The 70,258-nt window shown below is 56.9% G+C and overlaps 1 protein-coding gene across 1 annotated transcript; it reads left to right on the top strand.

The window, feature by feature from the left end:
* The first annotated feature begins 54,579 nt into the window (after positions 1-54,579).
* Positions 54,580-65,114, top strand: DACT2 (dishevelled binding antagonist of beta catenin 2). Its single transcript, XM_055433703.2, has 4 exons — positions 54,580-54,816; positions 60,668-60,800; positions 61,916-62,179; positions 63,007-65,114. Exons 1-4 carry the CDS (start codon positions 54,580-54,582, stop codon positions 64,518-64,520), a joined length of 2,148 nt encoding a protein of 715 aa, XP_055289678.2. The 3' UTR covers positions 64,521-65,114.
* The last annotated feature ends 5,144 nt before the right edge of the window (positions 65,115-70,258 follow it).

The following is a 70,258-nucleotide window of genomic DNA, read 5'->3' as shown; positions in this document are numbered from 1 at the left end:
TCCCTGGGATTCTCCAGGCAAGAACACTGGAGCGGGTTGCCATTTCCTTCTCCAGCCATGCCCACCTACTCCCTGTTAAAGGCAGAGACGCGAGGCAACAGACAGAAATGTAACATGTGGGACGGAGCACTTCTTGGTCTGAACCTCACGGGGGTGAGACTGGAGACCTGCAGCACCCTGTAAACATCTCCCCGGATTGCCTGGGGGGGCAGGTCAGCACCTGGGATTCCTGGCTCCCCACCCCCACCCCGGGAGACACAGCAGCGAGAGTCAGGCTGGAGCTGAGCGAGGCTGCGGGGAGGGGAGAGGTCCCTGTTCGCTCTCCTGGCTGAGGGTCAGAACCACACAGCAGCTCCCAGCGTATTTTTAGCTTTTCTCATAAATATTTGACTTAAATCTTTATTAAAATGCATATGATTCGTTCCGTAATTATGGATCAGCCTTTCTCAGTGAATCGTTCCATGTTTAATAGTTTCTGGACGGAAAAAGGAACTTTCAGGTATAATCCGGAAGAGCCTGAAATAGAGACCTAAACTACAGTGAAATCGCAATGCTCAGCCCGGGTGGGGCCAGCAGAGCCCTGCCTCCCTCTGGGGCCTCTTCCTTCTTCACACAAAGATCAGAACTCCCAGCCCTCACTGTGGCCAAGGGGAAAGAAGCAGGTTTCTGAAGAGATCCAGAAAGGCAGTCACAGGTCCACAATAACCAGGAAGAAAACCCAGGTGGACCCTGTTCCCCCGGGTTCAGAGTCTGATCGTCTCCAGGGACCTCTGTTCAGGGAGCACAGGCCCAGCTCCAGCCTGGACACAGCCCGGCCTGCCGGCGGGAGGGTCGCCCATAGTGGCGGGGGGGCCTGAGGCCCCAGGTTCCCCGCACGAGGGAGGCCACTCCACCACCTCAACTGTCCAGCACCCGCTTCCTCCCTGATCGCCCCAACCTGAGCGAGGTTTCCCGCGGACACTGCCCTCCCTGGGGCCCAGCGGAGGCCCGGCTGCATCACAACTGTGACCCAGGGAGGACACCAGAGGGGACGGGACAGAGGGTGGACACGGACCCGAGCCGACCACATGGGCCCTGCTGCCGCCGGTGGCCGGGGCAGCCAGCAGGGCCCCGAGCATCTCATCTGCATCGAAGTGTGTTTCATCTGCAAAACAGAATCGTGATGAGCTGAGAAGACTGAGCCAGCCTTTCATGAATGAAAGAACGCTCCCGCTTCACACAGAGTCACACCCAGGGCCTCAGGCTCCAAAGGTCCAGGGTTGGCAACCAGTTCGCAGTGATAGAGAATCCTCCTGCTGAGAGAGGAGACGCTGGAGACGCGGGTTCGATCACTGGGTCAGGAAGATGCTCCAGAGAAGGGAAAAGCAACCTGCTCCGGTATTCCTGCCTGGAGAATCCCATGGACAGAGGAGCCTAGCGGGCTGCAGGCCACGGGGCCGCAGAGGGTCAGACATGACTGAGCGCTCACACACGACCTGGGGATGCAGGGCCTGCCTTCGCCGTTTCGATGCTTCAGTAAAGAGGGTGAGGAGGGAGGCCGGGCCCTGGGTGGAGCGCAGGATTCCTGCTGCCCTTGAGGATGAAGACGGTCCTGCAGCTTCTCCCAGGCACACTGGACGCCAGGCTGTCCATCTGCTGTGAGGCTGAGGAGGCGGAGATGCTCCTGTGAGGCTCCATAAACCGCCTCCCCGGGCCTGAGGAAGCTTGTGGGTGACTGTCTGGCTCGGACAGGAAGGCAGGGCTCCGAGCCGCCCAAGTGTAAACACAGCCCCGCTCGGGAGACACCTGGGCAGGTTCCGCTAAGCAGTCAGCCACGGATGTGTTTTCAGGGAGTGAGGAACAAGTTTTCTATTGTAGAAAACCCAAAATGTCGCCCTTAATTCCTGCCTGATTCACTTGAGCAAATTTAGGTCCCCACTTGGCCTTGCCTCCTCCCCACAGGAAGCACCGAGGAGCCCTTGCCTGCCCCGCTGTCCTGGGGTCTGCTTCCCCACGTCTCGGGCCCCCCAGGCCCCCATCCAGAGCCCCGTGGAGGTTCCGAGGTTGATGCCCAGCCTGACTCCGCTTCATCGGCGGTTCTCGGACCTACGGTCGCTGCTTCACCTTTTCAGTTTCCCTCTGAAATCAGCCAGAGCCCAGGGGTTTGCACACAGTAGGTCTCTCACTGACATCTCAGGGTTTGGGAACCCAGTGTACGACCGAGAAAAGAGACAGTGCCTTAGACAGCCCTGTGTTCCTCATGAGTTCTTAAGAATTCTGCAGGTAATACTGAACACAGATTAAGAAAACTTCATCACGTGCAAAAGGGCACCAGACAGGAAGAAAGCATCCTTCCCTCCTTCTTGCCGTGGCCCATTGCCTGATGCCATTTCTCCGTGAATGTCTAATCAGCTCACCAGACCCAACCCACAACCTCCTTCATCCCACCGGCTGCTCCTCCCATGGATTAACCCACCTCATCCATGGACAGTTCCAGCATGGGAACAGTTCAGTCATCAAGGACAGGGCCATCATGGGGACAGCTCCATCACGGGGACAGCTCCATCATGGGGGACAGCTCCATCATGGGGATAGCTCCATTACTGGGGGCAGCTCCATTACTGGGGCAGCTCCATCACTGGGGCAGCTCCATCATGGGGACAGCTCCATCATGGGGACAGCTCCATTACTGGGGGCAGCTCCATTACTGGGGCAGCTCCATCATGGGGACAGCTCCATCATGGGGACAGCTCCATTACTGGGGGCAGCTCCATTACTGGGGCAGCTCCATCATGGGGACAGCTCCATCATGGGGACAGCTCCATCATGGGGACAGCTCCATTACTGGGGGCAGCTCCATCATGGGGAGAGCTCCATTACTGGGGACAGCTCCATCATTGGGACAGCTCCATCATTGGGACAGCTCCATCATGGGGGCAGCTCCATCATGGGGACAGCTCCATCATGGGGGCAGCTCCATCATTGGGACAGCTCCATTACTGGGGACAGCTCCATCATGGGGACAGCTCCATTACTGGGGACAGCTCTATCATCAGGGACAGCTCCATCATGGGGACAGCTCTACCATCTGTGGACAGCTCCATCGTTGAGGATAACTCCATTATTGGGGGATGGCTCCATCATCAGGGAGAAGTGCCATTACCAGGACCAGTTCCCTTATTGAGAACAGCTCCACTGTTCAGGGACAGCTCCATCAGTTGTGGCCAGCTCCATGCTGCCCATTGTTTAAGTCAAGAGCCTCAGCGTTATCACACACTCCATCAGTTAGGATGCTCTCTTGACTCTGCCTTCACGCTCGGTCCAGGCTCCAGCCAGTGCCCCCACCTTCACTGCCACTGCTGCCTGAGCCACAGGACCATCGAGACTGTGTCTGAGCTGCTGCTTCCCTCTGTGCTCTGTACCCAGTTTGCCTACACAGCAGGCAGAACAAGCTTATTTAAAAACACAAGGCATGCAATGTCAGTCCCTGCAGAAACAGCTGAGTGACTCTAGTACCATCAGAGGAAAGCCTGCGTCCTCAGTGTGCCTCAGGAGCCCGAGAGAGCTGCACCCCGGCCACCAGTCGCACCACGGCTCCTATCACTCACTGGTCTCTCTCAGCCCTCTTCCTCCCTGGATTATCTAATTATACAGATAGAAATCCAGGAAACTCGTGGCTAATGGTGGAAAAAACCCAGATCTGAATTCATGGACCAGGGCCCAATGAGCAGAGAGTTTGCACTCCACGGCGCAGCTCAGGGGCTTGCAGAAGACTCTGAGCATTTGGTGAGTGAGTTGGCTACAGCATGGACCAGGAGGTGGTCCAAAGGAAGCGAACTGGAAAAGCACACTGGCCTTGGCTTCATGTAGAGAAAGGGATTCCAAGCGGGGGCAGAGGCTTTTGCTCTCTCTCTGGGGGCTCAGAGCGGGGCACTCTGAGGGAGTCTGTGAGTCAGTCCCTGGGCCAGAGTGTAAATGGAGTATTAGCTGCTTGAGTAGGCGAACCAGCACGCACGTGTTTCCTGTAACATCTTTAATGCATCGCAGAGGATGATGGCTTCCCTCTGCTCCTCGCAGACACTCTGACCCCAATCAATCACCTGGAAAACGCATTTCACTGACCACAAGAGACGTGGGAGAGAAAATGAAGATAAATTAATGTGTCCATTTCTGTTCTTGGCAAAAACCCGGCGAGCTGGTGCCCGACGGTGATGAATCTGCACTGGCCTAAGTAGGACACATCTGCTCGCGACTCGCAAGGCCGCCACGTCCATCGATGGGCAGGGTGAGCACACGTTTGCGCCTCCATGGATCCAGCCGCCAGGTTGCTGCTGTCAGACTAGCTCAGAAGGGCCAGGCTTCGCCAGGAGGTGAGCGGGAGGACGGAGTACAGCATCGTGGTCTGGGCTCCTCTGGCCGTGCCTGCTCTCCCTCCATCCAAATTCCTTCTGCTCGGAGACCCAGCCCTCCTGGAGTCAGTTATCAGCTTCGCCAACGTCTTCTGTTTGTTCGGCTAAATCTGTGGCACATCCCAGGGCTTTTATTTAACAGGAAACATGCAGAGGCTGATCTCAACAGGACTGGAAAAGATCACTCGGAACATTTCCCACGCCGAGGTCTGAGCTCTATTTGAAGGACCTTTACTGTGTCATTTATAAAACAAGGTCTATTTACCTTCGCTGAGTCCTCGCAGGCCTCTTGTTTTTCAATAGGTTCATTTCAGCCTGATGACACATGTGTTCCCTCTGATCTGTTTATCTTTATGTACAAGTCCGAGCCCATGATTACATTTTTATTTCCATGACTCTGCTGTCTGGGAATAATCACGTTGTCAAGAATTTCTTAAGCAGAAATCCCCCGAGGAAGAGATTGAAAGTCCAGTTATTGGACCTCAGATGAAAAGTGTTGCTCCCAGCTCCATCAGGCCTGAAGCTTCGGGTCTCTTATGGTAGAAACCCAGGCATGCAGCCTGAGTTTCTGTGCCAAGAGCCACCTTCCAGACCCGGGGCTTCGCCGGGAGAACCCCCCGCATGCCCTGGTCCAGGACAGAATCAAGTCAGTTACATCCATCATCTCATGAAACACTTCTGAGTTAGTTACCACCTATCTTTTCAGAGGAGGCAACTGAAGGCTAGAGGGTGTTTTGGGCTGAACGTGTTTCCCCCCAGATAAGAAGCCAGCCTTGACCCCAGCACGCTTCTCCCAGTACGGCCTTACCTGGGCACAGGGCGTGTCGCAGGGGGTCACGTCAAAATAAGGTGGTTAGGGCACTAATCTGACATGACTGTCCTTACACAGAGGAGCCTGCCCCATGGAGGCTGGAGGGATGTGAGCACTAGGGGCTGGTCCACCGCTTCTTCCCTGGTCCCGTCCACACCTGCATCTCAGACTCGCAGCCCCTGAATCTTGGGAGGACACATTTCTGTTTGTTCTGTCGGTCCTCTGAGTCACTTTGATGGGCAGCTGATCAAAGGCACAGGGAGGACGACTTGGTGAGATCTCACAGGGCTCAGACGCGGCCGAGCACACACCGCTGCCCAGCTCAGGACAGAGGGCCTCTGAGAGGCGGTGCCCCCGCCTCAGGGGATGGGCCCTCCAGCCACACCCAGGCCCTTCTGGTGGCTGCTCTGGACAGGGCTGAGGTGGGCATCACCAGACCCTGACTGATGCCCTGAGGCCGGGCCTGGGCTCCAGGGGAGACGTGTCCCACCCAACAGCCCCGTCCTGGGAAGCTTGGGGTCACCCTGGGTCCCCCTCCGGGGGCTGCTTCCTGTTTACAGGCTGCACTCAAGCCACAGCGTTTGGGGAGCAAAGGGCCCTGGAACTGCTGGGGCCCCACTGAGAGCTGGGGAACAGGAAGGGTGTGACGAGGTGCGGAGACGCCCTCGGGGCATCTGTCCTCTCAGACGCCGGTCCCCTCTAGCCAAAAACATGGCCGGCGCGGGTGGATGGGCAGTGACCACCCTCAGGGTAGCCAGGGAGCTGCAGCCTGTGCCCCGCTGCCCTTCATGCTGCCCCCTGAGCCCCCCTGCCCAGCTCACCACCCCCCTGTGCCCCCCTGCCCTCCCCACAGCCCCCCTGTGCCCACCCTGCCCTCCCCGCCGCCCCCCTGTGCCCACCCTGCCCTCCGTGCCACACCCGAAGCATGTCACCATTCTGGCTCACGCTCATCTCTGACTTTCCTGTGGTCACCTGCACCCTGACCACTCCCTGTATTTTCACCTGAACTGACCTTTTCTTCATAACCTTTATAAGATCCACCACAGCGTCTTCTCTGCTGAGTCTTCCCACTAGATAGCAAGCCCTGTGGGGACAGGGCCTCTCTCTCCTCACCTGGAGCCCGAGCCACGCCTCCTGCACCAGGTAACAAACCACTGGCAGCACCCAGGTGGCGACTCACAGTCTCCATGGTCAGGAGGCTGGCCGGGCAGGTCAGTCATCCGGGTCTGTCTAAGATGAGGTCAGAGTGTCGCTGGGCTCAGCTCACCTCGGAGGACCAGGGTTCCAGTCCACGCCCCTCAGGTGCTGGCAGAATTGGGGTCTTTCCTGGTTGCTCCTGATATCCTGAGTCTGCCCACTGCCCCATAGGGGGTTCACACAGGGACCCGTGCTTCCTTCCAGGCCAGTTGGGTGGGTCTTCCCAGCTGACCTCCAGACCCTCCCTTCCCCTCTGGACTGAGTCTCTCGATTCAGGACAGAACCCCAGGGGTCGTGTCGATCACAGGTCACATCTGCGGTTCTGCCTTCACCCAGGTGGAGGGGCTTATCCAGGAGGGGGCCACCAGGTCATCCTACAGTTCGCGCACCATTGTCTGGCACGTGAGTGAATATTTTTGAAATGAATGAAAGAATCAGCGATTGTTCTCAAGGGCTCAAACATTCTTTCTTCCTCAGGAAGAGTTAATCCCTAAAGGGCAGTGGTCATGGGCTCCAGAATCACTGCAGATGGTGACTGCAGCCATGAAATTAAAAGACGCCTGCTCCTTAGAAGGAAAGCTATGATAAACCTAGACAGCATATTAAAAAGCAGAAACATTACTTTGCCAACAAAGGTCCATATAGCCAAACCAATGGTTTTTCCAGTAGTCATGTATGGATGTCAGAGCTGGACCATAAAGAAAGATGAGCACTGAAGAATTGATGCTTTTGAACTGTGGTGCTGGAGAAGACTCTTGAGAGTCCCTTGGACTGTAAGGAGATCCAACCAGTCCATCCTAAAGGAGATCAGTCCTGAGTGCTCATTGGAAGGACTGATGCTGAAGCTGAAACTCCAATACTTTGGCCACCTGATGCAAATAACTGACTCATTAGAATAGACCCTGATGCTGGGAAAGATTGAAGGCAGGAGGAGAAGGGGATGACAGAGGATAAGATGGCTGGATGGCATCACCGATTCAGGGGATGTGAGTTTGAGCAAGCTCCGGGAGACAGTGAAGGATGGGGAAGCTTGGCATGCCGCAGTCCACAGGGTCACAAAGAGTCAGACACAACTTCGGAACTGAACATCAGGGCAGCAGTGCTTAAATGTTATGGGGTCCATCACCAAGCAGATCTGTTGAAAATGTCCTTTCTGGACACCCATCCCTGAGACTCTGAGAGCAGGTGAAGGCAGGCAGGGAGCTGCGACCCCTCAGTGTCGTGAAGACTCAGGTGTCCCAAGCGGAGCACGGTGAGTGAGGAGCCTGGGCTGGGGCCACGGAGACCCGGTGCCCCGAGGAGCACAAGGAGCCTGTTGTCAGAGGGCTGTCCTCCCTTCCCACCCGAGACTGTTGATGTGTTTTTTAAATGACTGAGCAATAATGCTACGAACTAGCTGTCCTCAAGGAAACAAATGCTCAATCTGTGCCAAGACTGGAAGTCCAGTTTCCACAGGAAGGGAGACTGTGGTCTCACCCCTTGGGATGGACTTCAGTTGGAAGAGGGTCCGTCTTCCCTGTGACGGCTGCTGGTATCCGCCGGGCCGTGCATTTCAGAGAGAGACGTGGTGGGGCTTTGCTGAGCCCGGAGTCACGTGGAGAACAGCGTGGACCTGTCGAAAACACACACCTCACCCTGACGATGAAGGACATGGACACAGATGCAGGATTTACGGGGGGGCGGGGTGCTCAGAACCCCGGCATGTTTCTGACCGAGTCGCCCTGAGACATTGAACGTGGTAGATCCGATGGAAACGTCATGTCTGATTCCAATTTATTTGCTTTTACCTCCTCAAAATATTAAAGCTATTTAATGTCAAAGAGGCCCCTTAATGGCCTTTTAATCCTTTTCTCTTCAAAGCAAAACCTTGTGATTTGCCTAGAATGAGCAAACACAAAACATCAAAAAAAATATATCCAAGTCTGGCCCCAAACCAAGTCTGCATGGTTACAGGGGATTACAGACGTGGCCCGTGCGTCCCCAGGTCCAGTTTCCAGCAGAGCCCGTGGGACACAGGACGAGGACAGGCCAAAGCATGCCTTGCTGAGGGCCACCTGAGTGTGCCTGTGGGGAGGTCCCTGCATGGAGGTGATGGCACAGAGGGCACGCACACAGCCGCCTGCCTCGGGGTGCCCCCGTCCCAGGGCCCCCCCAGATCCTGAGACCCCCCCAGAGTCTTGTAGGGCCTGGCCGCCCCTCCTCTCACTGTAAGATCGAGACCCACAGGGGTGGGACGAGCTCTGAAAGGAAGGGCGGGGTCACCCACCTCAGCAGGACTGACCCCAGTGCGCTCCTTTGTGTGGTTGAGTGGTGTTCCACTGTTTGTATGTGCCACGACTCCTTGATCCACTCAGGGGCTCTGTATCAACCCAGAGGAGTGGGATGGGGAGGGAGATGGGGGGAGGTTCGAAAGGGAGGGGATATGTGTATACCTGTAGCTGATTCATGTTGAGGTTTGACAGAAAACAGAAAAAGTCTGTAAAGCAATTATCCTTCAATAAAAATAAGTACATAAAATTTAATGATAATAAAAAAAGGAAGGGCAGGTGCGTTTGGGAAGGCAGGTTGGTGGGGGGGGCCTTGTGCTTACCCCCCGGGGTCCCTGAGTCCAGGTGTTTCACCCCTGGGAAAGGGGACCACTCCTCCTTCAGGATGGGGACGCTGGGCTGGTGGCTAAGCAGGAGGGGGTCAAACATGGAGAACTCGGGTTCTGTCCGTGCACGCTTCCTGGAGCTCAAGCCTGGGGGTCCGTCAGCTGACCTCCGAGCCCCCAAGGCCCTGGAGCAGTGCCACCGGCTGGGGTGCCAGGGACCCTGCCCCGCAGCCTGGCTGGGGTGAAGACCCTCCTGCCTTCTGCTCGGACACCAGCCCCCCCTCGTCCCATCATCAGCATGACCGGGTGTCCCGGGCTGTGGATCCCACACAGAGCTGGGGATCCGATGAGGAGGAGACGGGAGCGGACTGGCGGGGCCAAGACCCTGAAGCCTGCACATCCTGCATCACGTCCTCCCTCGGACAGAGGAGGGATGGTCAGTGCGCCCAGCCAAGGCGAGGGTGTCGGGCCAGGACCGCGTCCAGAAGCCCAGGCTGCAGTCCACTCATGCTGCGGCCGCCGGGCCGGGTGGACACCCTGCCCGCCACATGCCCTGGGGGGCAGCTGGGCACACCCTCGGTGGACACACAGAGCAGGAAGGAAGGCGTTCAGGGCCGCCGTCAGGGCGCTGTTCCAGGGCCGCGTGGGGGCGTGGCCCCGTGGGCAGGTGTGCACACACAGCATACGCGTGTGTTCACCAGGAGAGAGGCTGCCCTGGGGCTCTCTTTACACTGCTCTCTCATCCACACTTGAGCAGTGCTGTGGAGTCATCACTGTTAGATCACCCTGTCCTCAACGAGCAGAGCTAAGCGGAGACTCAGAGTTTCGGATTCAGCCCGTTTGGCTACAAAACCCAAGTGCGTCCTCGTGGCAGGTGTGTGCGTGTCCTAGGAAATGGGCTGAAATGTTAGGAAATCTCAGCATCAGGACCACAGGAGTTCCTTCCTGCCCTTCCACGCCCTCGTTGCCCTGAGCAAACTTGGTAGGCTCGTCAACAGAAACAAGGCCAATTCCCAAGTGCAGGGCAGGGCAGAGTCTCACCCCAGCCCAAGGGGGAGAGCCTGGTGCCAGGGAGCCCCCTTGCCCCTGGGTCAGGCTAGACCATGGTCTATGGAGGACCGTGCTGATGGGACCAGTGAAATCCGAGGCGGCCGGCTGCCCAGGGAAACCCCCACCCCACCGTGATCCATAGTCCCAGCGCCTGTGTGGGGGATGGATTGTCAGGTGGGTTCTTACTCCTCCGGGGCCTTAGCGCCTCTCAGGTCGGGAGAAGCCCAGACACCCTCGAGGCTCGTCTTGAAACCCTCACACTCTGGAAGGCATCCTGCAGGCCATGCGGCTGGGACAGCCATGCAGGGGCAGGAGCCTGGCAGTGAACATGGCCGCACATGGTTCAGACCCAACCCCGAGGCCATCAGCGCCCTTCTGCTCACACCTTGAAGTGGGGTGCAGTCCTCGGCCTCAGCAAGCATGCCTGGGGGTCTCTACCATGTGCCCCCTCACCATCCCCCGCTGTGTGCAGACGGACAAGAGCTCCCCGCCCACCCGGCTTTCATGCCTGCATGTCTTCCTGGTGAACAGTTAACCTGGGAGGTGGTCCCAGGAAACACTCCCCGGGGTTCAGGAAGAGCTGAACCGGAAAGGCAGGGGCAGTGGAGGGTCCTGAACTCCAGCCTCTGGGACCCTGGGCAGAAGATGTCCCAGGAGCCGCCCCAGCAGGGCCAGCTGGCTGGGCTCACAGACGGGGTCGATCCCAGCCCCGCCGGCCCAGACGAGTGGCCCCAGCCCAATGGACGGCCCAACCCTGCTGTTGGAGACGGGGGCCGGGGGTCCCGCCCACCCGTCAGGAGGCACGCAGCAGGGAGGGAAACCCTCAAAAAGAGTACTACCGTGTGATCGTTGGTGGCGACCACTTTCTGATTCACCCGGGACGAGCTGTGATGCGTTAGAGCGCTTTAAAGAATAGAACATCATCCGATCTTATCTCAAGGGCAGAAACCAAAACTGGTTCCGATTTGCGTTGCTGACGAAGCCCACCTGTGATGGACGCGTCAGACGTCAGTGTGGCTGGGCGTGTCCCGGGCGTGTAACTCTCTGTCACTGGCTGCTGGGACAGTATCTGGAGTTTGTCTGGCTTTCAAGGGGTGGGTCTCTCAACTCAAAACACGCTCCTCGGGCGCCGTGCCCGAGGCCACATCAGTCCTCTGACAGCCCGCCCAGGGCTCAGCCCGCTGCCCCGGGGCCCCAGGCCCAGGAGGGGACACCCCGAGGCCAACCCTGCAGGGACGAGCGGGCCCCGGTCCGTGGGCCGCTGACATGCGACAGGCAGTGTTTGCATTAGCACGGCAAGTGGACAGCCATCTCCGAAAACCGAGAGTGGCTTCTGCACCTCTTTCAGCCTCGGTCTTTGCTTTAAAAGCATTCAGCCCAGACGTGTGAACAAATGAGCAGAGGAGGCACGTCGGGCCTGTTCCCCCTGAAGGCCGGGCTCCCGCAGGCAAGGCCACCCTATTCCACCTGAAGGCTGGGCTCCCTCAGACAAGGCAGGCCTGTTCCACCTGAAGGCCGGGCTCCCCACAGGCAAGGCTGCCCTGTTCCACCTGAAGCCCAGGCTCCCCACAGGCAAGGCTGCCGTGTTCCACCTGAAGGCCAGGCTCCCCGCAGGCAAGGCAGGCCTGTTCCACTTGCAGCCCGGGCTCCCGCAGGCAAAGTGGGCCTGTTCCCCCTGGAGCCCGGGCTCCCCGCAGGCAAGGCTACCCTGTTCCCCCTGAAGGCTGGGCTCCCCACAGGCAAGGCGGGCCTGTCCCACCTGAGGGCCAGGCTCCCCACAGGTCCTCCTGGGCATCTTCCCGGTGGGGTGCCCCCCAAGACCGCAATGACCACAGGCTCTGAGGACCCTTGGGGTGGTGGAGAGGCCAGCTGCCCTCCAGGCAAAGCCTGTGCTTGGACAGTGTTAGGAAATGCACCTCCGTGCCCATCAGCTCCCCTCACTGCCACAGAGAACAGACCCAGGCACGCTGACATCCGCTTGACTTCGTGCAAACCTGGCGGAGCCCTGCACCTGCCACGTCGGTGAGAACAGGGCCATCTCCCCTGGGCGCACGAAGGAGGAAGCCCTGCCTCTGGGCGCCCCTTGCCTCCTCGGGGCTGGGCTAAATTATGTGTTTGCATCCACGCAACTCCTTTTAGATTCTGGAAACCAAAGAAATGCAGAAGCAGAGGAGAGACCTGCAGACAGCCCCCCTATTTAAGTCACAGCCATCCTTTCTCCCGCCTGGCCCCTCCTAACAGAGACAGTGGGGACGGGAGCAGAGGGCCCCTCGGGGCTGAAATCCTCCCAGGTGTGCGGCCAGCGGACAGCTGTCCAGAAACACAGCCAACCCGAGACAGAGCATCCCAGCAAGCCTGCCCAACGGCCTCCGGGGGCATCTGATCGAGGTTAGGAATCTGCCTGCCACCTGACCAAGTGTTGGCAGAGAAGCCCGTAGGCTCCAGCCAAGCCTGGGTTCTTTCAAAAGCTGAAACCAGGAATCGTGCTGGTGTCTGAGAAGGCTGCTGCGGGTGGCCAGGCCGCCTCCAGGGACACGTGTACCCTGGCCTGCACGCTCACACATGCGTGCACACCTGGGGCTCTCCGGCAGTTGCCTGCGAAGATTACAGCTCCTGACCGTGACGAGGCAACAGCTCCCAGTTTCAGGGCCTGGAGCTATGTGTCCCTGTCGGTTCCCAGCCAGGCCGGAAGACTGGCCCTGGAACTGTGTGGCAGATGGGCCGCACACCTGGCCAGCACACCTGGCTGGGCACGCCCTCCTCCCTGCCTCGGCCAAAGGCCTTCGTGTGCGCGGGTTGGCAGCCTGCTCTCCGCCCCGCTGTGTCTCGGGTCTGAGTCTGAACTGGCCGAGCCATTTCCTGCTGGCTGGGGATGGGGTTAGATGACTGTCCCTCCTCGGGGGTTCCTATCACCCCAAACACGGATCAGGGGACGCGCCCGTTTCCCTGCGCCCCCTACCCCGTGGAGCCTCCCTCCCCCAGCCCTGGCAGGAGGGCTCAGGGCAGGGCCACCCCCGGTTTTTCTCCATTGAGAGTTCACGCAGAGGAGCTGCCATGGCCACAGACGACATCGCTGCATCCCCCGACCTTCCCTGAGGGGCGCCCATGGCGGGCCGCCCTCCCGAGGCCCTTCTAGAGTGACTCCACCTGCGTCCATCAGACCTGCGACTGTGCCTGGACTCAGGGTGCTGGACTGGCCCTTTGAGAGGAGCCTCTGTCACCCACTGGGCTCTGCCGCCTCCTCAGCACCCCCGGGGGCACCTGTGACCACCCTCATGGCACAGAAGGGTTCTTCTCAGCCTCCCCAAGCAGGGAACGGAGGGAGAAAACCACCGCTTTCGTCATGTCTATTTCAGATTTAGACTCACAGATGTCCCAGTTGCTTCAGCTAGGCCCTGGCCTCGTCACTCACAAACACGCCTTGCCATGAGCACCCACCTGTGGGGGCGGGGAGAGGCCCCCCCGGTGTGGCGACCACCGATATGAGCCCGCAACCCCTGCTCACCTCGGGCGTCTGTGCCAAAGCAGACCATCAGGGACCCTGTGCCCCTGCCAGCCAAGTGTTCCAGGCTGGTTTTCGCATAACTCCGGCTTGTCTAGCATATATTTATTTAAAAGGAAATGGAGGCCGTGCACCCCTGAGTCACTCACTGCTCGTCCACGCCGGCCGGTGCTGGCTGGGTGCGCAGGAGTGTCTCTGCAAGTCCCCGGGTTCCCCTTGTCCCTCAAACCGATGCAGAGGCCATCTCCACGCCTGCAGCCCTTGTGCCAGTGACCCGGGGCCACAGTGACCACACGGGACCATCCACGGCGTGTGCACAGGGAACGTGGGGCTGAGGCTCTGTTGCTGCTGTAACTCAGAGCCCAGGATTTGCTGGTGGTGTCAGGACTGGAAGAATGAGTCTCCTCCGTCTGTGACGGGCAGTAATCCCGCACAAGGAGGCCTGTGTCCCAGTGCCCACCAACCCACCGCCTCCTCCAGGTTCCGAGTTCTGAGCTCACCAGTGAGGTCTGCTGAGAGAGAAGGAGAGATACACTTTTATGAAAAATACTCATGTAGGCAGAGCTCCTCATATCTGACCCTGAGCTGGAGGGGTTCCCAGAGGAAACCGAAGCCTCCGGAGTGGGGTCTGCATTGTGGGGTGACAGCCCCACCACCTTCCAAGGGCAGTGCCTGGAGACGTCCCCGGATGCGGTTCTGGGATTTGGCAGCTTTGCAGAAAAGCACGTGCAGCCGGGGGCACAGACCCAGAGCAACAGACGGATAGGGTTTCTCACCTTCTCAGGGGACCCTCAACCCAGCCCCGCATCCCACATCAGCTCTGGTCCGGCTCCACCCTGAGACCAAGAAGGAAACCAGCAGAGCTGCCCGTCTGTGCAGGAGCGGTCTGGTCACAGCCCAGCCGGTACAATGACCCCTGCCCGCGGTCAGCACGCACATTAAGGTGCCAGAGCAAACAGCGAGGTCCTGGCTGGTTTGGTTGTTGGTGACCTCATGTCGGGCCTGCTGTTTACAGAAGGGGGTGTCTGGTGCCGGTGGGACCCCAGCAGGTGACTCACGGCTCCTTTACGGACCCGGGTTTCCCCAGAGTGAGCGTGGCTCAGTGTCAGGCAAGCGCCCGCGGTCTCAGCCTGGAAGCAGGTGGCCTCCTAACAGGGGCCCTCAGGCTCGACTCCAGGCAGCAGGGCCAGGGCCCAGCACAGCTGTGCACGAGGCACCCTGGGGCTTTAGTGCCATGAGGGGATCCAGGGGAAGCTGCACAGCGGGGCGTGCTCAGCTGCACACACAGCACGCACCCCTCCAGCTTAGACACTCGAGACGGTGCGCCCGGGGCCACGGGCACGCGTCCCCTCCAGCTTAGACACTCGAGACGGTGCGCCTGCTCCCCCTCCAGCTTAGACACTCGAGACGGTGCGCCCGGGGCCACGGGCACGCGTCCCCTCCAGCTTAGACACTCGAGACGGTGCGCCTGCTCCCCCTCCAGCTTAGACACTCGAGACGGTGCGCCCGGGGCCACGGGCACGCGTCCCCTCCAGCTTAGACACTCGAGGCGGTGCGCCTGCTCCCCCTCCAGCTTACACACTAGAGGTGGTGTGCCCGGGGCCACGGGCATGTGTCCCCTCCAGCTTAGACACTCGAGACGGTGAGCCCGGGGCCACGGGCATGCATCCCCTCCAGCTTAGACACTCGAGACGGTGCGCCTGCTCCCCCTCCAGCTTAGACACTCGAGACGGTGCGCCCGGGGCCATGGGCACGCATCCCCTCCAGCTTAGACACTAGAGGCGGTGCGCCTGCTCCCCCTCCAGCTTACACACTAGAGGTGGTGTGCCCGGGGCCACGGGCATGTGTCCCCTCCAGCTTAGACACTAGAGGCGGTGCGCCTGCTCCCCCTCCAGCTTACACAATAGAGGTGGTGTGCCCGGGGCCACAGGCACGCGTCCCCTCCAGCTTAGACACTAGAGACGGTGCGCCCTGGGCCTTGGGCAGGACAGCAACCCCCAAAGATGTCCACGCCCTCCTCCCTGGAAGCTCTGAGAGTCACCCGAGATGGCAAAAGGCACTCTGCAGGCGTGCTGGTGTCTAGGATGCCGAGAGGGGGAGATGGCCCTCGAGCATCCAGCCCGAGTGTCCTTGTAAGAGCGCGGCGGAGGGAGACGTGACCACCGAGGGGGAGGCAATGTGATGAGGGGGCGGGGCAGAGGCCCGGCGATGCTCTTGGCGGATGGAGGCGGCGCTACAAGACAAGCGCTGCAGCAGGAAAAGGCTGAGGCTCCCCTGGGCTTCCCGAGGGGCCATCGCTACCCCTACTCCAGCCAGTAAGACGGGCTCTGGGCCTGCAGCCTCCTGAACCGCAAGAGAACAGATTCCTCTGGTTTTGAGCCACCGCGTTGGCGCTGGTTTGTCCCAGCAGCAGCTGAAGATGCGCCTACATCATAAGACGCCCAAGGTTGGGGGCCAGGCGAGCCGGGCTCTGCTGCCCTCAATGTGCCTGGCTTTGCCCTGTTCACAGGTCCCGACGGGCGGGAGAGCCGCACACGGCCGCCGTGGGACGAGGCCTCAGTCTCCATCAGACAAGATTCAGTTCCCCATATGCCTGTTAAAGAGCGAGAAACCTCTCCCGGGAAGTCGCCGGCAAACTCTCCTCACCCCTCACTGTCCAGAGTGAGTCCAGGACAACCCTCGTCCATGTCCAGGTCAGGGACACCTTCAGAGGTGGTCTCGGGAGGGGTTCTCACCCTCCCTGGAGATTGTCATCATTGGCTTGGACCAGAGCTCTCCGTGGGGGTCACTTCTGCTCCCTGAGGACACTGGCCATGTCTGGAGAATGTGCTCCCAGAGTCCAGAGCATAGAATGTGTAACAGACCACAGGACATCCCCAGATGGGGGCCACCTGGCCCACAAGTCCAGAATCCCAAGGGTGAAAAGCACCACCCAAGGCCAGTCAGGCAGACCCCCAAAGCTGAGGAGGGACCAACCTCCTCGAGACTCACTGGTTCATCGGGGTGGGGGGTGTTTCTGAGCAAATCCCCTTCTCTGTTGGGAAGGGGATGGGGGTCCAGGCGGGGGACTACTGCAGAGGAGATGACAGCATCGGCCGCCAAACTGAGTCCTTCATCTCGGGGGCAGTTCTGGTTCTGATGCCGATGTGTCCAGGGGCCAAGGAAGGCGTCTGGAAGCAGACTTGGCTGAAGCAGCCTGCACATAACAGTCCTCGGGTCTGCAAGAAGCCAGGAGAAAATACGGGATCCTGGGCCCACTGATGGCCCCCAGACAGAGCGCCAGCTGGGCTCAGACACAGGGCAGGGTGACTTGCAGGAAAGGCTCAGCCCACCGAGTCCTGGAAGAATTTGGCAAAGCTGCTGCGTGAAACATCCTTACATGTTTAATTTGAAGACAAGAGAAAAATCTTAATTGGAAAGACCGATGCTGAAGCTGAATCTCCAATACTTTGGGCAGCTGATGCAAAGAGCTGACTCATTGGAAAAGACCCTGATGGTGGGAAAGATTGAAGGCAGGAGGAGAAGGGGACGACAGAGGATGAGATGGTTGGATGGCATCACCGACTCGATGGACATGAGTTTGAGCAAGGTCTAGGAGATGGTGACGGACAGGGACGTGCTGCAGTCCACAGGGTTGCAGAGAATCAGACATGGTTTGGTGACTGAACAACGCTGGTCACAGTGGACAGCCAGCAAGAGAGTCCTCACCCACCTCCATCCATGAGCAAGTCCAGGGCCTGCCTGTGGGTGAAGACCCTCCTGAAAGGCTGGGTGGGCCAGAGGGACCCTTCTCCCCAGGCCACGCTTTGTCGCTGCACGTCTGGGGACACTGAGGTTCAAGAGAAGGCAGTGGGTGCTGGACAAGGAGGCCTGGACATCAGAGGGATCAGAGGACCAGGCCACCCACAGCATCCGGAGCACGGAAAGGCATCGCCAGGAGGGGACACAAGCCTACGCTCGAGGACTCTCTGACTCCTCCCTCAGACTTGAGGCTGAAGGTTGGAACAAAGATCAGAAACACTCACCAGAAACGTCAGGTGGTCAGAGCGACCTGGACTTGGCTGCCTCTGCCCCTCCTGGAACGTGGGTTTCTCCCCCCTCCCCGCCCAGTCACAGGAGCCTTCGGGGAAGACCACCTGCGTCGGGGCGGTGCGGTGACCCTGGAGCACTGGACAGGGCACCACGTCCCCGCACGTGCGGCCCTCTCTAAAGGGGCGGGGCCCCCGGGGCCTTGTTCTGAACTGAGGCCCATGCCCTCGCTGCTTTTTATGTCAACCCTTTTAGAGTTTTCTTTGGGGATTAAATACATACTTTACTAAATCAACAGATTACTTAGCATCTTGTGGTATGAAAACACAAAACCAAAAACAACAACAAAATCCCCTGAGAGATGCCTTTACTTACAAAGCGCATTTAACCATCTGCACATGTGCGGGCCACTCAGCAGGCTGCCTTTCGTTTTAACCTGTAACGACAGGGAGACTATAAATGTCAGACTCTGTGAGGCCCTGGAAAAAAAGATACATTAGCTTAGATATCCTAAATTATCAATGCATGGATGCCATTACCTTGATAAGATGTTTACAAACAAAGAAGGGAAAATCGCTCTTTTGAATTGTTCCATCCATCGACCCATATCTGAAAACAGAGAGGCAAAGAGTCTGGGGCGGCAGTGGCCCTCTCACAGTCCGCAGCTCTTACACGCAGGCCAGGCGCGCTCGCACTGAGTCACTGCGTTGGGGGCAGTGCCACAGTGAGGGGCTCGGTCCTTGTCAAGGCTACGGAGAGGCCAGGTGGGGAGGTGAGCACACCTGGGTCTGGTGTGTGTCACGTCACCCCAAGACAACTCCTCGTTTGCGACTTTAAAAGGAATTAAAGGTGCTTAGCCTGGCTTCTAAGACCCCAAATCAGATTCAGAGCTGCATTTTATTACTGAGTGTTCACAGGTAGGGCTTCCCAGGTGGCTCAGGGGTAAAGAACCTGCCAGTGCAGGAGATCTGGGTTCGATCCCCAGGTCAGGAAGGTCCCCTGGAGGAGGAATTGGCAACCCACTCCAGTATTCTTGCCTGGGGAAATCCCATGGACAGAGGAGCCTGGTGGGCTAAAGTCCGTGGGGTCACAGAGTCGGACTCGACTTGGAGACTAAACAGTAGCAGCGCCCACAGGCCGTTCTCAGTCAAGACCCTGCCCTTGTGACCTGGACCCCCTTGGCTTCCGTGTTCGAGCTCCTCCCCAGGTGCCGTCTCACCTGGATGAGAACTAACGCCCGAGGTCGCCCTTCCAGAACGTGCTTCTAACACCTTCTCAATTTTCCTCCGACATTGACTGTTGACTGTGCTATGACAGGAAGGAGGCTGTGGATTTCGTGGCCCGTTGGCACCTGATTGGGGAGAAATCGCTCGGGGTCCCTGTGAAGGGGAGGCAGGTGAGACTGGGGGCGCCCAGCGGAGGCCCCTCCAGTGGGGGCCGTTCTAGTCCCTTCCAGGGGCTCCTGCTCCGGGAGACAGAGAAAGCAGGCTGGCTCTGGTCTTCCTAGGGAGTGGAGAGCTCGGGCACCCACAGCCCCCAGGTGCAACCCGTCAGGTCCTCTGGCCTTGCAGGGTGTCCAGAGACATTCGCTGTCTTAGTTGGAACCATCCTGGAAAGTGTGTACAATTGTGTTCACTTAGCAGATAAGAAACCGAACCCCTCCGAGGTCAGAGGGGCGTCCCTGTTCCCACGGCACACACACGACAGCCCCGAGATATATGTCCGCCCTGACGTCCAGCGCCCGCAGCTGCATAGGTACCAGCTGTGCCTGGGCACCTGGGCGGCAGGTGGTCTGTGCCTTGTTCCCCCCGGGGAGATGTAGGTGGTCTGTGCCGTATCCCCCCAGGGAGCTGCAGGGGGTCTGCACCCTGTCCCCCTGGGGAGCTGCAGGTGGTCTGTGCCCTGTACCCCCCAGGGAGCTGCAGGGGGTCTGCACCGTTCCCCCCGGGGAGCTGCAAGGGGTCCGCTTGGTGGCCTCAGCTCAATGTGCATCTTCCCTCACCCCGTGAAGGTCACGGTGCCGAGTGACTGAGGCTTTTGCCTCAACTGGTGGCAATCTGGCTGGAGGGAGGCTGGAGGGGGGCCTTCTCCCAGGGTTGCGACCCCAAGGCCCCGAGAACAATGATGGTTCAGGGAGAAGAGCCTGAGACCCCCACCCCCCCCCACAGCAGCACCATGGCATGTCGGCCCCTGGCAGAAGGGCCCAGGAGGACTGCTGGACTTCAGTCCTCGTGGCCGCCCAAGGACGGATGAGCCCTAGGTCCCCTGAGCCAGAGGGCGGGACCAGTGGTGACGGACAGAGGGGCCCTCCAGCCACCTCAGCAGCCTGCTTCACAGGGCCCTCTCATCAGCGTCCTCCCACGCCATCCCCTCTGGATAGAAGAAGGATGGGGAAGGCCCCCAGGGGTGGGAAAGTCGAGGCTGGACCCCCAGCGGCTCCATCCTCGGCTCCACGATCTCACCCTTTGGGGCCCTCTCTCCGTCGACTCCGGCCAGCATCTTCTGGGGAGCAGGGGGCAGTGGGTCCTCAGCATGGCCCGGGGTCCCCTGCCACCCACCCCACAGCTGGTGCCCCCCAGGGCTGTTGAGGACACCCGAGTCTCTGGGTGTGAGCTGTCTCTACCGCAACCCTTTCTGTACGCCGACGGTCAGAGACAGGCTGGGAGGGCCTCACGGGTGCTGGGCCCCTTCTTGGAGAACAAGTGATAAAAGCAAGGCAGGAGGCTTATCTGCCAGCCCGTCTGCATCCTCACAGGCAGGTGAGCCTCAGGGGTGTGTGAGGCGGACCCTGAAGATCTGAGCCACAATGTGAAGAGACAGCAGCAGGGAGGTGTCCCGAGTGGCCGCTCCGGCTCGGTGACCCCCGCACAAGGGGGCCCGGACGGTGCCCCCCCCCCAGCGACCCGCCACCAGAACTCGGTCCCGCCCAGCCCGCAGGCCGGGTCCCAGCTTAGCCTCAGCACCACCGTCTGAGCTGAACGACAGTGAAGGCTGCTTCAGCCATCCACATGCTCAGATCATAAGGGACAAAAGCCATCTTTTGGTTCCTGATGAAAGGAGCAAGTGGGACGCTGGGCTTTCCAGGTAAACATGCGTCTCACTGGTTGAAAAATGAGTTCCCCTCAGGGGACAAGTCAACACAGGTGCCTCTAATTGAGGAGCAGGTGAGCCTGTTTCCTGCCCTTCACAATCGCCCTTTTCATGCTCCTGGGGTCCGTCCAGCCAAGCCGAGCCCCTGCGGAAGCTCCCAGCTCCTCGGGTATCACATTTCCTTATCAATAACGGCCTCTGTGCCCCGTTTGTCTGGCTGCAGACACCTGTGGAGCAATAAAAGGCGGTTGTAATCGCTGCCAGGATGGGGCTCCCGGGAGCTCGGCCGTCGGGGATGGACCGTTGCTCAGATCAACAGTGTCGGGTCCGTAGGAGCAAACACCCACATCAAAGTGGCTGGATCCTCAAGGAAACCACAGAGTGGTCATAAAAGTGACGGGGGTGAATGCGGCTTTGTTACCCGCTCAGATGCATGTGTCAGCCCTGAGACCAGACAGGAGCCCGCCGGCGGTCCGGTGGGAGGGGGACTCCCGAAACCACCCTCCGGCCCAGCCTCCAGCCCCCAGCGCAGCCCCAGGCTCAGACTGTCTCCCGTTTCCTTCCCCTCGGGGTACAGTCCACACTGTGCCTGGCCAAAGCCTGGCACGGTCCACCCTGCAGAGGGCCCCAGCCTGAAGCCTGCTCCTGATGCGTGGATAGTGTGTGCACGTCTGTATCCGCGTGTCCACGCACGAGCCCTCAGGACACCGAGCGCGGCTACCCTCTCGGCCCTGCGGTCTCCACCCCTCCCTCTCTCAGCTCTGCCCAGGCACCCCGTGACCTCTGCAACCCAGCCGCCCGCCGGCCACTTGTGATGACCCCAGCGCCTCCTCCCAGCACCTCCAGACAGACGGAGCCCGGATGTGGAGACCAGTGCGGCGGCAGGGCGGCCCCACGGGCTGCGTTCCTTGGAGGGCGGAGGAAGAGGGACCCAGCCCCTCAGACAGACGGCTCCCCGGGGTCCTCCCGGGTGGACGCGGGCAGGACGCGCCCTGGGCAGCAGCGCCCTCTGGTGGCCGCTCCTCCTGGGGGGCCCCCTCCGGATTCTGGGCCCCAAACCAAATCTGAGCAGAGCGCAGCCCCTGGGGAAGGACACACAGCCTGCCCTAGGAATGGGGTGAACTGTGTACCCAGAAAGCTGGTTCGCAGCCTGACCCTGGGACCGTGGGTGGGACCTTACTTGGAAATCGGGCCTCAGGAAACCCACACCCTCTCTGTTGGGGGCTCCCCACGAGTCAGGAGGTTTGAAGTCAGCTTTGGGTGAAAGTGGGTGAATCCACCACCAAGAAGGCGCAGGAGGGAGGCAGGAGCACCGTTTGGGGGGGCGGGGGGTCTCCAGGTACAGAAGGGGACAGGGCTGGCCCAGTGACCGTGTGGACTCAGGGTTGAGCTCCAGCGGCAGGCACAGCTCAGGGCAGCAGTGAAGCCGCGGGGGTCCCAAGGACCCCTCTTCCCAAGGACCCCCCAAGGACTCCCAAGGACCCCTCTTCCCAAGAACCCCCCTTCCCAAGGACCCCCCCAAGGACCCCTCCCCCGAGAAGGAGGAGGTGGGGAGGCACTGGATCCCTCTGCAGACCGGCACAGGCCCACCCTTCACAGAAAAGCTGAAATGTCTGGTTTTCTAACTTTTGTGGGTTTCAGCGTCTTAAAGGGTGTATGCTGGAGGTAGAGGACAGGTCGTCCTTTTGGAGAAGGAATGTTTTTGAGCCAAACCAGTCCTCCATCCCAGGCTGGGAGGACAGTGGGGCAACGAGAAATCAATCTTCAAGATTAATGACAGTATCAGACTTTATTTTTTGGGGCTCCAAAATCACTGCAGATGCTGATTGCAGCCATGAAATTAAAAGACGCTTACTCCTTGGAAGGAAAGTTACGACCAACCTAGATAACATATTAAAAAGCAGAGACATTACTTTGCCAACCAAGGTCCGTCTAGTCAAGGCAATGGTTTTTCCCGTGGTCATGTATGGATGTGAGAGTTGGACTGTGAAGAAAGCTGATCACCGAAGAATTGATGCTTTTGAACTGTGGTGCTGGAGAAGACTCTTGAGAGCCCTTTGGACTGCAAGGAGATCCACCCAGTCCATTCTAAAGGAGATCAATCCTGGGTGTTCATTGGAAGGATTGATGTTAAAGCTAAAACTGCAATACTTTGGCCACCTCATGCGACGAGTTGACTCACTGGAAAAGACTCTGATGCTGGGAAAGATTGGGGGCAGGAGGAGAAGGGGACGACCGAGAATGAGATGGCTGGATGGCATCACCGACTCTGTGGACGTGAGTTTGAGTGAACTCCGGGAGTTGGTGATGGACAGGGAGGCCTGGCGTGCTGTGATTCGTGGGGTCGCAGAGAGTCGGACACGACTGAGCGACTGAACTGAACTGAACTGAACGCCGCATTTAAACAATCGAACAAATGCAGATGCTCATTTAAACAAACAGACAAATGCAGATGCTGTGGTGTGCGTGATCGCAAAGGTTTAAGTAAAGACACGATCAGCATTGGTGGTTTTTCTCTTCATCTCCAGCCAGCGAGCCATGCCCAGTGCCAGGCCTGTGGATGTAGAGACAGAGGTGTGACACTTTTCGCGGGTGGTAAGACATGACAGCCCAGGTGGACTTGGAAGTCTGGCTTCTTGGCACCTGTGAGTCAGTGATACCCCGGCTGCCACCCCCAGCTCCGGCCGAGGCTTGCTAGTGTCACCCACAACCCCGGAGCTGGGTCACGGCAGCCTGCCCCGGCCACTGCGGGTGCAGGGGTCACGTTTAGCCGAGGCTCCAGCTGAGTCGTGCCGCGTCGGCACTTCCATACAGAGGAACCGGGGAGGTCTGTCCTGGACTCCTCGGCGGGCTGCCGTGAGGCTCCCGGCCAAAGCTGAGCTGAGGGGAGGGCTGACGTGAGGAAACCCTGACCTTGTGCCCGGCTCAGGACCCCTGTGACGGTTCCTGCGCCCAGGTGCCCCTTCTCCGGCTCCCCCCAGGGGAGCCTGCGGCACCCCGGGTATTGGAGAGGCCCCTTCTGCTGTGGCTCCTCAGAGCCCTTGAGGCGAATCACAGACTGGGGACAAGACCGAAGGACGGACTGAACACGCAGCACTCAAGTTCATCGTAAGGGAGGTGGTTTTCCCGTCAAGCCCCATCGACACGGAACACACCCCATCATCTTAGCAATCGAGTTTTCCCTGAAGCCGGACCACTGCTGGAGGTCAGCCTCAGACTGGCCGGGTGATGCTCCCTGGGGACTCGGGTTGACCTGATTGCGGATGTCCCGCAGACCGCAGACCCGACCTTCAGTTATCAGGACTGCGCAGTGGGCATCTTTCAAATATCCGCGGCCTTGTCTGTTAGCTTTGGAAGACAGGACAGCGATACAGGTGGCCAACCGAGGGAGAGGGGATGCTGGGACGTGGCCGGTCCACCCGCCTGGATGCACTGAGCTCTGGGTCCATTCCCTCTGACTCTGGTGACGGGCACCACGCAGGTCCCAGTGTCACTCCTGCCCCTGCTCTTGGCACCAGACCCAGGGGTCAGGCAGCCTGTGCTTTCTGCCAGAGTCACCATTCCAAGCCAGCTTTGCAAAATCATAGCTCACCTGCCAGGCGTTTCCTCAAATCACAAAGTCCTCACATCCCAGGGGCCACAGCCTGTGAACCCAAAGGGCTGAGAAGATCCCCGCCCACTCCCACTGCTGGCCGGGCGCCCCATGCTCCTTGGGCCCCTGCAAGTGTGGGCTTCTCATCCAGATCTCAGGGTCCTACTCCTGAGGGGTCCTGACCTTAGCCAGGCTGATGGAAGGGGGTGGGCAGGGCAGGCTCCTGAGGGGTCCTGGCCTTAGCTTGGCTGATGGAAGGGGATCGGCAGGGCAGGCTCCAGACAGCCCCATAACCTCCCTTCTGCACCCCAGAACCCTACTGACCAGGCCTGGACCGGGGTCTGTCCTCTGTGTCCAGCACCACGGCCAGTGCAGGCTGCGTCTGCCCCCTGGTGGTGCCCGGTGGCACTGCACAGAGGTCCTCCCTCGACCCTCAGCCCCGGAGGTTTCCAGATCCCGCCTCCCCCAGGGCACCTTGAGACGATTCCCAGGAAGGTGACCACAGGGCCTCTTACACCAGTTCAGAGCATGGCAGCACAAAACCTCTGGGTCTGCTTAACTGAAATAATTTAAAAAACGAAACTGTTTTCCATATTATCAACTGAGTGCTAAGTAGCAGGCTTAAAACTCAACATTCAAAAATCTAAGACCATGACATCCGATCCCATAACTTCATGGCAAATAGATGGGGAAACAATGGAAACAGGAGAGGCTATTTTCTTGGGCTCCAAAATCACTGCAGATGGCGACTGCAGCCATGAAATTAAAAGATGCTCCTTGGAAGAAAAGCTATGACCAAGCTAGCCGGTGTATCTAAAAAGCAGAAACATCACTTTGCCAGCAAAGGTCCATCTAGTCAAAGCTATGGTTTTCCCAGTGGTCATGTATGGATGTGAGATTTGGACTATAAAGAAAGCTGAGAGCCAAAGAATTGATGCTTTTGAACTGTGGTGCTGGAGAAGACTCTTGAGAGTCCCTTGGACTGCAAGGAGATCCAAACAGTCCATCCTAAAGGAGATCAGTCCTGGGTGTTCATTGGAAGGACTGATGCTGAAGCTGAAACTCCAATACTTTGGCCACCTGATGCAAAGAGCTGACTCATTTGAAAAGACCCTGATGCTGGGAAAGATTGAAGGCAGGAGGCGAAGGGGACGACAGAGGATGAGATGGCTGGATGGCATCACCGACTCGATGGACATGAGTTTGAGTGAGCTCCGGGAGTTGGTGATGGACAGAGAGGCCTGGCGAGCTGAAGTCCATGGGGTCGGAAAGAGTCGGACATGGCTGAGAGTCTGAGCAACAATTAAAACAGATGGTTACTGGAAAGATACAGCTTATGGGACTTCCCTGGTGGTCCAGTGGCTAAGACTCCGGGCTCCCAATGCAGGGGCCTGGGTTCCATCCCTGGTGAGGGGACTAGATCTCACACGCTGCAGCTAAGATCCTGGTGCAGCCAAGTAGATAAATAAATAAAAATGTTTTTTAAAAGGTACAGCTTACACTTCCGTTGATCTTCTCTTTGCACTGAAAACAGGTTTACCGTGTTAACACACAAACTGCACAGTCGTAACATTAATGGTGCTCTTGCCTGGAGAATCCCAGGGACGGGGGAGCCTGGTGGGCTTCCGTCTATGGGGTCACACAGAGTCGGACATGACTGAAGGGACTTAGGAGCAACATAGCAGCAACATTAATGGTTCAGTTACACAGACCACGTAAAACGAAGGGAAGTGGAAGTGTGAGTCAGCCGTGGAGACGACTCTTTGTGGCCCTATGGACTGTTTCCCGCCAGCCTCCTCTGCCCATGGGATTTTCCAGGCGAGAATACTGGAGTGGGCACCCTTTCCTTCTCCAGCGAATCTTTCCCACCCAGGGATCAAACCCAGGTCTCCTCCATTGCACGCAGGTTCTTTACCAGCTGAGCCACCAGGGAAGCCCTATTAAGCAAATTGATTAATATAAAGCAAAGGCTGATACTAATTTTAAATTGTAGGAAAGCAAAACTGCCACAACACAGAAGGTGAACGTGCCTGGGGCTTTGTTCGAGGGCAGACGGACGCGAGGCGCTTGCCTGAGAGGCGGTCTTCTGTTTCCAGGGCACCCCTCGGGAGTGTCAGGAGGTGGGGCTTCCCTCCAGGATGGAGAGCCGCTGCCCCGGCTTCTGGCTCTGGTGGGGCAAGGGGCTTCTGCATCTGTGGGCCCCTTCCCGCTGTGGTGGGGGTGCTGGGGGAGCAGAGAGCTGCAGGGAGAGGAAGGAGCCCTCCTGGGCTTTGCAAGCGCAGTGAGAAGCCACTCTAAACACGTCTCTCCATTGACATGCCTGAGGAAACCTTGGGCGGGCTCGTTCGCTCAGGGAGGACCCCGGAGGCCCCTTGCGGGCCGGCCTGGGTCAGGAAGGGCAGCCTGGAGCCCAGGAACAGGCAGAGTGGTCTCTCCTCTCGCACAGTGTGGGGACCAGGGGGGTCGTGGATGGACAGCACACGGACACAGGAACGGTAACCGCGGAGACTGGCAGGTGGAGACACGTCCGCATCGGGGAGAGGCCTGCAGGCCCGGAGGACTCAGCCGGGAGGACTCAGCCGCAGAAGACAGGGTGTGTGTCCAGGTGGGGGTGTCGTGCCAAGCCCAGGGCAGGGGAGATGCAGGGTGGAGTCGGACACAGGCTTCCTCGCATGGCTGGGAGGCGCTCTGGCTGCCCAGGAGGACCCTCGGAGGGTGAAAAGCGGGCAGCGGGAGGTGACGGCAGTGGCCTGGGGCCTCAGGATGAGCAGAGCGGGGGCGCTGATGGGAAGGGTGCGGCAGGCAGGCCGCAGCGCCCGTGTCGGCTCTCGGCATCCCTCTCCGTGGATACTCCAGAGCGGCCTGACGCGGTCCCCATGCAGCCGGCAGGGGGTCATTTGGTGGACCCGTTCCTGCTTCCCGCTGCTGCTGTCTCCTTGGCCCAGGGTGCTTGCTGAAGGGGACAGGGGACCGGAGGGGTCCCGCACCCCCAGCAAAGACGCACTGAGAGCACGTCCCGGTGGGTGGCCCGGGAGCCCATCCACTGACTCCGGCAAGCACCTGGGAAGGGCCTCCAGTGCTCCCAGGCCAGGCGCACGGCTCATCCAAAGGGACCCTCTGACCTCTGTGAGAGGCAGGTTTGGGAGCCGCTGTGCTCGGGCCACCCCTCCCAGAGGGCCCGCGTGTCCCTGCCCCCAGGACGGCTCTTCACCCCCATCACCACCGCTAGGAGGAGGGGCTCGGTGCACTGAGGATAAAAGCCTGTGAGCGACTCCTGTTCGTCCAGTTCTTTAAACTCAAAGGGGAGACAGAAGGGACACAGGATGGCATCCTTTCTGTCCTGGAAGAGTGTGAATGGGGCCGGTCACGGCTGCCAGCAGATAGCTGCACACTGTTTCCTACATCCGGGTCTCAGAGCTCGCTCTTGCAAAATATTTGTGACTCCAGCTCATTTTGCGTGCAGTTGCCAGAACCTTGCAGAAGTATGTGAAGAGGAGTTGCAAAATACTTGGAAATTCACCGTGAGCCAGCAAGTCTGCAAATAATTTTCAAGATGAAAAATGAAAATAGTAATATTTCTTTGAGTAGGGGTGCGATTTGACTTAAGTACGATTCTCGTGAGACCAGGGGTTCACCTAGAGGCTCCAAGTAAGAGCAGAGCTGTAACGTGCCCAGGGCGGGGTTAATCTGGGATCCCGATAGCATGAACTTGGTGACGGCGTTCGTGACCTTAAAGAGCTCCTCAGTTTCCCCGGGGCGTGTGGGCGCGCGTCACCCCAGTGGCTCCCAGCCCAGGAAGGAAGATGCAGGGAAAGGGTGTGAGAGCCAGCACAGAGGTGGGTGAGTGAAGACCGCGAGCACAGAAGGCGGAGAGGAGGCCGAGTCGGGACGCTCGTCTCCGCTGTCCCTGTGCTCCCCAGGCCGGCGCCAGACCCGGTCACACACAAAAGCCGGGCTAGAGGGAGTCACGGAGAACAGTGGCCGCCACCTCGGTGTCACATTTGTCACAGGGGCGTTTCGTGGGCTCTTGATGACCAAGCCACACTCCAGACCAAACGGACCAGCACCTCGGCCGGGGTCCCGCACCAGCGTTTGTGAAGTCCCCTGGGGTCCAGCACAGCCGGGGCTGAGAACAAGTCTGGCGACCTCGCAGGGAGTGGTCCCTCCAGCGGACAGGGTCTGGGGGCTTCTGAGACCTACTTTTCTCTGCAGCATGAGAGTCTCAGCCCCACGGCTGCTTCTGCAGCCTGGAAGCTGCTGTGGTCCCTCGAGTCTGCGTCCCAGCCTGCCTGTGGCCCACCAGTGTCCACCTGCTCCTCGCTGCATGATGCTCGCCACACATCCCCACATCTGAGGACCCTGGGGTATCATGACACATCAGTTCTCATGCCAGACTCTGCCCTACTTCTCCCCCTGCCCTGCCGGCCGCCTCGTGGCCACACTCCATCCTGGGACCACCTTCACTGGGGGGGCCAGGAGGTCCTTTGCCAGACACAAGACTGGGGTTCTTGTTTGTGCCTCGTGGCACAGCCAAGCCCACTTACAGAGGTGGACACAGGCCATGAAGCCTCGAGGCCGAAAGGAACGCAGTCACAAGGAGATCCTGACGTCTGACCGTCCACTGGCTCCACTCTGGGCCCGCTGGGGCCACCTGCTGACTGCATCATCCCACTCCGGCCTGCTGTCCAGGCCTGGGGCCCCAGCACCCCCAGAAAAGAACTTGATCTTCTCTGTTCTCCCTCCTGAGTCCTACGCTGACTCCCTCTCTCTGGCCCAAAGCAGAGGAAGCAGAGGTCCCTGATAAGCCCTCTCTCAGGACAGAGCCAGTCCTTGCTGTCATCTGACACAGGGTCACCATCTCAGGCTGAGGCCCTAGCTTCGGGAACATTTCAGTTCCCCGAGGAAGAAGCAGGTGCTTGGTTACAGAGGGGATTAAAGCCCCCCAGCAGAAAGGCCCTTCAGGAGAGACGAGCGTCTTCCACGGGGCAGGCTCTGGCTTGGCTGGGACTGACCCCACCCTCCCACCCCCTGCCCGTGGTCGTTCCTGGCTGCATCCACACCAGGGGCTTCTCAGCACAGAGCACCGTCCACCAGATTTAGGGAGGACCTGCCCACAGGGAGCAGGGACCCAGCCGCGGACGCCTCCTTGCCATGCAGCCCAGGGGGCACCTGTGACAGCGCCGCTTCCCTGCCCTTCTCTGTCTACACGCCCGCCCGCAGGGGTCCTCCCCATCCCTGGATTCACCTCACACACTCTAGGTGGGCCCATCTGAATCCAAGGCTCAAGCTGCGGACAGGGAGACGCCTGCTTCCGAAGGCCTGGGGAGACCTCCCACGGGGAGCCCCGCATGTACGAGCAGATTCACGCGGTCCCTGCTTTGACCTCCTGGGCATGGAAGAGTCCAGGCCAAGCCCCACGGCGGCCGGTGACCTGCACAGAAGGGTCGTGACGTGACTGCAGGGGCTCTGCCCCACTGAGTGTGCGAGCTGCTCCGGAGCAGATTCTTCTCTGTTGATAGGCTACTCCCAACTCACCTGACTCCCCTTCCCAGGCTCCGGAGAACCTCCTCCTTCGGCCCCTGGAGGCTCGGGAGGGAAGACGCCCAGGCCCCCTCCCAGGACCAACCCCAGGTTCCATGCTGAGGACCCCTCCCAGGATGCGGAGGGGTCCTGCTGTCCTGCTGCACAGTCCCCTTCTCCTGGATCCAGCCAGACCTGCATGCACCCCAAGGCCCATAACTAACACGGGCTTATAGCTCCTTGTTCAGGGTTCAGCTCCCAAGACCTGGGATCCCAGGGCCCAGAACCACATCCAGGACCACCTCTGGAAGTCATTCCCCAGATGTGACTATATTTTAAGGGGTCCACTGTTTTTCCCATGTGTTTTTTAGCTCAGTTGTTTCCAGGGAAGTGCCCAGTCATCTCCCTGTGCAGTTTCTAATTGTGATTATAAACCACACTGCAGTGGACACCCTCCTTCCTGTGGTGACAGGGCCGCCCAACGTGTCTTCTGTGTCCCTCTGACTCACCAGTCGCCTTGTGAAGATAACAGGGCAGTGGGGGTCTGGGGAGACCCTCTCCCTGGCCCCCTGTGCCCTGGACACTGGTCTGAGTTCCCAGCTCTGCCAGCCCTGAGCTCTCAGCCACATGAGCCGTGCAGACTCGGACCCAAGGGGACCAGGGGCTGTCCACCCCAAACCCCGACCCTCCCGCTGGTCTGAGTCCAGCACAGGGCTGTCCACCCACAAAACACAGTTTTCATGGAAGCCAGACTGTTTTCAACACCACCAAGCACCTTAAACAAAGCCCGATTTCACATGCCAGAACTATGTTCGACAAACAAAACATATTTTTATTACATAAATAGAGAGCGTGTTCCAGAAAGTGTCAGGCTTGTCATCACCAACACCTGGATCCCATTTCCAATATTGGCTAAAATTTGAACCATCAACTTTGAGAATGAAAAAAAGCTTTATTTGTTTTATTATTTTTTACCCTGGAGAGTGGGGGTGGTTTTTGGTCGTCCTCAAAGAATGTCTTTTAACACTACGCACATTTAGAAACAGGCTTCTAAATCCTGGATCTTGAACGATAAAGTGCTTTTGAAAGCATATGAGGGCCCAAGGACCTCTCTCTGAACCCGCCCCACTCTACATACGTACATATAAGTATATATATAATTTACTCTTAAAATATAGTCTTGGTATGTGTATGATTCCCAGGGGGCTCAGTGGTAAAGAACCCACCTGCCAGTGTAGGAGACACAAGAGACCCGGGTTCAGTCCCTGGGTCGGGAAGATCCCCTGGAGGAGTGTGTGGCAACCCACTCCAGTATTCTTGCTGGAGAATCCCACGGACAGAGGAGCCTGCTGGGCTACATACAGTCTGTGGGGTCGCAAAAAGTTGGAAACAGCTGAGCAACTGAACACACAGTGATTTGTGTACGTTTCATATATAAAATGTGCATATATGAGCACACTGACCCCACCGTTTTCATGTGGGGGATGTGACCGGGTAGCCTTAGCTTTCTGATTGGCAACGTCTGCAATTTTCTTAAACGACCCTGGAGACGCAGGGGCAGCTGTGAGGTGGACACAGTGCTCTCCAAGCTCGCGGATGGGAGCATGCGGGTGTCACCAACCCCCCAAAAAAGGCTGAGACAGAGGTTTCCCTTTGTTACCAGAAAAGGCAACTAACGACTCCTGACGCTTCTCATCCTCCCAGACACCAAGAGTAGAAATGAGGCCCCTCGGGCCAGGTCTCAGGAGCCGAGCCCTGAACCAGGAGCTACAGCCCGTGTTAGATACGAGCCTTGGGGCGCACGCAGGTCTGGCTGGATCCAGGAGAAGGAGACTGTGCATCAGGGCCAGTCGTCAAGGATCGAGCGACCTCACTCACAGGACACACAGTGCCTCTGCTCAGGAGCCACCGAGATACTAACGAGTGCAGGGACTCTGGACTCGGTGGAGCCCAAGCTGGTTCCCCTTGGGGCCTTCACACACCCTGGGTCTGAGGCCACGCTCACATCTCCAGGTGCAGAGCATCAATCTCCTGTTGGTGGACCATGTGACAGCCAGGCCAGGGGCCCCAGGGGAAGCCCCAGCTTAACAGCACCTTATAAATCACCCACTGACTGCTCTCCCCAGGACCCTGATGAAGCGCCAGGACCAGATGTCCCGGAGGGCCACTGGCTGGCTGGGGAAGGCGGAGGGGGTGTGAGTGTGCTTGTCTGTGAGTGCGTGTCCACGTGAATGTGCGTCTGTGTGAGTGCGTGTGGGTCTGCGAGTGTGTGTCTGCACACATTCCCCCCACACACTCCACGATATTTTCAAAGGAAATCAATGGAAAAATAAACCAGAATTTTAAGGGAGAGAAAGTTATCTTTATGTAGTGGGATATAGGTGAGGTCTCTGTTGATGTCCCCTGTCTTATAGTTTATGGTGGGAAGTATATAAACTTTTACATATAAAATCAAATCAAAAAGAAATCAGCAGACCCGAAAATTAAAAACAAGTGAAACTGATTATATAGCCAATTGGTGTCATAACATGGAAAAAACTACTTTTGGTAACGTTAGTTGTGTTTTTAACAAGTGTATTGACATATGATTGATATATATTAAGCTGCACTCACACAGCTGGGTGAATTTTGATGTGTGGACCCGCCCATGAAGCCATCATTCCAGATAAGATGCTGACCATGCGCCCTCAAACGTCTCTCCCGCCGCAGTTCCAGAGAAGGGCCAGAACGCGCCCGGGAGGACCCCAGGGCCGGCACGCGCCCAGGCTGATCTGCGGGCGGGCGTCTGAGGCCGTGCTGAGGCTGGAGGGGCGCGGCCGCGGGGCGCCAGCGCGGGGCGGGCGGAGCAGGGCTGGGGGCTTGCGGAGGGGCAGGAGCGGCAGGGGATGGCCCCGCAGGAGCTCCCGAGCACGGCTCTCTGAGTGACTGCCCGAGGGCCGTGAAGAGCGGCCCTCACCTACCCGCGGTGTCCTCTGCAAGGGGCGAGACCCCGGCTCCTTTAAGACGCGCTCGCCCACGGAAGACCCGGCGAGCCGCCCCTCCTGGACCTCGCCCTGCAGCGCAGCCGCCCGCCCGGAGGGCGGCACAGGGAGGCGCCGCGCCGGCCGCTGCTCAGGGCGCCTCTCGGGCAGACGCCGTGACCTCGCTGCGCCCAGCTCCGCGGCGCTGCCGGGCTTGCGGCCGGGCTGCTGTCCGAGCGTGCCTCTGGAGCCCAGCCCGAGCCTCTGCTGCAGGGAGGGAGGATGGAGCCCGGGCGTCCTGGGGAGACACCAGCCGGCCAGCAGGGGCAGGGACTCCGGCGCAGCGGGCGGCGACCCCGCGCTCACCGCCGGAGGACTGCCTTCAGCTGGGAGCCTCCGCAGTTCGGAGCTCGCTGGGAGCCCTGGTTTGGAGCCGGGTTTGCAGAAGGAAGCGGGGCTCCTCCGTGGAGCCCGGCAGCCTCCCCGTGCGCACCAGGGGGCGCCCTGCCCACGCGGAGGGGAGCCCGCCGGGCCGGCGAGACTTGTCCGCAGAGGTGCTCCCGGGAAGCAAGACCCACCTCCAGAGGCGCTTGCAGTTTCTTTGCCCTCCGATTTTCAAAGCGAACCTGTCGGGAGGCGGCGTCGGGGGGGGCCAGTCCCTAGGTCTACGGTCTTCCCGTCCCCCTCCATCAGAAGGCAGCAGGGGCATCCTAGCGGAGGGGCGGACAAGTCCTGGGCACCAGCTCCTGACGCTGGGGGACCCCAGGTGAGAGTCCTGGGCTGTCTCCGTGCCAGCTCGGACCCCTCACTGAAGCCCAGTGGTCCAGACAGACTGTCAGCACACAGTCTGAGCCCAGGACCTTGGCTGTCGGCCTCCAGGAGAGGGAGACATTGAAAACTCCCAGGACGCCCCCTGGGCTGGAAATCGGCCACCTTCACTCTACATCCCTGCTGGTCCTAGCGGGCGAGCTTCAACAACCTGCCTCGGGAGGTGGCCTGAGAAATGTTATGTCCTTTTACCTATTAGATCCATTTTGAAGACTCCTGCCCAAGAAAAAAGCCCCAAATGTGGAAAATAACACATAATGTTCATCAAAGTGCCATTTTCAACAGAAGTAGTTAAAATAATCCCTTGCATACGTGCTAAGTTGCTTCAGTCATGCCCAGCTCTTACGACCCTTGGACCATAGCCCATCAGGCTCCTCTGCCCATGGGATTCTCTAGGTAGGAATACTGGAGTGGGTTGCCATGCCCTCCTCCAGGGGATCTTCCTGACCCAGGGACTGAACCCGCATCTCTTATGTTTCCTGCAAAAGCAGGGGGTTTCTTACCACTCGCACCCCCTGGGAAGCCCCAAGTAACCCTTTAGAAGCCTTAAAATAGGGGTAAACCTCATCCCTCCTCATAGCAGAATAATGTGCACACATCAAGGTATGCTTCCGTGTTATATGGAACTTCCCTGATAGCTCAGTTGGTAAAGAACCCACCTGCAATGCAGGAGACCCCGGTTTGATTCCTGGGTCAGGAAGATCCCCTGGAGAAGGGATAGGCTACCCACTCCAGGATTCTGGCCTGGAGAATTCCACGGACTCTATAGTCCATGGAGTCACAAACAGCTGGACACGAGTGAGTGACTCACTTTCAGAATGTTTCAGGTTGTATTTGCAGTTATGTTAAAATACAGGCACAGACGATCAAGGACTGAAGAAATTAAACCACGATACTAGTGCAGTCGTGTCCCAATAATGGAAGTCTAACTCTTGTCTTCTGAGCTTCCGAGATTTGATGTGATACGTGATTTTATTTCATGATAAAAAATTTATAGAATTCACTTTTTTAAAAGTTAAATGCATTTTAGATTATATTATTATGAGAATGTTGAAACAGAAAGCCAAAATCTACCGAGACCACTTTTGCACCTCCGATTTAGCTTGAGAAAAAGTCCTTACAAGAGGTAGCAATGCACAGCCTGACAGCCGTGGCACGTGACAGGGTGGGGGCCCCAACCCTCAGTCCCGGCGTGAGCGTGGGACCATCGCTTGTCAGCAGAGGGATCTTGGGAAAATTATCTGACCTTTCTCTGCATCAGTTTCTCCATCTGTCAAATGAGGGTGAAAACACCCCAGGACTTGCAGGGCTTTTGTCAGAATTCAAGTGAACTCATTGATGCTATAAAACATAATTGCAGCTAAGGGGTATCGCAGCAGTAATGTGTGTGTGTTCTCCGCTCTGGGGACACATATTGACTCATTTGTCACCAGACATCGGTCTCATCAAATACTCGGAACATCAGGAAGATCCCCTGGAGAAGGAAATAGAACCTGATCCAGTATTCTTTCCTGGGAAGTCCCATGGACAGGGGAGCCTGGCAGTCTACAGTCCATGATGTCACAAAATGTCAGACACAAGTGAGCAACTAATAGTCACTTTGCAACCAAACAATGAATCTTTAGAGCATTTGTCACTGAGTAGACTCATAAGCAAGAGTCCCTGTGGGTGGATTGACTGTGCCCTTGGCCCGTAGGAGCCCCAGGAGCTGAGTGCTGAGGGCCTGCCCCTCCCCGACCTCAGCTCCCCACCCCGGGGTCAGCAGCCGGCCCACACCTGTGTCTGTTCAGCCTCTGAGCCGGAGTGGTTTTTACATCTTAAAGGGGCTGAAAACAATCAAAACAGAACATTTTATGACATGTGAAAAGCAGGTGAAATTCAAATGTCTGAGTGCATAAATCAAGTTTTTAGTTTCATCAGTAAAAACCAGTGGAAATCTGCTTTCTCTCCAGTTGCCCAAGCGCCGACAGGAGAGGCGCGACTCATGTCTTGTCCACGAAGCCTAGCCTGCCACTGACCCTGGTGGACTGTGCGCCCAGTCCTGTTCTGGAAGGCAAGCTTGCCCCACCCCCAGACAGCCTGCTGCCCTCCCCTGGGGTGGGCCGCTGACCCGGGGGTGGGGTGCACCACTGTGGAGACAAGTGGGCTGTTGCTACTGGGCGCTTGGCCAATGGGCCCAGGACTCCACACGCCCATCGCTTCCTCCTGGGCCAGTTCTGGTTCCGCCCGTTACCTAAGCGAGGATGAGATAGTTCTGGTTCCGCCCGTTACCTAAGGGAGGATGAGATAGTTCTGGTTCCGCCCGTTACCTAAGCGAGGATGAGATAGTTCTGGTTCCGCCCGTTACCTAAGGGAGGATGAGATAGTTCTGGTTCCGCCCGTTACCTAAGGGAGGATGAGATAGTTCTGGTTCCACCCATTACCTAAGGGAGCTGCTCCGGGCAGGGCTCATTTTTCTTCATGAGCAGGCTGTGCAGTGGAGGGGGCTGGCCAGGGCCAGGCGGGGACTCCAAAAAAACAAGCCAGATGGACCTGCACAGAGCTGCTGTCTTGTCCCCTGGGCAAGTCCCTCACGTCTCCAGCTCAGAAACTGGAGAGGACTTCGCACTGCCCCGGGGGCCACGTTGTTTCCGTGGAATGAAGTCTGTGATAAAATCTAATTGTGTTGTGGTTTGGTTTATTTTCCCAGTTGTCAGGAAAATAATAATTGTCTCACATTGAATTCTTCTCCCATAACTTTTCCCGTAAATTCTTGACACGTGATGTCACCTGACACTGGTTGCTGTTGGTCAGTCTCTCAGTTGTGTCCAACTCTCTATGACCCCATGGACTGCAGCACACCAGGCCTCCCTGTCCATCACCAACTCCCGGAGCTTGCTCAAACTCATGTCCATTGAGTCAGTGATGCCATCCAACCGTCTCATCTTCTGCCGCCCCCTTCTCCTCCTGCTCTCAATCTTTACCAGCATCAGGGTCTTTTCAAATGAGTTGGCTCTTATCAGGCGGCCAAAGTATTGGAGCTTCAGCTTTAGCATCAGTCCTTCCAATGAATATTCAGGGTTGACTTCATTTAGGATGGACTGGTTTGACCTCATTGTAGTCCAAGGGACTCTCAAGGGACTTGCCACTGGAGCCTCCCCCCAAAGCGGGCCCCCACCGTGGAGGACAGGGAGCCCCCTCCATCCCAGGAGACCCCGGGGTGTGACCCTCTGGCCTGCTAAGCCAGCTTTTGTGCCAGAACTCCAGCCAAGCGGCGGGAACTCAGGCTACGGTGTCCTCGAAGGTCCCAGGAGCCAACAGGAGCAGACAGGTGCCTCCCCTGGAAGGACAGGTTCCCATCTCAGCCCTTTCCTCAAAGATCAAAGAGACGGAAGTCCACGGCCAACAGTCACTGAGCACAGGGGCAAGCAGCCCCCCGGTGCCGTCCGAGGACAGAGTCACACGGCAAAGAGACGGGTGTCAAGTTTAAGGAGGGACCGGTTTTAAGAGGTGCTTTTGTTTTAAGAAATGAAACATGGAGAACATGAGGGAAGAAAATACAACTGTCAGAACTGACAGGTTGGGTTTTCACGAGAACCAAAGAAAGCATCCAGAATGTAATACGTGCCTGAAATTAGCAACTGAAGGCACAGTCTGAACAGCATGTCAGGTGCGTGGAGAATGACTTGATGAGCTCAGAATCACCTTCGCAGGTGCATGGGCACCACTTCAGGTGAAGTCTCAAGTCACGAAAAGACGAATACACTCGGCTACATTAAACAAAGAGCTTCTGCTTCTCAAAATGCAGTGTGAAGACACGGAAAAACCAGCTACAAGCCTGAAGTTATTTGCAACCCACATACAATTCAGGGTTGGTCACCAGAACAGAGAAAGACCTGGGACATCAAACAGATGAAGACGAGCAACCCTCAGAGACATGGGCGAAAGGCAGGAGGCGTTTTGCAGACAGTGAGCGTGAAGATCCAAAGTGTTACTGAAGAGAAACTTCACCCATTATTAACCAGGGAGACACAGTTCAAACCACAATAAAACAAAGTACCACACTCAGCAAAATGACGAAAAGTGACTGTGCTGGGAGGACCCCTGACCACAGAGCCCTCCCCGCCTGCAGGTGAAGTGGGAGGGGGCCCCACCCGTGGGAATAACCTGCCACACGGGTCGTGGGCGCTGGACGCCCGCTGCCAACCTTGCATCTGAGTAAAGCTCTTGCAGGCACACCCGGAAGGCACGCGTGAGACGTTTCCAGGCAGCGCTGTCATGCGGGGGACGTGCGTGGAACGGAGAAACAAATTGTGGCTCATCATAAAGTGAACCGCAGCTGTGTGGGGCGGCACAGGGGGCCCTGACAGGATATGGGCGGAAACCAGCCATCGCTGAGCCATGAAAGCGAATGTGGAGTCGCTCAGTCGTGTCCGACACTTTGCGACCCTGTGGTCTGTAGCCGGCCAGGCTCCTCCGTCCATGGAATTCTCCAGGCAAGAACACTGGAGTGGGTTGCCATTTCCTCCTCCAGGGGATCTTCCTGGCCCGGGGATTGAACCCAGGTCTCCCACATTGCAGGCAGACCCTTTCCCATCTGAGCCACCAGGGCAGCGCCTGAGCCACAGTCAGGCATGGCCTTTACGGGTGCTCCGAGGCCGTCGCCCGTGTTAGCCCCTGCCTCAGCACTGCTCTGAGAGGCACAGTCAGGGCATGTGTCGCCTGCCTCCAGACGCGTGCTCACACGCCCGTGTCTCCTCCACCAGGAGCCAGCGCTGCCCCCACCACCCCGCTTCCCCTCCCTTCCCATCCAACCCACACATGGGCTAGCGGCCTTCGGTCTGCGGCCAGGACGGGCCTGGGTGATGGGGAGGCAGACGTTACAAAGGTGAAGCCGACCCAGGGAACAGCCCAGGACATGGCTTAACTGGCCCTCCTGGGGCATCTCAGTCATTAGTGAGGATCGGGCTGCGGCCCAGAAATCGCATTTGGAACACATCTCCTGGCTTGCTCCCCTGCAGCCACTTGGAGGGCTCCAGAACTCAGAACCACTGACCCAGAAACAGTGCCTGGAGGCAAAGGGCTTCCCTTCCCAGCCTCAGAGCGTTCGTCTGCCCCCTTTCCTTCGGGAATTGAACACCATTCCTGATCATCTGCTTCCTTGGTAGATCAGATGATAAAGCGTCTGCCTGAAATGCGGGAGACCTGGGTTTGATCCCTGGGTTGGGAAGATCCCCTGGAGAAGGAAATGGCAACCCACTGCAGTACTCTTGCCTGGAGAATCCCATGGACGGAGGAGCCTTGTAGGCTACAGTCCATGGGGTCATAAAGAGTCGGACACGACTGAGTGACTTCACTTTCTTTATTTCCTGACCGCCTGCCATAGGCAGGAGAGCTGAGCGCCCAGGTACCAACTCTGACCCCGAGGTGTTAAGTGTTAGTCACTCAGTCGTGTCCAACTCTGTGACCCTCATGAACTGTAACCCTCCAGGCTCCTCTGCCCACTGGATTTCACAGGCAGGGATACTGGAGTGGGTTGCCATCCTTTCTCCAGGGGAGATTCCCAATCCACATATCCAACCTGCGCCTCCTGCTTAGAGGCAGATACTTTACCGCCTGAGCCACCAGGGAAGCAGAGCCCTAACCTGGGAGAACCCGAGGCCTGGTGCAGAGGCAGAGCAGCCAAGGCCCCCAGGACGGCCCCCAAACGCTGGGAACCACACGGTGCAGGCAGCGCACGCCCACTCTTGCCAGGGCCCCTTCCAGGATGGGCGCTGCAGGAACCAGTGTTCACGCCCCAAGGAGGGGTCCCCGTCTGCGCACGCCGCCCACCCCCTCCCCCCCCCCCCCCCGTCTGCTCACGCCCCCGGGGAGGGGCCCCCATCTGCTCACGCCCCCGGGGAGGGGTCCCCGTCTGTTCACGCCCCCGGGGAGGGGGCCCCCCGTCTGCTCACGCCCCCAGGGAGGGGGCCCCCCGTCTGCTCACGCCCCCGGGGAGGGGGCCCCCCGTCTGCTCACGCCCCCGGGGAGGGGCCCCCGTCTGTGCACCCCTCTGGGAGAGGGGTCCTCTGTCTGCTCGGACACAGGTCCGGGTTCTCGGGTCCCTGGGCCCAGGTGGGTCTGACCTGCATGATCCTCTAGTGGCTGGGCTGACTGGATCCCCCAGGGGGCCGTCCTCTGCTTGGTGGGCGCCCTATCCCCCCCACCATGAAGCCTCCTGGATGACAGGACAGCTGGTCAGCATCTCCACAGGAGGGGTCCGGTTGCTCAGCACCTCCACCCCCAGCCACACCTCCCCCCTAACCCTCAGGGAGACACGTCAGCCACACCCGCGCCCTCCAGCGGCTCTCCAGCTTCACACTTGCTGTCATCACAGGCCCGCCCTGCCCGGAAGGTCGCCCTAGTCACCCTTCCAGACGGGTGTCTGGACACCTCCTCCTCCCTCCAGCCCCGTCCGCACGCAGGGCTCTTCCTGCAGGCCCTGCGGTTCCGCGCCGAGGCTTCCTCCTCCCTGGAAGGCGCCCACGAGGGTCTCCAGGCCCCAGAGCGCGTGCAGGGGCCGGGCCTGCAGGGGCCAATCCTCGGGCTTCCCGCCTCCGCGTCGGAGATCGGCCTGCCGTCGGTGCTCCGGGGCCGTCGGGACCCCTGTGTGTGGGAGGTGGCCCGTGATGAGGAGTTCTTCTAAACCCTTTGTTCAGTCTCGGCCTTCCCCGCAGGCTCGGCTCACGCCCAGTCTTCCCGGGGAAGGAGGATCCGGTCTGGACCCGCAAGCAGGGCCCGCCGCCCTCCCGCCACGCCCCGCGCCCTCGGGCTCCGGCCGGCTGGCCCTCCCTCACCGCAAGGAGGGCCCGAGGAGCCACTCATGGAGTCACCCAAAGCCTCCTCGCCAAGATCCTTCTGCTCAAATCAACTCCTGCTAAATCCCGCCTGGCTTCTGCAAACCCCATAAACTGTGTTCTGAGCGTGTGCATCCCGTAGCCTCCACTGACTACACAGCTCCTGTTATGTTTTCCTCTGTGTTTTCACCTGTATTTGAGATAACTTTGTTAAAAGTGCCGGTGGCAAAGAGTAAACGTTCCAAGGGAAGTTGGTGTCATTTCTCTTACCATCTAGATTTTTCATCCTCTCAAGGACAGTAAGTCCACCCTCTGTTGTTTTAACCCGACTCTAACAGTTACTCAGTGCTTGCAAAGTGGAAGGGCCCCCTGTATATTAAGTCACGTACAGCCGCTCCACAAGGCATTGAGGAGCCAACATCCCACCAGCAGAGAATTTAAATTAGCACCATGAATGTGGCTTCACCCATTTACTGCCTCTGACTGGTTCATGACGATACTGCTGGCCGAATTCCTTCAAACAGTTTCTGCATATTCCTGGTGAGGGAGAAAGCAGACACCGTCCTAAGGACCACCCGTCCACTCAGCTTTCCGTAGCTGCCTGGGGCTCAAATGTTGACATCGCTGGCAGGCGTGGTGCTGAGGTGATGGGGCACACAGCTGTCGTAAATCAGGGTGCTCGGGCTCTGCTCTGGCCTGTTCCTCAGACCGACGATCAACAGCTTCTTCTTGAAACAGAGCCATGAGCCATGACAATGGAAACACCCTCTGAGGAGGACCTGCCCAGAGTTTCATATTTTACTTGATGAATAAAATCACACACCCTTTGCTAGAAAGCCTCTGGGTGCTTACACAACCTTTTAAGACCAAAACTGATGAATCCATTGGCACTGAACTGCCCACTAAGTCAGCCAGCCTAGGAGCTGAATCTCGTCTCCCAGCACGGCGCTATGGGCATCCGGTCAGCGACAGCCAGAGTCACCACGAGCACGGGGCGGCCACGTGAGCACCTCCCTGGGTAAACAAGGCCCGTGGGGGTCACCGGGCAGCTTGGAGCTGAGGGGCAGGGATGGGACTCGTGAACCGGCTTCCAACCCGGGACAGAGACCCTAACAGGGGCTCGCCCATCCCCACACCCCTGCAGCATCACCTGAAGGACCGCAAACAAGGCCAGTTCACAGGCTCTGCCTGGCTGGGCAGCCTGATTAAGCTGGCTGAGGAAGAGGGTGGCCCGCATCAGCGGTTTCTGGAAGTGTCCCAGGAAATTCCACACACAATCAGAAGGACAAGTCCCACAGAAGCGGTGGGAGCTGTGAGGAGCTCTTCTCTGGAGAAGCAGAAGGAGCTGTGAGGCTGGGCTGGGCTGGGCCTGGCCTGAGAGATGCCCTGTCTTGTCGGGGTGCCAAGCAGAGCACCCAGGGTTTCCCCACAGAGTCCTGGGGTCCCAGCCGGTGTGGTCCCAGCAATTCTCAGCCACCTTTCTCTTGAGAAGGTGGAAGTCCTGGGTTCGGTCCAGCGGCTCTGACTGGGAGGTCTGACTCCCAAGCCCCCATGCACTGCCTCTGGGGTCAGACACATGTGGCGATGTGTCAGGGCTGACACAGGCCTGGAGTCAGGGTGTCCAGGGAGGGCCAGTGCACACTCCCAGGTGACTCGCAGCGACACGCAGGCTGAGGCTTACAAAGCACAGTGCGTGGTGCATAGCCTTCGTTTGGTTGCTAAGTCACATCCAACTCTTTTTTGACCCCATGGACTATAGCCCACCAAGTACTCAGTAAATGTATAATAAAGTAAGAGAAAAATATAGTCTAAAAGTTAGGAAACTATGCACAGAATTTAGTTTCCTTTACTTCCTTGCTTTTCCAGATTATCTAATTAATTCTTTAATATTTATATGTAGCTGACTTCATAAAGTTATGATTTTTAAAATAATGAAAAATTTTTAAATAATAACACTTGGTTTAGCCAGATGGTGTGGTCAAGGCCATGTCTCCACACAGCACAGACTTTCTGAGGGGCCATGCTTTCACTCACTTTTTCTGTCTCTGACCTAAAGACACACAGACGGAGCTGAACAAATGGGCACCTGCCATGGAGCAGGTCGCAGCAGCGTGTGATGGACTCAGGCCCATGATCTAACAGAGAGCACCCATAGACCTCTGCCAGCCAGGGAGAGTCACCTCGAGGCTGTGGACGGGGCGGGCCCGGGGAGGGGTGCTCCAGCCTGCTAGGAGGGGCAGTCAGGCGCAGGGTCCAGTTCAGGGGAAGGGAACCTGGGGGAGTGTCAGCCCCCCAGGAAGAAGGGTGCTCCTTCTCCCCTGGCAAGAGAGCATTGAGGGCCAGGCCTGCCCTGGCAGACGGGCCCAGGGGGCAGCACCAGAGGTCCTGGAAGTTCGAACAAGCCAGAAGGAAGTTTATAAACAGATCCCTTCATCTACACACAAAAAAAGACTAAAGTACTGGCTCAGTATGTAAAGCCACCGAGGACACATATGAGATGTGGCTTCGATCCCTGGGTCAGGAAGATCTGGAGGTGGAAATGACAACCCACTCCAGTGTTCTTGCCTGGAGAGTCCCATGGACAGAGGAGCCTGGCGGGCTGCAGTCCACAGGGTCACAAAGAGTCGGACACAACTGCAGTGACTTAGCGCACGCACACAGACACACACACACACACACAGCTGATGAGAAACGGACACGACTGCAGTGACTTAGCGCACACACACACAGCTGATGCCCACACCGGTTGTGGAAGAAACAGCGGAGCGGCTCAGAGTCCCAGTGCAAAGACCAGGTTGTCAGCAGCACGACGTGACCTCCTCTTTAACATAAAGCATCAGCCCCAGGAAAGAGCATATAAATCAGACCCCAAAAAAATGGTAATTGCATTAAGCTCTGGGAGCTGAGATTTCCGACTTCTTTCTTTTCTCCTTCTTTTGCTTATCAGTATTTTCCAGTCTGGAATAAGCATGTATTAGTTTTGTACCAGCAAGGCAGCAATAAGAGCATTTTATTCCCCAAATAAACTAAGGAATGTGCGGGAAACAAACAGGTCTGGCGGTTGCTCAGCATCACCCCGGGAGCCCTGTCTCTTCATGTCGCAGGAACACAGCCGGCACCGTTTCTGCCGTTGGTTTATTTAATTCCAGGCCGGTGCGTCTCAGCAAACCCTGCCCAGCCTCGGGGCTTGTGGACACAGAGCTTTCTAGCAGCGGCAACATCAGCGCACGCAAGGCTTCTCACTCCGGAGAGTTTTTTAAATCTCCTGGTCAGCTGTGGTTTCTGTCTCTCTTAACAGCTCTTTGTCATCTTACTGAATTTGTTTGAATTCGCCTCTTCCTTTCATTTCCTTCTTTAAAGAGTCTGGAATTTTTTTTCCTACGTGCTACACAAGTACTCTTCTGCCGATTTAAAACTCACAGTGTACACCAGCGTGTGATCTAATGACGTGATATAGCCAGCGCTCAATCTTTTTAAGCTGAAAAACTCAACAACTTCCCGTGGTTCAACCCAGCGGAAGACTCTAGTGTGATACTGTAAGAGGATCTAGGCATCTGTTTGATTTTACTCCCATCCGGGTTCTCCCTGGGTGGAATGCTATTGTGTATGGGGTAGATTCTGATCTAATCTAACACTGAGCCGGATTAATGTTTTACATGGACAGCGTTTAGGTCGTGGCTGCCTGCGAAAGTCGCGCCTTTCTTCTCAGCGGTTCTTTTTCCTCCCCCCTACCCCCTAAAGAGCCACCGTACGGGATTCTGACATGCTTTCTTCTCATCTGGAAGCATTTTATACCTGCGCATTTAGTTCCACTCTATTTATACTCTGAAACTATCATGGAATTATTACAAAATACATCAAAACTTTAAAATATTTAAACATTTATTATAAAAATGTCACCTTACATGTATACAATATAAGGAAGGAAAAGATTCATATTTCTCCCACAATAACTAAGATTTCCAATAAAACTTCATTTTTTGAAAAAAAATCTGCATTTCTCAAAAGTAGATCCACAAGTGTCCCAGTCTCCCCTTTCGTCCTTTTCCAATTTTCCTCCCAGGTAAATGCACAGCAGTCTCACCTTTCAAAGCTGGACGCCTTCTGACATCGAGGCTGGCTCCGGGGAACCCACACACAGGCAGGGGACAGACTCAATTCTCCACACGAGGAGAAGGCGGTTTGTTTGGTACGCAGCCTTGGCCTGAGAGATGAGCGCTGAGTGGTTCTGTAGCAGTTATCATTAATTTCCCTGTGTAAACACAGACAGGTCTCTTAACCCTCGTGGTCTGAATTCCTCAATCAGCAGGGTTAGCTGGAGCCAGACTCCATCCCGGGCAGGCTCAGAGGGTGAGCGGCCCGGTGCAGGCTCAGAAGGCCTGGGCGGCTCCTCCGTCCAAGCGGGAACCTCGTGGTGACTGCCGGGCCTGGGGGTGGTGGCGGTTAGAATTCAGACACAGGTGACTGTAAACCAGAACCACCCCTCACTCTTTTTGCTCCCGGTTAGAGGGTTGTCCCTGCTTCCTGTAATGACATGATTTAAAGAACATGAGGATAACCAGCAAAGTGTGTCCATCCAACAATTAAACAGTCGCTTCATTTCACCCTGCACAAAACTGTTTAACAGCCAGACGTGGACAGTTACATAAACTTGCCCCCAAGTTTCCTATTTCTCCAAGATTAAAGTGTTCCCTTATGTTCCAGTCATAATGGAGAGCCTGGTTGTGAGTGATGCTGTGGTTTCTTTCAAATAGAAGGTGCAGGAACACGTGTGTGGTACTCTCCAGACTCTGCGGGCTGTGGGCGTCAGTCAGGGGAGTGCTTGACTCGCGCTCAAGAGTGGATGGTCTGTGGACGCCACGGACCAGCCTCAGCCTATTCACGACGTCACCTTCGTGAATCTCAGCGGGCCTCTTCCCACATGCGGAAATCCCCATTCAAAGCAGATACACCTGTAACAGATCACCTCATTCACTTAGGGTTTTCACTCTGAACAATTTTCTTTTGCCGACGACCCCAAATGTTACCGCATTCTGACCCTCACATTGAGGGTCCCAAATTCGCTTTATGACTGTTGACATCCTCTGCCCATATCTTGACTATGGGGCCCTTACACACCCATGATAAATATCCCAATTAAAGTTTTGACAAAATATTTCAACAGGAAAATACCAAAGAAGACCTACAGATATATAAAAAAAAATCAAAAAATGTTCAATCTCAGTGTTAATCTAAGAATCATAAAATTAGGTTTCAATGACACCTTGTATTGGAGAGACTTTTTCAGAGGGTGGGGAGGAATTAAGCACTTTACTTAAGGATGACTAGACTAGAGAAAAATAACTGCTTATGTAATGTCCATGAACAGAGGGGTTGTAAAATACATCATTACATTGTCACGAAATGAGATACTAGGCTTGAACATAGAAAAAGGAGAAAAAAGTGTTAAGTAAGAAAGATGAGATGTGCATTAAAATTATATTTACACAGAAATCTGTGGGAAGATATATTCAAAGCTGTGCACTGATGGGGTGGGTTTATGACAAATGTTCTCCTGTTAATGATTTAACCGTCATCACACATTTCTTTAATAATCAGCATAACAACCAAGTTATTTCCGTATGTGAAGAGAAAATATTTTTGATAGTGGCTACCTAAAAGTAGGGATAATATGGTAGCTGCCCCATGTGTAATTAGCATACTGTTGACCTACTAAAAACCCACCTTGGGTGCATGGACACACGTTATAACCTGGACACCAGAGTCTGAAAAGTGGTGGCATGTACTAGTGACCCCTTTGTAGGACCCCCAGGAGAATAAGGACGTGTGAGGCAGAGGACTTTATAATAAACTCTGGACAACCCACACCTGTCTGTAGTGCAAAAAGCAGCTAGAAATACATAAAAGGTAACACTGACCACCGTTACTCAAATGACGGACAACCCTAGATGAGAAAGTCACCTTCGGCATACCATTTACACGGAACAGCAGACATTAGAGTTTCCTTTACAAAGGAAAAATAAAGTTCAATAAAACTAAAGTTACAAGGCAGCTTTATCTTGTCCAACTCAATTCCACCTTACAGAAGGCTACAGATTTACAGATTTAATCTTGGAACAAAAAGGACTGTATTGCTAATTGTCCATGGGATACAGAGTCCTTCAGTGTTTTTAACAGAGCAATACACACACAGACCCACAAATACGTTCTCCTTGCAACGCTTACCCCCACTATGTGCCAACACGCTGTGAACAGCCCTTTGAGGCTTTCTCGCTGCACATCTGTCATCGCAGAGCTCTGATGAAACAGACACCCACCCAGGCGACCGTCATGGAAGGAGTTAGGACTGAAATATTGCTGAGATAATGCTCTTAAATTGCGAATTTAAAGAAAGGGGAAAGGAGGAATTAAGACATGACTTCAGTTTTGAAATAAGAGGTTGGACCAATGACAGAACATAGTGCAATAATCTGGCTCCTTGACATGTGACTTTCATGTTGTAGAAACTCACCAAGACTGCAGACAAGTCACACCACATCAAGTCAAAACGCCCGAGTCTGGGTGAGTGATGTCATCCTGTGAGGTTTATGGTGGCTTCAGGCGAAAGCCACATGGGATTTCAGCCCTGCCGTCTCTTGGTTGCTGATTGCAAGTGTTCTCAGGCCGAGCACGTCGGCACGGAGCCACCTCCCCGCATCCACATCCTGGGGAGCCCTCTCTCAGGGAAGCTTACTGGAGCTTCATGCCATGGGCTGCCTGCTCGCTGCTCCATCCAAGCGCAGGAACGGCAGGAACTACTGCTAAATAATTAAATCCATGATTTACCTGGATTCACGTGGATTTTTATGTGTCTCAAACCAGAGACAACATTCAAGGTCCTTCACGAACACCCAGAGACATGGAAAACTTGCACAAATCTGAATTCAGACTTCGTCAGCCATCCTTCTAGTTTTTCAAAACCAAATAAAGCATCATCAGGTAACAAACCTCCACCATGACAGACACGGGTCTCATCAGACGAGCTCCATCACCAGCTGTGAGCCCAGGTGACAAGCAGAGCTCACCGGTCCCCTCTCGTCCCAGGACCGAGTGCTGGCCCCACTATGAATGTTCTGCCAGCCTCCCCCGTGACCCACTGCAGCCTCGAAAGTGGACTGAGTTCACCTTTCCAAGCAGGCAGCTGGGATTGCTGGAGTCAGACATCAGTTACACAACATCTGGCATGTTCTCCTGACCCTGCAGGGGGCAACTCCCAGTGCTGTTCAGGGCAGAACTGCACGCAGTGGTCCAGCCCAGGCACCACGGACCTGGAGCCAGTGAGGAACCTCCACCCTCTGAGCCCCAGATACACGGGAGAGCTGACCCAGCAGTCTGCTGGTGGGAGGTCACAGGTCCCAATCTTCTTTATGAGATGATCTTATAGATAAAGGGAAACCTATCTGCTGATGGACATGCTGACACAGAACCTAACTGCTTAATCCCCAACTGCCTTTGGCAAAAATATAATTATCGATTTCATATGGTTGGTTTAACATGCATAGAGGCCAGTGTGTATTCGCTATAAGTCTCTTAGCATCTTCTCTTTAATCAGAATAAACAAGCCACTATAGTCTTTATCGAGCCCTAGGTAAGGAATACCTATATAACTCTCTTCATTTTGAATATTCTCCCAACTACTGTGCGAATGTGGTGATAGCTAGAGAGGTCTGAAGACACAACTACGTTGGCAGCTTTTCTTTTATTGGTCAAGACGACTCATCACGTTCTTAACTTTTAAATTTAATTACTGGAGAAGACTCTTGAGAGACCCTTGGACTGCAAAGAGATCAAACCAGTCAGTCCCAAAGGAAATCAACCCTGAATGTTCACTGGAAGATGGGTGAATGGAAAGACGGGTAGACAGACACACACACACGCGTGGATGGACAGACACACACGCACTCAGGTGGATGGATACGCAGGCAGACAGATGAAAGGCCTGTGAACGGCCGTGCCTTAGAATACATAAGCAAGGTTTAATCCAAGGGGGACTGAGTTGCTGCTGTTGCTCAGTCACTAAGTCATATCTGACTCTTTATGACCCCATGGACCGCAGCATGTCAGGCTTCCCTGTCCTTCACGGTCTCCCAGAGTTTGCTCAAATTCATGTCCACTGAGTTGGACATTAGAAAATATTAAATTTTCTTTACGTATCTCTTGAACCGTGCATATTACTTTTGTAACAAAACTCAACAATGCAAAAATATTGTATCATCTGGGGGATGATCTAAGAAAACCATGATATAATTTTTTTCTCTTTGTTTTTTTTTTTTTTTGGCCAATCCACTCCAGCTTGTGGGATCTCAGTTCCCAGACCAGGAATCAAACCCAGGTCCTGGCAGTGAAAGTGCAGAGTCAAAATCACTGGACTGCCAGGGAATTCCCTAGATATAGTTCTAAAGTTTCCTTTCAGCTCAATGGTAAACAAATTACCAAGAGTTTACTCAGCAAATGTCACTAGGCAGCTACTTGGAGCCAGGCTAGCACGTAAAATGCATCAGTTTAAAAACGAAGGCCTCTGTTCTCACCCAGCTTACAGTCTAGTGGGAGAAACAAACAGGGAAGAAGGATCGTAACAGACAAGCAAATTAAAGAATATGAGCAGACAGTGTGCTGCACAAAGTAACAGTGGACAGTGAGCCCTGGGGCGCTGCCAGGTCCCGGACGGCCTGATGGGAACCTGACCTGGAAAAAGGCATGAGGAGGGGAGAGGAGGCCACACGGACATGGAGGCCGAGACTTCAGGGGAGGGCACAGCACGTGCAAAGGCCCTGGGGAACCGAGGGGCCACAGGAGGCTGAGCTGGAGGGGCCAGGGCGTCGGTGAGGAAGGCGGGGCCAGGAGGGGTCAGAGGGAGGAGGGTGTGTGAGGCCGGGCCTTCCCACCTTCTCCTGTTCTCTTCCGTCTCTAACAGCACATAGGGTCATGTGCGTGTGCGTGTGAATACTGGCTTATTGCACAAGAGAACAGGTTAACAAACAAGAGAACAAATTAACAAACAAGAGAACAGATTACCCCGTGGAGAAAGCCACCCAGAACCACAGCAAACGGACAGACTCGTAACTTTCTCCTGCTCCACAGCAACCCCACTGGTTTGCAGCTGCACTTTTTAAACACTTACAAGTTTTAATTCAGTTTGTTTTTTCTTGGCATCTTATACACATTTCCTCCATCCCTGTTTAGTTACAGTTAAATGATAATATTTAAGAGCCACATAAATGTATAATCATTGTATAAGTCACATATTTTCATACCCTCCAACACTCACAAAGGAGAGGCCCGCCCCTCTGATCTGAGTTCACTGTCACCCCAGGGGAGGGCAGGGGGTAAGGAAGGAGGTGACAGCTGACACGTGAGCCCCAGGAAACTCAGGGCAGGAGATGGAGTCCAGAGTCTGCAGCCTCAGGCCCCATGTCCTTTCCAGGCCAGGAATGCAGGAGATGCTCCCAAGAGCCCTAAAGACGCAAGCGCCTCCCCTCCCCGGGCTCCCAGGACAGAGGGTGAGGAGCCCTCGGGTCCTCTCTTCCCATCCCTAAATCCCAGAACAGCAGAGGCCAGCTTGTAGGGGCAACTGGGCATGCAGACTGCCTCACACCACCCCGAGCCGTGCCCACCTCCAGAGGAGAAGCACTGAGGCCCAAGGCTCAGGGAGGACCACCCAGCCTCTCTGACCCCCGCAGCCCCAGGCCAGTGCGGGGACCTCAGGGCCCTTCTCTGCCCGCCCCATGCGGAGGACAAAACCCACAGCTCTTCGGGGCTCTTGACTCCTCCTCCCCCGCTTCCCCTCCTCCATTCTGGACAGCTGATCGGTTACAGACAGACAGACTGACCGATGGATTTATGGACAGGTAAACGGATTAACAGGAGGCTCCCTGGTGGCTGAGTGGTGGAGAAGCCTCCTGCCAATGCAGGAGACTCGGGTTTGACCCCGGATCCAGGAAGACCCCACACGCCTCAAAGCGACTCAGCCCGTGAGGCACGCGTCACCGCTGCTGAGGTCCGCGAGCCCTAGAGCCCGCGCTCCGCACGGACAGAGGCCACTGTGGGGAGAAGCCCACCACGCTCAGCAGCTAAAGCAGCGCCCGCTCACACAGCCAGAGAAAAGCCTGGGCTGCCACGAAGCCCCAGCACAGCCCAAAGCGGACAAAGCACCTTTTACCAAAACAGATGGAGGGCTAGATGGTAGACAGATGACACGCAGAGCTACTGGTACAGATGAGGTGGTCGTGCGGGGGTGCAGTGTCCCCGTCGGTGAGACGCAAGGAGCTCTGCATACAGCCTGATATTCCCGCTCAGAAGCACAGCCCAATGCAGGAGGGAGCCTCAGCGAGACGAAATCAAGGAGCAGCCTACAAAACGACTGGTTCTGAAAGTACAGCATCTTCAAAGTGCTAAGTGATGGGCCAAGGACAGACCGGGCCCCCTCTCCAGGCTCAGACCACCAGCACGACAGGACAGGAAGGTGTGTTAGTCTGCAGGGGGCTGCTCCGAGCCTGGGGTAAAACCCGCACTGGGGCTGAAAATCAGATGATGATTATGAACCAATGACAATTTGCTGACTTTAAGGACTGACTGGTTATTTAAGATAACAAGTTTGTGCGGGAAGCACACACTAAGACGTCTGGGGCAATAAGAATTGCACTGAGAAGTGCCTGTGAGAAAAAGTAAACTGTGACCTCCCTGTCTTGTACAATAAAGAAAGGCCATTTTAGGGGGATTGTAGATCTAAATAAGAAAGGTAAAATTAAAGTTTCTAGAAGCGGCATTACATAATATCTTCAAGTTTAAATAATGTTTTTGACTTTCTTGAAGCAAAAATTTCTTTAAAATGACCCAAACAGGATCAATGATAAGTAAAACTACATAAAAAATTAAGAGGTTCGGTTCCTCAAAAGACACGATTCAGTGAGTCACAGACACGGAGATAAGAAAGGCGCGTGACCGTGGCCAGCCTCCCTCTCCAAACCTCTCTTAGGAGTGAAATGTAAGGAGGAATCATGCATTTCGTTTGTCTGTTTTTTGGTTACGAAGAAAGCAGCATTAGGAATGGTTAATAAACTCATTTTATAGTTTAGAAAATTGAAGGCAAAAGAGCTTGGAATTGAGGTCTCTTTAGTCTCAGCCTGAAACTCCAATACTTTGGCCACCTCATGTGACGAGTTGACTCACTGGAAAAGACTCTGATGCTGGGAAGGATTGGGGGCGGGAGGAGAACGGGACGACAGAGAATGAGACGGCTGGATGGCATCACCGACTCTGTGGACATGAGTTTGAGTGAACTCCGGGAGTTGGTGATGGACAGGGAGGCCTGGCGTGCTGTGATTCATGGGGTCGCGGAGAGTCGGACACAACCAAATGACTGAACTGAACTGAACGTTTTTTCTCAATATTAGATAAGAGAAATATAGATTACCAAGGGAAAAAACAAAAGAAACATAACCTGAAAAACTCAATAATACAAACATTCAAGAAACTAGGACTCAGTAAGAATTTCTTCCCTCAGATCAAAGGCCCCTAAGGAAAACCTCCAGCTGACATGCTACTTGAGAATCCAAGACTGACGGCCCGTCCCCTCCAAGGGCGGGAACAAGACGGGGCGCCCATTCTCAGCAGCTCTACTCAGCCTGTGCTACAAGTTCCAGGCAGAGTGATAAGGCAAGAAAAACAAATCAAAGCCATCTGACTAGGAAAGCAAGAAATGTGTCTAGATGGCACAATTTTGTAAATTTTTTAAAACGCAAAGCATTCCACTAAAAATCCATTAAACTAATAAAAAAAATTCAGAAAGCTTGCTTGGATCAGTATACACAAATTAATTGCTTATTTCTATACAATAGCAATGAACATTCTGAAAATGAAATTAGAACATATTTCTATTTACAATAATTTGAAAAGGAATAAAATTTGTAGAAATAAGTTTAACAAAAGAAGTGTAAAATTTGAACACTGAAAACTACAGAACACTGTTCATTAAAGGCCTAAACAAGTGGAAAAACCACCCACATTTATGGTTCAGAAGACTCACCCTTAAGGCAGCAATGCTTCTTCAATCAATAGACAGATTCCAAGCAGTTGCCCTCAAAATTCCAGCTGCCTTCTTTGCAGAAATTGACAAGCTACGCTTAAAACTCAGGTGGAAGCGCAACGAACCCTGAATAGCCAAAACAGTCTCGAAAAAGAACGGAAGTTGATGACTCACACTTCCTGACTGGAAAACTTACTACAAAGCTGCAATAATCAAAATAATGCAGAACTGGCTTCAGGATAGACAGATACACTCATGAGATAGAATTGAAAATCCAGGAACAGATTTTTCTGAATCAACTGATTTTCAACAAATGTCCCAGGGCAATTTAATGGGGGAAAAAAATTGTCTTTCTAACAAATGCTGCTGGGAAAACTGAATATTCACACGTTTAAAAATGAAGTTGGACCCCCCACAAGCACAAAAATGAACTAAAACCTGACCAAAGACTTCAACACAAGCATCACGACTATTTTGAATGCCTTAGAAAAGCACAGATGTAATCTTCGACCTTGGGTTAGACAACGGCTTCCCAGAAATGACACTGAAAGAACAGGCAACAGCAAAAAGATAATTTGGACTTGTCAAAGTTAAACACTTTCTGCTGTAAAGTATCCGTGGGGTCGCTAAGGGTCGGACACGACCGAAGCGACTCAGCAGCAGCAGCAGCACACTACCAAGAAGTGAAAGGACACCCCACAGAGTGAATGAAACACTTGCAAACTGTGTCCCTGAAATGGAAGTGTATCTGGAACACGCAAAAAATATTTACATTTCAAAATGAAGAAGACAACCCAGTTTTTAAAAAATGGGCAAAGGATCTAACAGACATTTTGCTAAAGGCACACAAACAGCCAATAAGCAGGTGAAAAGATATTAGCACCACTTGCCACGAGGAAAACGGAAATCAACGTCACAATGAGAGACCACTTCATTCACCCTGGAACAGCTAACACCGAAAAGACTGATGCTGGTGAGGGTGTGGAGCACTTGGAACCCTCAGACAGCGCTGATGGGACCGGGAGACGATGGGAAGCAGCCTGTCAGCTCCTCGGAAGACTGGACACGGAAGTTACCAAGGACCCAGCAACTCCACTCTTAGGTCAACACTCAAGAGAAATGAAGACATATCTCCACATACACCCAAAAGAAAAAACTTGCACATGGATTCCATAGCAGCACTAATCATAACAGTTACCACAAAGTGGAAAACAGCCTGTTAAGGAATAAACAGATAAATAAAAGCAGGCCCTGTCATAGAGTGGAACATTATTTATCGATAAAAAGAAAAGAAGTAATACTTGCTACAACCTGGATGAACCCTGAAGGCATGCTCAGTGACAGAAGTCAGTCCTAAAAGACCATCTCTTGTTTGATTCTATTTGTATAAAGTGTCCCAAACAGACAGCTTCGTGTTGGGAGGGCCTCGGGAGGACTGGACACTTCTTTGGGGGAGGGAGGTAAAAACCTCATGAAGGTGATTGTGGTGATAGACAGTTCTTGGTGAGTATACTAAGGGACCACTGAACTGAACATTCTAAAAAGGGGAATTAAGTGGTCTGTGAATTATATCTTGGTGAATACACTAAGGGACCATTGAACTGTATATTCTAAAAAGGGGAATTATATCTCAAAAAAGCTTTCATTATAAAATTAAAAAAAAAAAAAGGACAAGCTGAGGTTTCTATGAAAAGGGGAGCTTTTTCTTTTTTCAAATTATAATGGTAACAATCCTACAATGCGATACTATGCAGCAATTTGTTTTTTTAAAACTTGCTTTTAACCTGAACAAAACCTCCCACCGCCTTCAGTCTACTTTAACACCTTTCCGCCGCCCGCTCGGCGGCTCTTCCCCCGGAGACCCCCTCCGGGGTCCCTGCGCGCCCTCCGGAGCGCCCGGGAGCGCGCGGCCCGGGGGCCCAGGGCGCGGGGCCCCGCCAACGGGGCGGGCCCGGGGGAGGCCGCTGTGACCCCGGGGCGGGTGCAGACGCCGCCTCCGAGGCCACCGATAGGTCCCAGCCGGCCTCGGCGGCCCGCGGGCCGGGGGCGGGGAGCGGCGGCGGCGCGGAGGCCGCGCGCACGGCCGGGCGCTCCGGAGGCCGGGAGCGAGGCCGGGGCGGCTCGCGGGGCGGAGCGCGGGATGTGGGCGCCGGGCTGCCCGCCGGGGCCCGCGAGCTGGGACCGCCGCCGGGTGGGCGCCAGGCTGCGCGCGGCGCTCGCAGGGCTGCACGAGCTGCGGGGGCTGCGCGCCCGGCAGCAGGCGCGCGTGTGGGGCGCGCTGGCCGGGCCGCCCCCGCCCGGGCCCGCCGCCCCCCGCGGACCCCGCGCCCACGAGCTGCGGCTGGAGGCGGCCCTGGCGGCGCTGCAGGAGCAGCTGGTAAGGAGCGCGCGGGGGCTGCGGGGGGCGCGGGAGGCGGCCGATCGAGGGGCACTCTCGGCGGCCTCAGAGCACGCAGCTCGGTCCGGACGCAGACCGACGCGGAGGCCCCACGGATGCGGGTGCTGAGAGCTGCCCGGCCCGCCCGCGCCTTGGGGCTGCCCCCGGCTCTGCGTGTCGCCCCGCGCACACAGACTTTGAGGATGAATTCCTGTGTTGGAGTTTCCCTCTTGCGCTGATAAGAACGCATCAAATCGGTTTGCCCTGCGGGGGCTCCTTGGAATGCCTATTCCGGGCGCCAGCGTCTCCCAGGGGAGTGGGTCGGGGGACAGCGTGCCTAGAGCCCCCCAGCTGCCCTGCGCCCAGGCTGAGCTCTGGGGTCGTGTCATTGTGACTAGGAGTGGATCTGATGAGTCCTCTCCAACTTTAAAATGTAACCTGACCTACGAAAAGAGGTGTGTCCTCTGGACGGAGAGGCGGTGGAACCAAGGCTCCTGGGCCAGCCGGCGGCACACGCAGGGCCCTTTTGTGCCATTGAGGACACTCAGCTCACTGCCCCGTTGTTGATCTGCTGTGTGATTTCACTTCATGTATTGGCATTAGCTGAAGAGAGTTTTTGCAGGGTTATGGTACTTTTTTAACGAAAAATTAGGCTTCGCTGGTGACTCAGACGGTAAAGAATCTGCCTGCAATGCAGGATACCTGGGTTCAATCCCTGGGTCTGGAAGATCCCTTGGAGGAGGAAATGGCTACCCACTCCAGTGTTCTTGCCTGGAGAATCCCATGGAAAGAGGACCCTGGAGGGCTTCAGTCCATGGGGTCAGGAGCAGTCAGACATGACTGAGTGGGCTACAGTCCACAGAAAGATGCCTGTTTGAGAGTTGACTCTGTCGCTCCAAGTGGAACGTCTTTTGACTGAGAAGTTAACTCGGCCCTGTTTAAAGTTGCTGTCTGTACAAAGCAGGCTGGGTGAAGCTGCCACATTGCTGTCAGCTTAGCGCGGTCGTGTCATGTCAGTGATCCGTGAGCTGCTTCTGGGTTAGAGAACCGGAAGCCTAGTGTCTTGCGCTGCCTCCCAGGATCCTGTCTCCCCACATTGTTTCCTGATATGCAGCCTCTCCTCCTGGGACCCCGGCTCCTCCATGGAGGCAAGGAGCCAGTTACCTAGTGGGATTTTATGGGCTTTTCACCGACCCCGCCCCTGACATCTAATCCAGCAGAGCTGCAGGTGTAGCTTCCATGTGTATGTGTGTGTGTGTGTGTGTGTGTGTGTGCACGCGCCTGTGTGGAGGAGGCACACAAAAGCCTGCAAAGGCGCCTGACATGCGTGTGATGGGAAGGAGCTCCGGGGTGCTGCTGTGCATTGTTCTGTGGGGGAGCTGGAGCACAGTTGATGATTAACTGAGCTTAAGTCATATACCGATCAGACTTGTGGGTTCTCAGCCTCTAATTACAAGTAGCCTTTTGGGAGAGAAGATCAAACCGGTTTTTTTGTTGTTTTTTTTTAATGTGGGGACCAGAAGGAACACGCATGCTTTGTCTTGAAACTTTGTTCCTGGCACAGAAGAGAAGAAGAATTGAGTACGTGTGACATCAGCCCAGCGATTAACAGGCTCCCATCTTTCTTACAGGGAAAGTATTAGGAGTGGTCCCAGTTCTGTAGTGGAGGGTGCAATCGCAGGGCCTTTGCCTCCATCTCTGTCTCACACTTGGGTAACTCGCGGCTCAGGCAGGGCCCCCTGCCACCCACCCTGGGTTAACCTGGGCAGGGGGCGCCAATCGGGTGTGAAGACAGGAAGAACTTTTATGGGACCCGAAGTAGCTTTGTCCGCAGATGTCCCAAGTGCGAATGAGCTTGAGCACCTGGGGGATTTACGCTGCCTTTAGGAGCGGTCACCAGATCAACACTTACCACAAGGAGCTGCGCCTTGTTAATTGCTGCGGCTGAAGTCACAGCAGGAAGCGTGAAGTAGGTGCTTAGTGAGTCTTTACTGGATAAATAAACGAGCTACCGTTACTGCTGACAGCAAAGGGGAAGAAGGTTTCAGTGTTTACCGTCTCCGCAACCTAGAATTCTGAGCTCAGGAAAGCCTGTGACCTCTGACCCTGCCCCTGTGGCCGGCGCTGCGGTCACCTGTCCGTCTTCCAGGGTCGTCCTTCCCAAAGACGCAGCTGCCCTTCCGTCTCCGTCAAGGTCAGGTTCCCAGCGGCCCTGATGGGAAGCCGTGGACGCCCCAGAGAGCCTGCAAGCTCCACATCCCGCCAGGAGCCGCTAGCGCGAGAGGGGCCCGGGGGGTGGGGGGGCGAGAGCACAGGCTCTGGGCCCCTGCTGGGACCCTGTGGGGAGTTTCCCGCTGGTCATGCTGCCCGGCCTGAGCGGCAGCGGCTCCTCCTCCCTGCCAGGCGCTGGCATTTAGCAGGAGCTGGGGGTCTGACTTCCGTCCGAGCCGCAGCGCCTGGTGCTGTCCTTGGGCCACTCTTGGGGGACACGGATTGGCTCAAGGTCACGGGGAGGCGCAGGGGCGTCCACAGGCCGGGCCAGGCCCCCCTGTGTGGCGCCAGCGCCCATGGCCCCCGAAGCTCCCATGGGACCCTGGCCTCCCGAGGGCCTCTCCTTCAGCCGGGTGGGGCTCTCGCAGTGCCACAGGACGGATGCCCAAGCTGCTTCCTGTGCGTGTGCCCGGGTTTGGGGGAGAGGGCCAAGGTGTTCTAGATGCCATCTCTGTACCCCAAATGTGAGGACATTTCCCTCCCTCACCCTCGAATCTGCTGCAGAGCTTTGAGAGGGCTAGAACGCCGGGTTGCAGATGCGGCGAAAGGGCCAAACAGCAGGAAATCAGCTCTGCCTCTGCAGCCTGTGAAGTCAGCAGTCCGGAGACGGGGCTGGCCAGACGTCTGGTTGTAATGGTTTCCCTGGGTAGAAGTTCTCAAGCGTTCGTGGTCACGGAACGCTGGTCCCTGGGGAGCTTATCAAAGTGCAGGTTTCCAGGTGCACCCTAGTCTCAGTTAGTTGGTGTTGTAGGGAGCTCGGGGGTCTAAATGGATGCCCCCGGGGGCTCCCCGCTCCTGGGAACCTGCTGTCTCTCCTTCACAGCAGACCCTTGCCCCTCACGAGGTTTGGGGGACTCAGACAGGACATGCTGCCCCAAACGTGAGCCGGAAGGCCTGCGGTGCGTCGGGGGCGCGGGGACAGCGAGGCTCTCTGCTCTGGAGGGAGCCCGTGCAGCGCTGCCGTCCCGTTTACCCCATGATGACATTTCTGCCACGCGCCCGTCTCTGCAGCAATGCGTGCGAGTGCAGGAATGCTGTGTGCCCCGCTCCGCGACGGGTCATGCTCAGTGCAGGCTCCCCAGGAACCTCTGACTTAGCACAGCCTTAGAGCCCACGGGCGGTTAACGACAAGCAGAGACACACACCCCCACCCCATGGAGGACAGTGAATGTCCGGGGTGAGACGCCCTGTCGCCCTGCGGCGGGGTCCTGGGGACACGGTCATGCCCTGGAAGGTACCGGGGCCTTTTGACATTAAACAGAAACCGCCAGCCGCAGGCCAGGCCAGGCAAGCATTTATTCCAGCACAAACAGCCCAGGGTCAATTTTGGTGGGGGGACGGGGCTGGAGAGGGAGGAAAAAGCCAGAGGGGGCCTCTTTCAGGAGGAAGGGGCTCGTGGCTGGGGAGGGAGGCAGTCTCATTGACGAGTTTAAACCCAGAAGTGTGGTTGAGCAGGCAGCTGAGGCTTCCATGGGCCCCAGGGTCTCCTTTACGGGAGGAGAAAGTCTCATGCAATACAAACTCCCTTTGTTTGAATCTAAGTGTTTCTCCTTGGCTGGAACCCATCCTGGAGCCCGCCCACAGCTCTCAGGTAGGGCCACCCACCTGGGGAGGGTCTCCCTCTCTGAGGACGTTCAGGGGCAAAGGTGCCCAGGCGGTCTCAGTGGTTCTGAGTGTGTAAGTCGTGAATGAACTCGGGAGTGCCGTCCGCATTGTTATGTTTAGGTACTGTTCCATAAGACTGGAGACTGTCTTGCTGCAAAATGTGGGGGTTGTTCTGAGACCCTTGCATCGGGTCCTGAGGAAAGTGGGCTTGGACCGGATGGGTCCACCCACCAGGTGCCGAGCTCTCAGCCCCTAACCCAGAGCAGTGTGCCAACGGCATCGTCCCGTGAGGATCAGAAGCTGCTGCCACCTGCCCCCACTGGGACTGACTTCTCAAATTATTGAAATTGCTGAAGTAATTCCTCCTTTCCTATATAATAAATAGAAATACAATTAATCACCTTGTTAAACAGGAAGATCCATATAATTACACTCACTAATTATTGGCCTTGAACTTCATTGCTAATCAGAACGAGAGCCTCAACAGCAGGGCCCAGCTTTATCGCTGAAGGAAGGGCGTCAGCGTTTGTGAGTCGCGAGTGCGGTTTCACGTGTGTGTGGACGCGTGTGGGCGTGCATTGCGAGCATTGACCGCATCCATGTGTGTGTATTACATGATATACACGTGTAGTATTACACGCGTGTAGTTAACACTCGCAGTAACCCATCTCACAGCCGGGGAAGCTGAGGCCTGGGGCAGGACAGAGCTGGGAGGTGGGCCCAGAGGGGTGCTGGGCAGCGCAGGCTGCGTCCACCCCGGCGCCGGGCTCCCCCTCCTACAGGCCCGGCCCCGCTCCCCAGAGCCCTGCAGGACCATTCTCAGCGCCTCCTGTGCGAGCCATGTGTGTGTCAGTCACTCATGTCGAACTGGAAAAGAATTTCCAGATATGAGGCTGAAGGAGAGGAGAATGGAGTTTATTAGTGTGGGAGATGCTGTTAGAACAGCGGGCAAGCTCAAGGGAGGGCCGACCCTGAACAGGGTCCTTGGTGCATCTTTCTGCCCAGGTGCCAGGCGTGGGATGGGGCCTTGCGGGTCATGTGCTGATTGGACGAGGCAGGTGCCCCGGGTGCGGGAGAGGAAGCAAATGCCATCTCCCTGTGGGTGGGAGGGGAGACAGGTTATGCTGCTCAGGAGGACCTGAGGGCTGTTAACGGCGCGACACGGGGAGGGAAGGACGATAAGGGTCCAGTTTGTTCTCTGCCTCCATGAAAGCCTGCTTGTTCACTCTGTTCGTTCATCCTTGGGACACCACAGCTCCGTCGTGTCCAGCTCTCTGTGGCCCCAGGGACTGCGGCCTGCCAGGCTCGACTGTCCATGGGATTCTCCAGGCAAGAATACTGGAGTGGTTGCCATTCCCTTCTCCAGGGGATCTTCCCGACCCAGGGATCAAACCTGGGTCTCCTGCACTGCAGGCAATTTTTTACCATCTGAGCCACCAGGGGGGCACACCTGCGCTGTGCAGGCTAAAGCTCTGCAGAGGGCAGGGCCCTTTTTCTCTCCTGGGGACTCTCTTGTCCCCCTGAAGAGCTGAAAGCCCAGCCCCCCGGTGCCATGGACGGGCCGCCGTGAAGCGGTGTGTTGGCACAGGCGCCAGATGCAGGGTCCACAAGGTGCAAGCCGGGGACAGCAGGCTCTTGCAGAGATGGAAAGACCTTGAAAATACCCTCAGTGGCTCCTGCTGGAGGCGGGGACCTCGGGCTGGTTTAGATCCCACTCCCACTCTCGTAAGCTGCGTTACCCTGTCTCCTTATAAAAGAAGGTGTCTAAGTGACCATCGCTGATTCCAGCATCTGTACCTGGGAAGAGGAACCGGCGACAGTGGCCAGGAGGCCGTGTGTGGGGCGGGGCGCAGGGCTGCAGGCTGGAGTTCGTGGGGGGTTGGAGAGGTTGCCGTGAGTAAGGCAGCTTCACAGGGTGCCCCGGCCTCCTGGTCTGTACTCAGAACGGCCGGTGCCCTCATCTGTCCCTTCCTAGGACCGCTTGAGACGCCAGGATGTCGGCCTGCAGACACACCTGGACCAGCTGGACCGGCAGATCAGTGCGCTGCAGCTGGACGTGCTCAGGGGCCCCAGCGAAGCCGCGGACAGCGACAGCAGGCCCAGCTCAGGTATGCCAGCTGGCGAGCCAGCTGCTGCTCAGGCCCCGGGGTCATGAGCCACCGCCGCGTCCTACAGCACGCATCACGGAAGGATCCGAACCTTTCAATGCTTGTATCTAAGTGTGATTGGGAAGAAAGGGAGGCTTCCCAAGGGGCGCTGGTGGTAAAGAACCCTCCTGCCAATGCAGGAGACATAAGAGACGCAGGTTCAATCCCTGGGCTGGGAAGATCCCCTGGAGGAGGGCATGGCCACCCACTCCAGTATTCTTGCCTGGAGAAACCCATGGACAGAGGAGCCTGGTGGGCTACAGTCCATGGGGTTGCAAAGAGTCGGACACGACTTAGCGACTTAGCATTCATGGGAAAAAAGAAAAGAGTGTGCTGTATGCACTGTTTAGTTGGGAAAATGCTGCTTTGGGGGGAAGAAACCGCGTGAGTTTCTCTCCTCTCTCTGGGCCGAGGCATATTCTGGGCCTTGTTCAGGTGGAGCTGATGTGGAGGCTGTAAGTAACCGCTTTTGTGTAACAGCAGGACTCATTTTGAGTCCATGGGTTTATGCAGCCTAAGGGCAGTACTGCGTCCTCCCGCTGCCTGTGTGCCTGGGGTCAAGGTCGTTCAAGGTCACACAGCGATGGTTGGCATCGTTCTGACCAACACGGTCCTGGGTACCTAGCTTCCTCTCCAGGTTCCAGGTTCAGATGGCGGCTCAGGCAGCAAACCCGGGAGACCAGCGTCTCCCCAAGTACAGTGCGCTCTGCCGCGTCTTTCTGTCTCTGTTTGCAAGATCCTTCCGCGGCCTGGGCTGTCATGCATGCAGCAGGCCCGGCAGGGGCCTCCCCGAATGCCACGCCTTTTCTGGTTGATGCCTCAGATAGAGTTTGAGGGGCTCAAGGAGGGAGGGGAGAGGAGAGGTCACGTGGGGGCATGAGCCGCTCGCCCCAGAGAGGGGTGAGCACGTGGTGGGCAGGGGTTGGGCGAGGGTGGAGGGCCCGCTGAACCCCCGGCGGGGGGAACAGGAGGCAGCGGGGGTCCTCGGCATCCCCGCCCCGGGCACGTCCCCCGAGCCCCACGGCCCCGTCGCGTGGGGCCCCCTGGACCGCACTGAGCGCCTGTGTCCCCACCAGGCTTCTACGAGCTGAGCGACGGCGGCTCCTGCTCCCTGTCCACCTCCTGCACATCTGTGTGCAGCGACCACGTGTCCTGCTCCCTGGGCACCTTGCTGCCCGCCGCCCCCAAGGCCGGGCCTGGCTGGGGGGACTGCCGGCCCCGGTCGGCCGACGAGACCGCCGTGTACGGGGTCCCCCTGCCTGCGTGGGGGCCCCCGGCCAGCGAGGAGGGGCCAGGCCAGCTACTGCAGGAGGAGCCCCGGCCGCGGCCGGTGTCCACAGGTGAGGAGAGCCAGGCGGTGGGAGACCCCTGGGGCCCTCGAGCCCCCCCGAGGAGGTGGGGGCACCCCAAGTTTACATCCTGGTGGGGGCGGCCCCAACCTGCCAAGCACAGAACAGGGAGCCCTGTGCTTGTGGGGGCGTGGCGGTTCCACCCCAGCAGGGGCTGCTCCAGGCTTTCCGTGGGCTTTTGGATGGACGGAGGAATCAAAGGCCCGCTTCTGTCCATCATAGTGACAAGCATGTGGTAGTGAAAAGCACGTCTTCTTATTTAAAACAAGCATCCTTCCACACCCTTCCATGGCCCGCCTGGGACCAGGGTGGAGCACGGCTGGACACGGACGTGAAGAGAATTCAGCTCACCCGAGGCTCCCCCACCCTGTCCCTCAGAGGGTCCCGAAAGGAGGAGAGGCACCTCCGTCCTGGCGCTAGACCTGAGCCAACAGGACGGTGGGCGCGTCTGCGGACGTCCCAGGGGCGGTCTGTCCCGTGACCTTGTCCCGGTCGCCTGGGGCGGTCTGTCCCGTGACCTTGTCCCGGTCGCCCGGGGCGGTCTGTCCCGTGACCTTGTCCCGGTCGCCCGCGGGGTCCCCGGACCCCCTTCTCACTGCGTCCTCTGCACCTTTGCCGCACAAGGGCGGAAACTGAGCGTCAGGGTCTCGGCCTCGCCTCCCCCCGCCCCGCTGTGGCCGGGGCGGCCCGGGTGCTGGGCGTGCGGAGGCTGCCCACATGTCCAGACGCCGTGTGTGCAGGGCGTCGGGGCGCTTCCTGCCCCAGGGTGGCGCCTGTGTCTTCCCCCGCTGATGCCTCCCTCTTTTTCTCCTTCCCAGGTGACCTTGAAAGGACCCTGCCGGCCGGCATGGGGCTGCAGAAAGCCGGGGCGCACCCCACGGCCGTTCCCTTCCTCTGCCACGGTGTGGACCCCAAGTACCAGCGCGACCTGGTGTCCCGGGGCGGCCGGGAGGTGTACCCCTACCCCAGCCCGCTGCACGCCGTGGCCCTGCAGAGCCCGCTGTTCGCTCTGGCTAGGGAGACGCCGCAGAGCGAGGGCCACGCACCCCCCCGCCCGCCCCCCACTAGCCCCGCAGGCCCCAGCTCCGTCCGTGCCTTTGAGGCCGGCCCAGCCGCGGCCTACATTGAGCGGCTGCTACGGCTGCGGGCCCATGGGGGTGCACGGCAGCCCCCCAGAGGGGAGGCGTCCCCAGTCCCACCGCAGCTCGCTGGCCGGAAGGCAGACAGTGAAGGTGGCCTGGAGAAGCCGGCCTGCACCCCCGGGAGGGCAGTGGCAAGCGGGGCCGCCCGCGGGGACAGCCTTGCCTGGCCGACACCCACACCCTCTGTGGGCCCCCCACGCCCCAGCAGCCATGCCGAGGGGGAAAGGGGCCCATGTCACAGCCATGCGCGCGGGGAGGCCCGTCCAGACACCCCCCAGCTAGCCTGTGGCCGGGTCGCTGCTCCCCGCTGCCCCGCTCAGCTGCCGGCTCTCACTGGCTGGACAAGTGGAGGCAGGTGGCTGAGTGGGCAAGAGGACGGACGCTGTACCCACCCCCACCTTGTTGCCAGCGGAGCTTCCCCCTCGGGGCCCCCCAAGACTAAGCCTGCGACGGTCAGGAGGGGGCCCAGCGACAAGACGGCGGGGCCTGGGAGGCCACAGCTGCAGTGGGGCACCCTCGGGGTCCCCCGGCCGCCCCCAGAGTCGGGGGGTGCTCCCCGGAGGCCCACGCTGGCCTCAGAGGCGCCCGGCCGGTCCTGCTCCGAGTCCAGCCTGTACCCTGTGTCCTTCTTCGTGCCCCTCCTGGTGGCGCGGCAGGAGGGTCACCGGGCGTCGGCTCAGGCCTTGTTCCCCTGGGAAGCCGCGCCGCTGGGGGTGTTTGGGGGAGCGGTGCGGAAGAGGCAGCGCCGGTGGCAGTCTTCGGTGGAGATCTCAGCCCGGGCACGCCCGGACCCCGGCCTAGGGCCCCACAGGCCCGCGGCCCGGAGAGGGGGCGGCCCGCGGCCAGTGTGCGCCAGGCCCAGGCCCCCGCCGGCCCGGCAGGACGCCCTCGCCCGCAGCGCGTCGGACGGCTCGGAGCACTCACCCGAGTGCGCCTCGCTGCTCCTCTCCACCGCGGCTGAGAGCAGCGGGGACGAGGCCAGCGACCACACCGCCAGCCGCTTCGGGGACGCTGAGTCCAGCAGCAGCGACTCGGGGGCCGGCGGGCGGCCGGGCCAGCGGGCCCGTGCCAGCTCCAGGCCGCCCCTGCCCCCGGTGCCCAGGCTGTGCCGCGTCAAGGCCTCCAAGGCCCTCAAGAGGAAGATCCGCAGGTTCCAGCCAGCCGCCCTGAAGGTCATGACCATGGTGTGAGGGGTGGGCCTGCCGGCAGAGGGGCCTTTTGACTGAAGACCAGCCCAGCCTCGCTCGGGGTTTGCTGTGCGGGCTGCCATCTGACAGCTCTGCTTGGTCCCACCCAGAAGCTGCCCCTTGAAAGGGGTCCCCTCAGAGGAGCTGCCGGAGTGTCCCTGGGTGCGTCGCCCCTGGGTTAGGCTGTGATTCTGGGTGCGTCACCCGTGGGGCCTAGTGGAGACCGTCTGCAGGACTCCGATGCAGGCCTGACATCCCGCCTCCCAGGCCCTGTGCCCCCGGCCAGGGATGGGTGCACGTCCTGTGCACGTCGGGGGGCGGGCGGTGTCCCCGAAGGCTGCACCACTGTGCTCAAGAAACAGGGTTGGAATCTGAGTCCTTGTCAAACACGCCAGGTTAATAAACACCCAAAATCCCGTTATCTTTGCAAGTCAGTCTGTCCCCGTAGCCTCCCCGCCCCAGGGACGTGGCTGGTGGTCAGCAAACCCTTGTTCTTCCCACCGTGAGGACGCCCTCTCACCCCGGGGGGAGAACGCGCTTCATGTGAGCCCACGCCACACTCTTTCCAACACTCATGTGTTGAGTATAAAAGTGCTTTTGAAAAAAAACCCTTGTATGTGGTGTTTATTTTTCAAAGGAAATTTCCCTCAGCTTTTCCAGAAGGTGGGATCTTCGGGGCATCTGCTTGCTTGAGAGAATCTTCAGCTCATAGAACACTTTACCGTGAATTTTTCCAGGCTGCTTCTGTGGCTTGGAGGCAGAGAGGAGGCCTGATGGGCAGGGGCGTCCCCCCCGGGAAGCCTCAGGGGGTCTGGGCTCCGTCGGCCCCTCCTGGGCTCAATGCACAGATTGGCAGAAACTTTTAAAGGCAGACAGCAAGAAAGCAAGCTGAAATAGTAGATTTTATACCAGACACCAGAGAGTCACGAACAAACAGTCTCAAGATGCACTCTTTGGAGGTTAACATTTTAGAATAAAGACATTCCCCTGTTCAGACTGGGTGGTTTCCAGAAGTGAGGGCAGAAAGGAGGCACCGCTTTCTATACAACCTCTGAAATGCCCCCGTTTCCAAGGGCCGGGCACAGACGTCGATACACAGGCCTCCACTGAGTCCGGATAGAATCCCCATGTGGGCCTCATGGAATCCACTTGAAAGGGTCTTCCTAAGCTTTTTCTAAAGCTGTTGATATTTGGAGGGAGAAGCCAAACCTACCAGTGACGGGCTTTTTGGTGAAAGGTTGAGCACGGGACAGGCACTTCCCTGGTGGCTCAGCTGGTAAAGAGTCCACCTGCAATGCAGGAGACCCTAGTTTGATCCCTGGGGCAGGAAGATCCCCTGGAGAAGGAACAGACTACCCACTCCAGTGTTCTTGGACTTCCCTGGTGGCTCAGATGGTAAAGAATCCGCCTGCAATGCGGGATACCTGAGTTCGATCCCTGGGGTGGGAAGATTCCCCCTGGAGGAGGGCGTACTCTTGCCTGGAGAATCCCGTAGACAGAGGAGCCTGGCGGGCTACAGTCCATGGGGTCACAAAGGGTCGGACACAACCGAGCGACCACAGCACAGCTCACAGGGCCTAGTTCTCTTTCGTGGTCTGATTCTCTCCACGTGGACTAGGAGGGGAGGGGTCCCGGGTTCTCCGGGGCCTCTGCGAAGGTGGGGTTCCTGTGAGAGGATCCTGGCTGAGAGGCCAGCCCTGCTGCCGTCCTCACAGTGTCCACAGCCTGCGTCCCTCACTGACCGCCCTGGGAACCGGCCGTGAGGCTCCCTCCACAGGTGTGTCCCGCTCTGCGTGACGTCCTCTTGGGTCAGCAGGGCTCCTCCCAGTTCAGGGGCTGGTGCCGCTTTCGCAAAGTGCAGACTTCCTTTGTCGTCATCAGGGACTCTGTCCTTGCTCCGCAGAGAGCCCTCGGGCTCTGCCTCTGGCTAAGGTCTTGCAGGGTCAGTGCAACAGGGGTGCAGCGGGTGTCCGACAGTGCTTCTCTTTCTCGGAAGCCGGGCTGTTTCCTCATGATTCAGCCTCTGAAGTGAGCCAGACAGGAATGCGTCCCCACCTAGATGATGCTGGGCCTGTCTGAGCAACCAGCGATGCAACCGTGCCAAAACCCAGTAAAGTAACCATGCCAACCAACCAACCAGCGATCCAACCGTGCCAAAACCCAGCAAAGCAACCATGCCGAACAACCAACCAGCGATCCAATCCTGCCAATAACCCAGAAAAGCAACCATGCCGAACAACCAACCAGCGATCCAACCGTGCCAAAACCCAGTAAAGTAACCATGCCGAACAACCAACCAGCAATCCAACCATGCCAACAGCCTGTCCCCCTGGACAGCTGTTGACCAGGAGGTCACAGTCGCAGAGGAGGCTGGGGCTGGATAAAGAGCAGATGGAGGGCCAGACAGACAGCGTATCAGACAGACAGACGGCGAGGGTCTCTGACCCCCGGGAACATCACAGGCCATCTGGCAAGCACCATGGGGAGGGCTCTTTGGGAAAATACCTAAAAGCACAGACTTAAACTTGAGAACATCAGTGGCAAGAAGGCAGAGCCCGTCGCCAACCCAGAGGTGCTATAAATTCAGACAAGAAAGATACTCAAGGAAGGCAGAAGGTCGAGGGCAGAATGTGCAGAAATGGATTAACTGAGACACTCCATTTATTTGCCTGAATAATTTGTGTTTTTAGCATGATTTTCTTCTGAACAGATATGGTCGTAACTGTTCAGGATGAAGGGAAGGCGAAGCAGGCAGCTGCTCTGGGCTGGAGGTGGCCTGTGACCGGGGAGGGCGGAGGATTACTCGAAGGTGCGGGTTCTTCCAGTGCATTTGAAGGTGGGTGAGCTATTTCCCCATCCCTGAAGCCAAAAAAAAAAAAAAAAGAGGTTTACTCTCTGACTTTTGAGAGCATTAGGAAGCATTTGTAACTTCCAGCATGACTGAAATACAAATATTTTCACAAGAAAGTGAATATATAAACTAGTTTTTTAAGTATCAAAGTCAAACTAAGATAGAAATTAAACAGATAAGAATAGCTAATTCATAAAAATTAGAAAAACCGTGTAATTGTATCAGAGAAGATACCCCAGCCATTTTATCAAACCACCTTGTTTGATTTAAGGAAGCAGAAGGTTTTTCTCCTACTACCGCCTGAATGTGCTTGTCCCCGGGTTCCTGCGCTGACGCCCTGACCTCCCGTGGGATGGCGTTAGAGGGGGTCCTGGGGATGGAGTGGAAGAGTCCTGAAGGGGGCCCCAGGGGGATTGGGAACAGCTCACGAGGGCGGCACCCTTACAGATCCAAAATAAACCCTCGCCCACGAGCACCACCATCTCAGAATTTCTGTAGTTTAAACCCCAAGAGGGGGTGGCTCCACACCCACAGCCCGTCAGCACGAACAGAGCGGGAAGTGGGAAGACGAGAACGAAAGCACAGAGGGCTGCAGGGAGAGACTCGCACCCTGCGTATTTCTCGTACAACCGGGGGGGCAGCTGGGCGACCACCCAGAGCCTGTCGTCACCGCTCCCTGCACTCAGGCACCTTCTCTGAGCCCCTGCTGATTACAGGAACTGCACCAGCTGCTGGGGTGGGCTGCAGAAAACCAGGGGCGCCAGCTCTGGGGAAGCGTTGTCCACTTGGGGAAAATATGCAGCCAGCAAGATGACCTGCCGCCTCTGCTGTTCAGTCACTCAGTCGTGTCTGGCTCTGCGACCCCATGGGCTGCAGCACTCCAGCTTCCCTGTCCTGAAGGAACTTTCTCCGAGGGTTTGTTCAAACTCATGTCCATTGAATCGGTGATGCCATCCAACCATCTCATCCTCTGTCGGCCCCTTCTCCTCCTGCCCTCAATCTTTCCCAGCATCAGGGTCTTTTCCAATGAGTCAGTTCTTCACATCAGGTGGCCAAAGTATTGGAGCTTCAGCATCCGTCTTTGCAATGAGCAGTCAGGACTGATTTCCATTAGGATTGACTGGTTGGATCTCCTTGCAGATCAAGGGACTCTCAAGCGTCTTCTTAAGGACGACCTATCAGCCCCTGAAGAGGTCAATGTCAGGCACTGGGGCCCAAAGGAACAGTGTTTGGACTCCACGTGGACAGCACAGTTAGAGGTTTAGCTGGGAGGAGTTGAAGCTGTGCTGGGCTGAGGGGTGAGGTAAGGGGAGAGGGGGTGGCGGGGAGGGAGCCCACGGCCGGCTGAGCAGGCATGCGGAGCTCGGGGGGGAGGGAGGCTGAGAGGGTCCAGCAGGGTGCTCCCAGAGAGTCCAGATCTCATCCTGGACACGGGAGTCCTCGAGGCGTGGGAGTGAGAAAAGACCACCCCCAGGTGGGGGCTGTCCACACAGGGCTGCTGAAGCCAGGGGTCAGCCACCATCAGAACCAGCGTCACCAGCGCTGGCCAAGGCCGGGCAGACAGGGGTGGGTGGGGGAGCTTCCTGTGGGAAGAAGGCAGGAGTGCTGGAGGCTGGAGGGCTCTGCAGGGGTCAGCAGAAGTGGGGGGTCCCATGAGCCTGGGAGGGTGCAATCGGGGTCCTTCAGTTGGCCCTGCACTGGGAGCAAGACAGGAAGTGGGCAGCTGTCCACTGCAGGTCAGTCCTGCCGGGTCGGGGCAGCCCATCACAGCCACCCCCGGCAGCCCTGTCATGGACGGTCACTGCAGATGGCGATCTGACGTCCTGCAGGCCTGCTTCCTGGGATGTTGGCTGCAGATGAGTAGGAGGGGGTCTTCCTGGCAGGCAGGCGCCAGCTGAGCCTCCAGCCCCGTGCTCACGGGAGGTCTGGCCACTGACTGGTGTGTGTTCAGGCTCTCAGACACCGGGAAAACTTGCGAGGCTTGTGTCTGGAGAGGCCTGTGGCCGCCTGTGCAGAGGTGGGTCTGAGAAGTGACCGGAGGCCTGCCCCTGGCCAGGAGCGCTGAGGGGTGTGCTCGAGGCCAGGCACGCAGCTCACGGCCATTCTGTGGTTTGGGGGGCACAGTCCCCTGCAGACACCCCCGAGCAGTAGTGACTCAGAGTCCAAAGGAGACTGAAGCATTTTCCCAACGTCATTCCCTTACCCCAGTAAGAAATGAGAATTCTCACTGAAACAAGAATATGTTCTTATCTCTAAAAAGAACATCCCCATAGAAACAAAAACTCCTGACCAATGTTTTTATTCCCACGTTTACAGTTTATTTCCCTTTTGTTATTTCATTCCGTTTTATTGTTCATTCCACTTTATTTCCCTTTTATGTTTCTCTCAGCCACGATCTCCGAACCGAGGATAAAGCCCCCAGCAAACGAAGCAGCAAATCATTAACGCCTGTGCACTTTGACTTCATTTTCCTTAACCGTCTTCTTCCATCTCCACACCTTCCTCCCATCAGACACCACTTGACGGGTTTTCACACCACTGGCCAGATGACGCACGCAGCCTGGAGTCTCAGATCCAGTCTCTGCGACACTCACCACCTCCTGGGTGGCCAGCGTGGGGACAGCCATGGTGTCGGCGCGGCCCTCCCTACGGCCTGCACGTGCTGGTTTGCGTCCTAGAGAGGAGGAGCCTGGGGGCCGGCTCAGCAGGGCTGCTGGACCACAGGGCCGCCGCTGTGTGTAGGGGAAGCCTCTTCCTCTCCCATCCGCCCCACCAAGGAAAGTCCACAGGCTGTCTGCGTCAGATAAAAGTCATCTCTAATCCCTGGGGACACTGAACAGATTGCATCAGGCGGCTTGTTGAAGCACTAAGTGCTCAGCTGATGCCCAGA

This window comes from Moschus berezovskii, chromosome 10 (genome assembly GCF_049115385.1).
Source record: "Moschus berezovskii isolate FMDL1 chromosome 10, NW_MosBer_1.0, whole genome shotgun sequence".
NCBI classification, from domain to species: Eukaryota; Metazoa; Chordata; class Mammalia; order Artiodactyla; family Moschidae; genus Moschus; species Moschus berezovskii.
Note: the sequence above shows the minus strand (reverse complement) of the source record. Positions and strands in the feature narration are given on the sequence as shown.

Coding starts and splice junctions, on each gene's coding strand:
- DACT2 (XM_055433703.2), top strand. CDS start 54,580: ATGTGGGCGCCGGGCTGCCCGCCGGGGCCCGCGAGCTGGGACCGCCGC. Junction 54,817..60,667: donor CGGCGCTGCAGGAGCAGCTG/GTAAGGAGCGCG, acceptor GTCCCTTCCTAG/GACCGCTTGAGACGCCAGGA. Junction 62,180..63,006: donor GCCGCGGCCGGTGTCCACAG/GTGAGGAGAGCC, acceptor TCTCCTTCCCAG/GTGACCTTGAAAGGACCCTG.